Source organism: Lichenostomus cassidix, chromosome 10 (assembly GCF_008360975.1).
Source record: "Lichenostomus cassidix isolate B80296 chromosome 10, HeHo_3.0, whole genome shotgun sequence".
In the NCBI taxonomy this organism is placed as follows: domain Eukaryota; kingdom Metazoa; phylum Chordata; class Aves; order Passeriformes; family Meliphagidae; genus Lichenostomus; species Lichenostomus cassidix.
The window spans coordinates 20,234,633-20,303,932 of NC_139491.1; the positions used below are offsets into that span (position 1 = coordinate 20,234,633).

The 69,300-nt window shown below is 49.5% G+C and overlaps 4 protein-coding genes and 8 non-coding genes across 13 annotated transcripts in view; 7 read left to right on the plus strand and 5 right to left on the minus strand.

Moving 5' to 3' along the window:
• Positions 1-1,224, minus strand: part of LOC146432965 (olfactory receptor 12D1-like) — a 26,966-nt gene extending 25,742 nt beyond the window's left edge. The window contains 1 exon segment of the mRNA XM_085070996.1: positions 1,217-1,224. Coding sequence (XP_084927122.1) covers positions 1,217-1,224 — 8 coding nt within the window.
• Positions 1,225-5,118: 3,894 nt separating this feature from the next.
• Positions 5,119-5,200, plus strand: TRNAS-AGA (transfer RNA serine (anticodon AGA)). Its single transcript has one exon. It is a non-coding gene; the product is annotated as a tRNA-Ser (tRNA).
• A 3,266-nt stretch (positions 5,201-8,466) lies between these two features.
• Positions 8,467-8,538, plus strand: TRNAG-UCC (transfer RNA glycine (anticodon UCC)). The gene has a single exon. It is a non-coding gene; the product is annotated as a tRNA-Gly (tRNA).
• A 1,249-nt stretch (positions 8,539-9,787) lies between these two features.
• Positions 9,788-9,859, minus strand: TRNAQ-CUG (transfer RNA glutamine (anticodon CUG)). The gene has a single exon. It is a non-coding gene; the product is annotated as a tRNA-Gln (tRNA).
• A 2,396-nt stretch (positions 9,860-12,255) lies between these two features.
• Positions 12,256-12,329, plus strand: TRNAQ-CUG (transfer RNA glutamine (anticodon CUG)). Its single transcript has one exon. It is a non-coding gene; the product is annotated as a tRNA-Gln (tRNA).
• A 5,222-nt stretch (positions 12,330-17,551) lies between these two features.
• LOC146432971 (uncharacterized) lies at positions 17,552-19,756 on the plus strand. Its single transcript, XM_085070086.1, has 2 exons — positions 17,552-18,753; positions 19,282-19,756. The coding sequence occupies exon 2, from the start codon at positions 19,303-19,305 to the stop codon at positions 19,618-19,620; it is 318 nt and encodes a 105-aa protein (XP_084926212.1). The 5' UTR covers positions 17,552-18,753; positions 19,282-19,302; the 3' UTR covers positions 19,621-19,756.
• Positions 19,757-20,258: 502 nt separating this feature from the next.
• On the minus strand, positions 20,259-20,332 carry TRNAH-AUG (transfer RNA histidin (anticodon AUG)). Its single transcript has one exon. It is a non-coding gene; the product is annotated as a tRNA-His (tRNA).
• Positions 20,333-22,723: 2,391 nt separating this feature from the next.
• Positions 22,724-22,795, plus strand: TRNAQ-CUG (transfer RNA glutamine (anticodon CUG)). Its single transcript has one exon. It is a non-coding gene; the product is annotated as a tRNA-Gln (tRNA).
• A 1,250-nt stretch (positions 22,796-24,045) lies between these two features.
• TRNAG-UCC (transfer RNA glycine (anticodon UCC)) lies at positions 24,046-24,117 on the minus strand. The gene has a single exon. It is a non-coding gene; the product is annotated as a tRNA-Gly (tRNA).
• Positions 24,118-25,502: 1,385 nt separating this feature from the next.
• Positions 25,503-25,574, minus strand: TRNAM-CAU (transfer RNA methionine (anticodon CAU)). The gene has a single exon. It is a non-coding gene; the product is annotated as a tRNA-Met (tRNA).
• Positions 25,575-35,996: 10,422 nt separating this feature from the next.
• LOC146432976 (alpha-2,8-sialyltransferase 8F-like) lies at positions 35,997-43,852 on the plus strand. Its single transcript, XM_085071197.1, has 8 exons — positions 35,997-36,093; positions 39,048-39,189; positions 39,497-39,565; positions 39,748-39,834; positions 41,147-41,291; positions 41,441-41,553; positions 41,774-41,860; positions 42,770-43,852. The coding sequence occupies exons 2-8, from the start codon at positions 39,059-39,061 to the stop codon at positions 43,227-43,229; spliced, it is 1,092 nt and encodes a 363-aa protein (XP_084927323.1). The 5' UTR covers positions 35,997-36,093; positions 39,048-39,058; the 3' UTR covers positions 43,230-43,852.
• A 21,208-nt stretch (positions 43,853-65,060) lies between these two features.
• LOC146432977 (uncharacterized) overlaps positions 65,061-69,300 on the plus strand; it is a 22,985-nt gene continuing 18,745 nt past the window's right edge. Inside the window, exons 1-2 of one of the 2 annotated variants that reach the window (XM_085071199.1) lie at positions 65,061-65,321; positions 67,630-67,949. In XM_085071199.1, the coding sequence (XP_084927325.1) occupies positions 65,249-65,321; positions 67,630-67,949 (393 nt within the window). In that variant the 5' untranslated portion in view covers positions 65,061-65,248. The remainder of the gene's footprint in view (positions 65,322-67,629; positions 67,950-69,300) is intronic. The other variant, XR_014854381.1, reaches the window with a different exon arrangement.

The window sequence follows — 69,300 nt, forward strand, 5'->3', positions numbered from 1 at the left end:
TGTGGCTGTGGGTCTCTTTCAGGGAAGGACGCGGCATCTCTTTGATCACAAAAGCAGGCCATGATACAGCCTGTGGACAGTAAGCAAGTTCCCTGTAGCTGTCACTCGGGCCTGCAGGGGACATCCTTCCAGCTGAACATGGACTTTCCTTGCCACTGAGTTTTGCCACCTCCCTGCAGAGTTGGGTCTCTTCCCCACTATGGGATTCTGCAGCGTTGACTTTCTGCCTCAACTGAACCACAGTCTTCTGTATGTCTGTGATGACCCGTGGTAGAAATGTCTCTCAGGATTAGCCTGAGTGCCTTCACTGAAGGCCCCTGAGAGCTGACCTGAGGTGTCTCTCGTGGCTGAATTTAACTGTAACAGGGACCGAATTAAGCATGAAGAAGTGGCAAAGGCATTAGACACTACACAGATTCATTTAAATTCACCTTATACACCAGCCTGGGACCTCCAAGTCAAGTGGCCTTAGGCAGCTGGGACACAGATGAATCATTTCCATGTCTGATGGTGTGAAACTGGAGAAAAGTGCCTGAGATGAAAGAGGCAGGGACTTCATCAGCAGCAAGGCCTTGCAAGTGGCCACTCCCAGGAGTTTGGACGTTTCACGAACAAGGAATGTTTGTGGCCCCACAGGGCTCTGGGATACGGCATAAAAGGCTGTGTTGCTGCAGGCTCGGCATCCTCCTCTCTGGCCTCCCTTTCGTCAAGGAACGAGGTAAGCCTCAGCGTGTGTGAGAGACTGAAATAGTTCATGCCTCAAACATTGATAAAAAGTTTTGCTCATTATAACAAAACGTGTATAAAGAAGCTACAATCAAAGAAGCCTCTCTGAAGATACCTGACTGGGACTTTGGACTGAGTCAAACTGCAGTGATTAGATAAAGGGAAACCCTATTATTTAATCATCTCAGGCTGAGGGAAAGGAATGCATCTACAAAAGCCAAAGCCACTAGCTGCACTAAGGATCATCTCTGGCTGAGTTTGGGGTGGGGGCAGAGCACAGCTCACAGAAGCCAGGTTTACCCAAACTGGCCCAGCTGTGAAACCCCCAACCCCACAAGCCACATCCATGGGACTTTCATGTGAGAGGCAGCTGAGGGAGAGTCACAATCCATCACAGACCCCCCAGAGTGCTAGGCTTGGCACCACAGGAGTGCAGGTGATGCAAGCAGAGTCTGCTGCAAGAAACTGCTCCTCCCCGGGGGGGACATACCTCGACATTGCCCCTGGCCTGAGTGTATATTAACCCATGGCATTCTGTGCTTTTGGGGGGACCACCACCACCAAAAAGACCGGCTGGAGAGGATCAACGCAACATCGTTGGGATCCACGGATGGTAATATTTTCTCTTTCCCACTTTCTGTCCCCCCACCTCTTTTCCTACTTCTCTTTGTCTCTCTTTTCTTCTCTCTCTCTCTCATATTTTCTATCAAATAAAACCCATACTATTGATTAACATATACTCTCATTTGTACCTTAATTCGGGCAGAAGTATTTTCAAAGAACCTTAATAATTAGATCATAACAGCGTGCTCCATCTCTCCCTGTGGGCTGACCTGCTGTCATGGAGGCTGCCCAGGCTGATCCTTGGGCCACCTCGGCTTGGCCTTGACGTGGAACTGTTGAAGGGCTGTCAGCCTTTCCGTGGTGGTGGCTGGGGACAGCTGGGAAGAGGGGGCTTTGTTCCAGCAGAAGGGGATCAATGGGGCTCAGCTGCAGGGGGACGTGCCCAGCAGACTTTGCACCTGGCGTGGTTCAACGAAATGCCTCAGGGCATCCCCGGACATCTCTAACGCAGCCGTGTCTGTTCTGGAGATGGGCTGTGACCAGCCTTTCCACAGGGGCCTTAAAGCCACTGTGTTGGGTCCCATTCCTGAAGTGGGGCGGCCTTCCTGTGCCGCGCCACGAGGAGGGTCGTGGAAGCTGTAGGTAAAGGGTGTGTTTTGAAGACCAAATGTGTCCCTGGAGAGAGCTGAGGGACAGAGAGACAGACTGATCCTCACGTTGGTTGGTGGTCCCTGCTCTCTGTTGCAGCTTTGCCTCCTGCACCCAGAGATGTCTTGCTGCCGACCCTGTCCGCCACGGCCCTGTGGCCCCTGTGGCCCAACCCCCCTTGCAAGCAGCTGCAGTGAGCCCTGCGTCGCCTGCTGCGCTGACTCCACGGTGTACATCGAGCCTTCGCCGGTGGTGGTGACCATGCCAGGCCCCATCCTCACCTCTTTCCCTCAGAGCACGGCCGTGGGATCCTCCCTGTCAGCTGCTGTGGGTAGCTCCCTCAGCACCGCAGGGGTTCCCATCTCTTCTGGGGGCTCCATTGGGCTGGGGGCGTTGGGGCTGTGTCTGCCTTTCCCCCGCTGCGGTCAGATCTGCTGAAGCCGGCGGATCATCCCCTTTGTCCTTGGCAAATGGGCCGATCTCTTTCCCTCCCTGGCCCCTGCACACGTGTTCCTTGGCCTCTGTTCTGTGCCGCGCTGCTTTTGCTCCTTCTCATTAAAGCCTTTGTGCAGCACCGCTGGAGAGTCATGGTCGTTTGTTCTCCTCCACCCTCAGCTACCACCTGCTCTGCCAGGGAGAGCATTGCCTGCTGTCCTGAGTGTACCAGCAGCGGCACAAAGAACTTCCAGAAATTACACAAGAGGGCCAAAGCCTCATCCCAGTGACTCAGTCACTGTGCTGGAGTCTGCAACCTGGAGATTATGGCCCTGCAGGGCCCGCTGCTAATTTGTTCCTTGTGAGAGGGAACATAGGTATTTTGAGTAAATTTTCCGTCCTGTCAAAATTTTCTCCACAAAAGCATAGGAAAATCAATCCTCTGCCTTCTATTGGTGATGTTGGAATTTTCTCACTGGCATGAGGACATGACATATATGAGGATGTGGGCTGGAAAGAGAAGAGCACTTCTTTTCATGGCTAGACATGGGTAGTGTGGTTGCAACAGAGTTTGATGCCAAGGCTCACCCTGTTACTTACTAAATGGATGAAGCATAAATAGAATATTGAAATCAATGTTTAATGTTTTATAGGGAGACTGTGCATTCAGAAGTGTGTGGTGCAAAGAATATGGATACAAAATTAGAAGGGAGCAAAAGGGTTTAGCAGCACGCGATCCACAGCCATAGCAAGGACTTAATTACAAATTCACGGTGACAACATTCATGCCATTATCAATTCACACATATACACACACAGAGGCACAGAGAAGAGCACATCTGTATTTGGGTGTATAAATGTGCCTATTAGAAATGTCCCTTGGGCTCGGTGAAATACTCACATCAAATCCCTTTGTGTTTCTCAACCAAGTGTGGGCTGGACTTTGAGTGTATTTGGGTGTATAAATGTGCCTATTGGAAATGTCCCTTGGGCTCGGTGAAATACTCACATCAAATCCCTATGTGTTTCTCAACCAAGTGTGGGCTGGACTTCGAGGAGTGTGGGTGCATGTGTGTGTGGATCAAATCAGGCCGCAGTCTCAGTGATGGTCTTTTGAGTACCCAAGTTTTTTGGTTCTCAAGCTGCGAGAGACGTCCCACCCAAAGGGAGGTGCTGGCTCAGCCCTCTGAGCTGAGGTTCCATCTCTGACATAATCCATGGTGGTACCTACTGGAAACAACTTCACAGACATTTGGAAATTGTTTCCAAAACTGCAGTAACAATGATGGTCTTCCTCTTGGGCTGCAGTTGTCTTGGTTTGAAAGACAGGTGTCTGCTAAAAGAGGTTGAACCCTGCCTTAGGACAGAGAGTGTGATTTCCCCTCCCTCCGAATTATTTTAATTTTGAAATCAAGGGCTTTCAGGCAAAGGTATGGGAAAAGGAATAACAGTTCTTTACTAGTATCTATAAACAAGCAATAACAATAATAGCAACCACAAATAGAACCAGAAACCAATAGCAGATGACTTTTTGAGCTGCCAAGCACTTTCCCGTGTGGTGTAATCACGGTCGCAAGCAGCAAGGGCGCTGTTGAGCTCCCGGTCGGGCAGGGCAGGTGCGATGCCTGGCCGAGCGGCTGCAGGTGGCGCTGTTGAGCTACCGGCTGGGTAGGGCAGGTGCGATGACTCCTGAGCGGCTGCGGGTGGCGCTGCAGCGCATGGTCAGGTCAGCCTCACGCAGCTGGTAATGGCGGACAGAGAAGCAGGCAGCCAGGCAGCTCGGAGCGGCAAAAGCGGGGTGGCAGTGGGCTGGGGTTGGCTCTCCCAGGCTAGCCAGTGAGGTAGCAAGGATTCTGCAGTCACAGCAGATGCCACGGTCTCGTGCGGCAAAGCGGAGCAGGCAGCAGGGTCAGCTGGACTCCATGGCATCTGCTGCGAGAAACGCAGCCGGTAAAATGTGCACTCCCAGTGGGAAAGAGGTTGAACCAGAGCTCACCCAGCCAGGAGGTGAAGACAGAGCACAGTTGGATCTCCTGCGGTCGCAGCCAGAAGCAAAGAGCAGTCCCTTTTGCTCCCGGTGTCCCACTGAGGAGAGAGCCAGTTCCAACAGCCGGCTGCCTCCTTCCCCTGCCCCACCCAGCACAGCCTTTTTTCTCTTACAAAAGACTTGATGGCTCTAATCACCCAGGCATTTCTTGCTTAGAAACAGGGGTGGAGAAAAAATTCCAATGCCCCCCAATCTCCAACACAATTCATCAAGAGATTGTTGCAAGGCTGTCATGGGATGACCGATTATCCTTTGTTCCCCACCGTGGCTCCTGATGCTCATGGCAAGCTGATGCTGCTGTTACGATCAGGGCTGTTCCTGGCTGTAGCATGCAACAGCACCTGGTGTGGTGAGGGACCTTTCAACACCCAGCTGGTTTGGTTAAGGCAATGCTTCCTCTTGCAGCTGGTTCAGTCAAGGCTTGTCAGGGGGAGGAGCACAGGAGAGGATGAATGACCACAGCCACAGGGCAGGGTATCCCAGATGCCTGGCTGAGGCCAAGGGTGCAGGAGCTGCAGCCGGAGCCCCTGGGGTTGTGCCTCTCAGGCCTCTGGAAAGTGGCCCCAGGGGCCCATCTTGTTCTGTGAGCGTCCCAACTGCCAATGTGGACTGAGTGGAGCCTTGGCCTGAAGTGCCCAGGTGCCGGGGTTGTGGCACGGCGTTGTGTGTGATGAGCAGGGCAAGGAGGGCTGGAGCAGGTAGTTGTGGCCGAGTGGTGAAGGCGATGGACTAGAAATCCATTGGGGTTTCCCCGCGCAGGTTCGAATCCTGCCAACTACGGGGCACATGTTCCTTTTGGGCTGTGGGCAGCTGACCTTGCTGCAGCCACGACACTCCAGGTACTTGCACAGGAACCAGCCCACAGGTGCGTGGTGTGGACAACAGCTGGGGCTGCCCAGAGGGCTCTTGCACTTGCAGCCCTGGCGGTTCCCGCAGAGCAGCTGCAAGGGAGGAGCTGAAGGCAGCCCTGCCTCACTTCTAAAAAGTGCCTTCTTAAGGAAGTCTGGAGCGGCCAGCCCTGCCCAGGGACTACTGCGAACCATCTCCCCACCCTCAGTAGTGTCAGGCAGGACAGCAATCATGGCAGGCTCCTTGTCTCCCTGTCTTGAGATGCTGGCGCATCCCTCGGCTGTTGGGCTGCAACAAGAGCAGAGCTGAGCCAGGAGCTGTGGAGGAGCACAGCACAGCACAGCACAGCACAGCACAGCCCAGCCCAGCCACGGTAAGGGGTGTCACAGCCCATGAGAAAGGCAAGGCACTAACATAACAGCTCCTACAACCTGCTTAATGCGAAAAACTCGGCCTAAGACTAAGAGTTCTTGCCTCACAGTAGATGTGACCCAAAGGCCCGACCTAAATCAGCTCTCACTGGCTGAGAACACCCCATATGGACAATACAAGAATAGGGCATGTGTTTCAAACAAAGGCAATTAACATCCCACTGAGGATCGGTCCTCACCACCTACACAGGAAAAGCACACACTGATTAAGAAATGAATAGTATCTCATTAGCCTTCCCCAAAACGATTCATGTCACTGGTCAAAAGAACTGTACTGTAACCATGAACCTTCTTCCTCCTCTATGCTGGGCTCCTCCATGCATTGGGCTGTGACCCCTCCTTATGCACAGCTGGTAATTCCCAGCAAAGGGAGCCTGTGTCCCTCCTTGGCCAGCAAAGGACTGACCTGTCAGGCAGGTGCAGTCCTGCAGCATGCTGGGAGAAGAGATGGTTTTCTGGGCAGCGCTGCAGCCGACAGGACATCGCTGGATTTCAGGTGTCCGTGTCACTAGCAATGCCCAAGGCTGCAGCCTGGCTCCGGGGTTGCCTTGAGCATGTGAGGGATAAAACAATGTTTTGCTTCAGCCATGTTTTCAGCCACAACAACGTGGGCTCACGTCAGGTCACGTAGGCAAAGAGGAGACTAACACCAAGCTATGCCTTGTGAGCATGATGGGGGGGAGGGGGAAGGTAGGGGGGAGGGTAGAAAAAGGGGAGTTAACCAGTGCTTGTTACTAGGGGGGAAAAGGGGAGGGGAAAGGAGGTGTTGCTTTGAGCCATGAGGCGGTCAGAACAAATGTAAGTTCCTGAGTACCCAGCACATGGGAAAGGGCACAGGGACCCCCCACTGGCCGGGGAAGGGTGTAAAAGTGGGTGCATTTTCAGGGGAGCTGTGCCTCATATGTGACATGCACCCGACTCAGCTGGCTCGCTTCTATTAATGAATAGTTTTGCTTCAATGACTGTGTCCTCTTCAACTTTATTGGTGAGTGAGTATTTCTCACAAGCACGTGCAGCACCAACGTGGGTGGTGAAGGGGCAAGTGGCCATGCAGGGCTGTGTGCCAGAGGTGGGGGAGAAGGGCAGGGCCAGGCCCTGGCGCTGCGGAGTTCAGGTCCAAGGGAGATGGATTTGTTAGGGAGCCTCTTTTGGGGGTTGGGCGAAGCCAAGCAGAGAGGAAGGGAGGGAGCAAGGGCCAGCAGTGCCTGGCAGCACCGAGCCAGGCTGGGGGCAATGGCAGCCAGGCCCCAAGTGGAGCAGAGTGGCGCAGCGGGAGCGTGTTGGGCCCATAACCCAGAGGTCGATGGATTGTAACCATCCTCTGCTAAGGCACTTTTTCAGCAATGCCACCTTGCCCAACAACTTTTGCCCTGCTAGAGCACTAGCTTTAGCTCTCTGGGCTCCCCTGGCCATAGCCCCCCTCTTCCCCCTCTGTCCCTGCCACCTGACACAGCCCACGGGTGGCTGTGGAGCAGCAGGCACAGCTCCCCACACGGGGTCCTGCATATTCTGGGCACACAGCTCTACCTCTCTTCCCTGCAGGCAGTTCACAGCTTCACAGGCACAGGAGGGCACCTCCAGGCCTATGCAGGGGCAGAGGAGGCTCAGGCTGCTTTGCCTGAGCGTGGCAAAGGCCAATGTGCTCCACTCAGAGACCTGGGAGCTTTCTCTGTCCTCGTCTGTTTGCTGCCGTGACCATTGGCAGGGTGATCCAGAATCAGGGCCAAGCAGGTATTCCCAAGGAACGCTGTATTGGCTAGAGGTGGCTGAGTGTTGGGAGTGGATTGGAAAGAGCGTGCCGCAGGATCATCTTTGTGAGAAGAGATAAGGGGCTGCCCTCTGCTGCACACAGCTGATTCCATCTCCATGTCTGACTGCTCAGCTATCAGCAGTTTGTGGCCTCCATGGAAACATAATGCAGAGATGGTGGACAATGGCAGACAGAGAGAGGAGGAAAAAAGCAAGGATTAGGAAGAGTAGAGAAAATTGATAACCCCCTTCTGTTGGGGTGGATACAAGAATATAAAGGGAACTAGACTGACAAGCTGATCCTGGATAAGAGCAAGGACTGGTTGTGTTTAATGTTTGTTTGGCTTTTTTTTTTTTTTGTTACTCACTATGTGAACCTTTTTCAATTGGCCAAACATGAATTTCCCTAAGTCGAGTCTGCTTTGCCGACAACAGTTTTTGCAAAGCCATGTCTCAGTGTTTATTTTGTCCTGGAAGAATTCCCATCTTATTTTCTATGCTCCTCATTCATTGAAGGTAGAGCAGCAGTGAGCAGCTGGGTGGGCTGTTGGCTGTGCTTACCCCACTCACAAATGCACCTACAGTGGCACATGTATGAATGTGGCTCGGGAGTGATGTCGCTACCAGTGTCCCCTAAAGCATCACCAGCACTCACATAAACAAGGAGACAGTCTGATCCTTTTCTTCCCCTCTGGCTGCTCAGGACTGGAGATCCATATTGGACACACAGATCTGTCTCTCCCACATGCGCACCGTAGGTCTGTGCAGTCTGTGCCTGCAGCTCAGTCCTGGTCTGTCCAAGGTCCTGCTCCAAGCTCAGGCACTCCCTGGTGCTGATCTCCTCTAGTCGGTGTCTAGCCAGCTTGAGTTTTCTCAGCCAATATCTTTCTTACACACAGAAATACCTGTACTCTGTGGCAGCTCATAGGAGTGTGCATGGAAATAGAAAGAGCCAGCCTGTGCCTGGAGCTGGGCAGGCCGTGAACTGCAGAGTAGGACACACTGCATCACTCATATGCGTTGGTGGTATAGTGGTGAGCATAGCTGCCTTCCAAGCAGTTGACCCGGGTTCGATTCCCGGCCAACGCACGTGGAGTTTTGTTGGCTCACTAGTGTCTCACCTGCTCCTAAATAGCAGCAGGGAGCTCACGAGCTGTCCTGCCTCTGTAGCTCCTACTCCGCTCCTCTACTCCCTGCCATGGCACATCTTATTTTGATGGACAGGTTTCTCCTCATCCCTGGTTCTCCCCAGTACCTCTCCCAGGGACACAGATCAGGGTGATGAAAAATGTTCTTACATTGTTCTCTTGGGGCCCTGGAGCACATGCTGCTTTCACCAGTGTACTTTTCCAGCTGAGGTGGCTCTGGGCTGGTCTCCTCAATGTTGGTACAGGAGCCAGACAAGAGGGATTTTCAGTGTTGCTGCTGCAGCTGGCTGCACCTGGCAAGAGAAGCATGCTGCTGTGGCATGGTAATGATGAAGACTGACAATGGCCAGGTGGGGATCAAGGCGTGAACTGCACTTCATGAAGCCACTTATGCAATTTGGGGGTACGGTGGAAAGATGCCTGCTCTTTATAAATGTCTCAGTGTCACAATGGAATGAAATTGCTCTCCATTCTCCACCTTTTCCATCTCTGCAGTGCTGGCTTGGTCAAATGTGGTGTCATTCCCCTTCAGAGGGGATGCTGGTATGTACAATTTCTGTGTTCAGAGCACAGAGTCATTTCATATGTAGGACTATTTACTGAAAACAGATTGTGGTATATGTGGGAATTTCATTTGAAATTTGAACCTGGTTAACAATCGTGACTATGCGCCTTAGACACCCTATGTCAACAACTCATGTGTAGGGCTGCTGACGTATTATGTCCAGGCTCCAGCACCACAGTGAAATCCAAAAGTTTACTGGAATTCATTGTAATCATGTTTTGGGGAACTACTATGCTTGCAGCTTATAGCTAAGAGAAAAGTGGCAGAAGTTGCTAACTGTTATTCATAAAATTTGAACAAATACACCAACGTGTGAAATTCCCAGTGACTGAAAAAGGGGAACCATAACCCTCATTTCTAAAAAAAGGAAAAAGGAAGTCCGGAAGAGAACTGACCAATTGGTCAGTCTCACCTCATTGCCTGGAAAGATCATGGGGAAAAAAATCTACCTGGAAACTATGTTAATGCACATGGAAAACAAGGAGGTGAATGGTAAGAGACAACATGGCTGCCCTAAGGGCAAAATTAGCAGCTTTCTATTCCATGCTACTGAAAAAGAACCTGGAGAAGGGCTGTGAGGGTGTCAGCATGCTGAAGGAAGGCCGGAATGAGCAAAAGCTTTGACAGGTCCCACTGAGATTTGAACTCAGATCACTGGATTCAGAGTCCAGAGTGCTCACCATTACACCATGGGACCACCTCATATAGGCCACTTCTAGCCCTTTTTCCCAGCCTCGCTCAGCCTCACGTCCCTGGCTGAGCCTGGCTGCCTCTCCATCACCATGGGCATCCATCACCAAGTGCAACCTTCCTGCATGGCCTCCAGGCAATCTCTAATCACGCCATCCTTCTGGGCAGCAGCACAGCTCCTTCTGCAAGCCAGGCATGGCCTCTCTTACAAGTGCCAGGTTCAAAACCTCGCATGATCTTGTCTTTCCCTGCGGTGTTAAACACACAACCTCCACAATGATATGGCGAAGACACTTTATTGCAAAAATACAGGGTTCGTAAACTGTTAGTTCGGTTTGAGTTCACATGCTTGTGAGGCACAACAAATGTGCTTCACCAAGCACCATAGACCACGACGGGAACAGGCATCAGGTGTAACCAACTACCAGCCCCACGGTGTGAGCACTTACTGGTTCTAGTAATCGTTTTACAATTATGTAACTTGTTTTTCACCTCTAGTTTAGCTGAGTCACTCCACGAATGCTTCTCTACTTAGCCAAAGTACCAGAAGTGAACAAGGATTTTACAAGGGCAACAAAGCGCTCACTTTGCAAGGCATTTCCACTCCAATACAATTCCCAAATTACAACAAGCTCTTTCTGACTCAGGGCAAGCCTTGGTAAGTCACGGAGACAACTCCACTCAGCAGAAGCCCCCTTGCCTTCTCTTCTCCAGCCCGAACCAGCCCAGCTCCTTAAGGACTAATGAGAGGGAAATATTGCCCCATCTCTACAAAAGCTGTAGAAGGACCCTCTGGGGAACCCAGGAAAGGGACTGGAGAGGCAAGGAGAAAGGACAGGAGAGACCCCAAGGGCCGAGCATCAACTGGGCTCCAGTTCCTGTGGGGAAGAGGTTCACTTACTGCCCATGGTGCAGAGTAAGGAGGGTAGAGCCCTCTCTGGGAAGCCTTCCTTTTCAGAAGGACCTTGACTGCAAGGCACCCCAGGAGGACACAAGTACAAATGCCTGCTCAAAGCAGGGCTGGAGACAAAGCAAGCAGCAGGCGACTCACTGCCGGAGCCCCATTGCAACCCCCGTGTGATGCCCAAGCATGGTGAAATGCAAAGTTCTCTGCACGCCTGGCCCCAGCGGCTCACTGCTCTCTGGGAATCTCTGCAGGATCCAGAGCAGCCCCCGCAGTTTGCTTTTGCCAAGGCTGACCTGGCTCAAAGCCAGCCTGTGCCTGCTGGGCTGGGAGGTGCCTGGAGTCCTGGGCAGGAGGCCCGGCTGAGGGGACATGGAGCAGCGGCTCAACTGCTCTATGGGAGCAGAACTTGCTAAGGGAAGAAGCCGTGCTGTTTGGGAGCAGGAGAGGCCAGGCAGCGTGGAGCCAGGCTGAAGAGAAGCTGCTCTGCCTTAGCCAGGAATGATCGAGCCCTGCTCATCTGCTTGGAAGGCAGCTCTGGCCAGCACTACCCCGCACGGCTCCTGCAGCACTGCTGCTTCCTGCTCCTGCCGCCCGCAGCCTGCGCTGCCTGCTGCTCCTCCAGTGCCTGCGGGCACTGACTCCAGCACTGCCACTTCACACCCTGGCCTGGCTCCTGCTCCTGCACCTCTCACACTGGCTGCGCCCTCCTTCCAGCCCCCTGCACACACCCCAGCTCCAGCTCCTGGCATGTGCCTGCGCTCCTCTGGCTCTGATACGTGGGCTTGGCAAACTCACACCACTGGGTGCTCATCATGGAGCCACTCCAGTTCTAGAACTCAAGTCCTGTTTCACCGGCAGATTCTCCGTTGCCCCAAGGCCTTTCAGGAAACCTCTTCCGTGCCATGGCTACTCTGCAGAATGGAATGCCATCTGGAATATTCACGTGCTCCAGCAATGGTGCCTGGGGGTGCCACAAGCTTCACAGACGTTTCAGAGTTGTGGTGGCAGCAGGACCCAGCTGTGTCCTGGGCAGCGCAACCCCTAAAGGTTTTCCAAGGGAGATGTCCCCCACAGGACCCTGTGTCCCCTCCACTCCCAACACTCAGCCACCTCTAGCCAATACAGCGTTCCTTGGGAATACCTGCTTGGCCCTGATTCTGGATCACCCTGCCAATGGTCACGGCATCAAACAGATGAGGACAGAAAAAGCTCCCAGGTCTCTGAGTGGAGCACATTGGCCTTTGCCACGCTCAGGCAAAGCAGCCTGAGCCTCCTCTGCCCCTGCATAGGCCTGGAGGTGCCCTCCTGTGCCTGTGAAGCTGGGGATTGAACTGCCTGCAGGGAAGAGAGGAAGAGCCGTGTGCCCAGAATATGCAGGACCCCGTGTGGGGAGCTGTGCCTGCTGCTCCACAGCCACCCGTGGGCTGTGTCAGGTGGCAGGGACAGAGGGGGAAGAGGGGGGCTAGAAAAGGGCTAGAAGTGTCCTATATGCAGGTGGTCCCATGGTGTAATGGTGAGCACTCTGGACTCTGAATCCAGTGATCTGAGTTCAGATCTCAGTGGGACGTCAAATGTTTGTTCCCTTCGGCCTTCCTTCAGCATGCTGACACCCTCAGAGCTCTACTCTGCAGCTGGGTCACTAGGGGCATGTTCTCTGATGAATCACACAGCCGCTGAGGTAGAGATCACCCACTCAAAGTGGGTAAGGCACAGGAGGCTGCTTGTATGTTAGACACATCCAAAACCAGAGACTGGTCTACACACTCTGGGCAGCTGTTTCCATGGTGGACCAATCCCACAGTAACACCAGGTTACTCTGCATGGCATTACTTGTATGCCCACCCCTATCTACTGCTTGTGTCTTGCTCCTTTCCTCTGTGGCTTTTCTTTTCCTCTTTTCCCTGCCAGTCTCTTTCTATTAAACTGCAATCAGTTCAAGGAGCTCTACCAGCATTCGGCTGCACCCCATCATTGGGGTAACATTTGTTGCCATGGGAGAAGGAAGGATCTTCCTGGCAGAGCAGGTGGTAGCTGAGGGTGGAGGAGAACAAACGACCACGACTCTCCAGCGGTGCTGCACAAAGGCTTTAATGAGAAGGAGCAAAAGCAGCGCGGCACAGAACAGAGGCCAAGGAACACGTGTGCAGGGGCCAGGGAGGGAAAGAGATCAGCCCATTTGCCAAGGACAAAGGGGATGATCCGCCGGCTTCAGCAGATCTGACCGCAGCGGGGGAAAGGCAGACACAGCCCCGACCCCCCCAGCCCAAGGGAGCCCCCAGAAGAGATGGGAACCCCTGCGGTGCTGAGGGAGCTACCCACAGCAGCTGACAGGGAGGATCCCACGGCCGTGCTCTGAGGGAAAGAGGTGAGGATGGGGCCTGGCATGGTCACCACCACCGGCGAAGGCTCGATGTACACCGTGGAGTCAGCGCAGCGGGCGACGCAGGGCTCACTGCAGCTGCTTGCAAGGGGGGTTGGGCCACAGGGGCCACAGGGCTGTGGCGGACAGGGTCGGCAGCAAGACATCTCTGGGTGCAGGAGGCAAAGCTGCAACAGAGAGCAGGGAGCACCAACCAACCTGAGGATCAGTCTGTCTCTCTGTCCCTCAGCTCTCTCCAGGGACACATTTGTTCTTCAAAACACACTCTGTGCCTACAGCTCCCACGACCCTCCTCGTGCCCTCCTCGTGGCACGGCACAGGAAGGCCGCCCCACTTCAGGAATGGGACCCAACACAGTGGCTTTAAGGCCCCTGTGGAAAGGCTGGTCACAGCCCATCTCCAGAACAGACACGGCTGCGTTAGAGATGTCCGGGGATGCCCTGAGGCATTTCGTTGAACCACACCAGGTGCAAAGTCTGCTGGGCACGTCCACCTGCAGCTGAGCCCCATTGATCTTCTGCTTCTTCTGCTGGAACAAAGCCCCCTCTTCCCAGCTGTCCCCAGCCACCACCACGGAAAGGCTGACAGCCCTTCAACAGTTCCACATCAAGGCCAAGCCGAGGTGTCCCAAGGTTTAGCCTGGGCAGCCTCCATGACAGCAGTTCAGCCCACAGGGAGAGATGGAGCACGCTGAGGCTTACCTTGTTCCTCAAGGAAAGGGAGGCCAGAGAGGAGGATGCCGAGCCTGCAGCAGCGCAGCCTTTTATGCCGTATCCCAGAGCCCTGTGGGGCCACAAACATTCCTTGTTCGTGAAACGTCCAAACTCCTGGGAGTGGCCACTTGCAAGGCCTTGCTGCTGATGAAGTCTCTGCCTCTTTCATCTCAGGCACTTTTCTCCAGTTTCACACCATCAGACATGGAAATGATTCATCTGTGTCCCAGCTGCCTAAGGCCACTTGACTTGGAGGTCCCAGGCTGGTGTATAAGGTGAATTTAAATGAATCTGTGTAGTGTCTAATGCCTTTGCCACTTCTTCATGCTTAATTCGGTCCCTGTTACAGTTAAATTCAGCCACGAGAGACACCTCAGGTCAGCTCTCAGGGGCCTTCAGTGAAGGCACTCAGGCTAATCCTGAGAGACATTTCTACCACGGGTCATCACAGACATACAGAAGACTGTGGTTCAGTTGAGGCAGAAAGTCAACGCTGCAGAATCCCATAGTGGGGAAGAGACCCAACTCTGCAGGGAGGTGGCAAAACTCAGTGGCAAGGAAAGTCCATGTTCAGCTGGAAGGATGTCCCCTGCAGGCCCGAGTGACAGCTACAGGGAACTTGCTTACTGTCCACAGGCTGTATCATGGCCTGCTTTTGTGATCAAAGAGATGCCGCGTCCTTCCCTGAAAGAGACCCACAGCCACACTGACCTGTTTTGCTCAGCATGTTCATCCCAGAGGCCAGAGACCTGGATGGCGGCTTTGGGGAACAGGCTGAGGGCAGGGAGCCCAAAGCCCTTGGCTTTTTTCTGGGTCAGGGATGGGGTTTCCCATTCCATGCATTTTACATTTCAAAGGGACACTGGATCAGTCTCCAAGAGCATGTGGGAGTCATCGTGATGTGGATGAGTTGGGAAAATCCCTGAGCTCCAGGCAAACCTGAGTCACCCAGTGTGGACTTCAGTGGACTGGGTGCTGCAGACTCAGATGTTCAAGGGATAACAGGGCTCATATGCTCAATGTTCTGCTGCCATGAAGGGCATTTCCCCACCTTTTATCCCCATTCCTGGATCACCTGGTGCTTCTCTGCCATCTCCCGCATTTGCTGTCTCCCAAGGCATGGCCTTTTGGTGGCTGCTCAAGGGCTGTAGTGACTCAGAGTACCCCAGATCAACCCTAGAAGGTCTGGACGGAGCTCTAGAGGTCTTGTGCTCCTATCGACTGCTCTGGTTCCTCAGCAGGCTCTGGGCCTTGTCCTGCTGACTTCTAAGCACTGACACTGTCTAAGAAAGAGGTCACTGTCCCTTGTGCAGCTCTCCCAGGCCTGTCCCTTGTCTTCCCCCAGGGAGCCCTGGGATTTCCTTTCTTGCAACTTGCAATTGCTGCCTCTTGCCCTTTGGCAGTGCACCTCTCCGGAGAGTTTGGCTTCATTCTCTCCAGAACCTCCAGGAGATGGTGGAGACAGCAGCTCCATGGCCCTCTCCACACCTTGCTCATCTCCACCGGGTTGCAAAAGCGCAGTGCCCTCGGCCTCCCCCCATACGTCAGGTGCTGCAGCCCTTTTGTTCTGCCTGGTCCTCTGCCAGTGCCTCTCTCCGTGAGAGATCACCACCACCTCCCTTGTCCCTGGGGACACCAAAAGGGGACACCAACCCAGATGTGGCCTCTGCAGTGCCGAGGAAAAGGCACCATCCATGGGTCATCCTGGGTCAGATCCCAGGCTTACGGGATGAGATCTGGAGAGGGACAACAAGGAACTCTCAGGATTAGGGGTGAAAGCTCCGCAGAAGACTTAGAGTTGGGACAGACTCTGTTGGGACAGACTTTCTCTCTGCTTTCCAGCCCCTCTGCCCCAAAGGGGCTCCTTGTCACTGGCCTGAGAGTGCAATGTGGAGCGGCTGGCATTCCCTGCACATACCCAGCCCTGTGCTCTCCAGGCTGCCATGCCATATGCTCACCAGTGCAGGCAGTCTCAGTGTCAGCTCCTGGTGGCCCCCTTCGAGGACCTGGGAGGCTCAGCTGTAGGAACCCTTTCCATCTCCTGGTAGCCCCCCGGGGAGTGCAGGGCATCCCTGGAGGAGCTGCCCAAGAGACAGGGACCTGCCTGACAGTGGCAGTTGGGACAGAGGACAATGGGACAAGGCCCACAGCTTCTGGAAGCAACTGGGAAGTTGGTTCTTCTCAGAGCAGGAGCAGAGGCCATCCAGTGGTCCCTCCCAGCCTCCATTATCCTGGGTTGCCCTGCGTCCCATGGGCCCTTGAGCAGCCAGCAACAGGCAACTCCTTTTGGAAAGCTGCAGCAGCAGCACAGGATTACACAGACATACAAGGTGGTTTGGGACCGGTCCTAAAAGGTCTGGAAATGCCCCTGACAAAGGCAGAAATTTTGGAGGAAAGAGGCTGTGTGCTCCGGTATCCCTGGAATGCCTGAGTCCAGGGCACCGTGTGCACTCAGTTCCACACCAGGATGATTCAGGTTTGCCTGAAGCTCATGGATTTTCCCAACTCTTCCACATCACAATGATTCCCACCTGCTCTGGGAGACTGATCCAACATCCCTTTGAACTGTGAAATGTATGGAATGCGCAAAGGGATGCCTGCCCCAGGAAAAAGAGCCAGTAGCTTTGGGCTCCCTGCCCTCAGCCTCTTCCCCAAAGCCACAATCCAGATCCTGGCCTTGGGAGTGGACACGCTGAACAAAATGGCCCACTTTGTGTGTGCGCTGCTTTCAGCGAGAGATGCAGGCATGCCTTTGATCACCTTCCTACGTGTTGATTTCCTTGTTTTCTGGAGGATCTCAACTTCCCAAGCTGAGACCAGAGCTCTGGTTGTGAAATGCATGAGGGCCTTGTTTAGTTTTCAAGGGACACACAGCTGTGGAGATTCCCCTTAGAGAAGTCCCTTGAGAGACAGTTTATTGAGTCCTTGGTTTTCTCCTCTTGGTTGTGAATCTGCCTCAGTTCCCCGGGCTCATGGGCAGAAAAAAACAGGCTGTGGCAGAGACTGATAACAGAAATCAAGGCCCTCGTTGTCCTCACTCCTCTCAATGAGGAGCTTCCCTCCAGCCCACAGTGATCCTACTTTGCCACTGAGCTTTGCCACAGCCCTGGAGAGGCGCGTCTCTTCTTCTCTACGGGACTGTGCAGCCTTGACCCTCTGCCTGAACTTACCCATCGTCTCCTCTTTGTCAGTGACCCCTGGGGAGAAATGTCTCTCAGGGCTGGCTTGTGCACCTGCACCAAAAGCACTTGAGGGCTCAATTTAGCTATAAGGTGCCTCTTATAGCTAAATTCCACCATGATGGGTGGGCACTATCCCCATGAAGAGGGCAGTGTGACAAAGGCTATCCGCGTGACACAAACCCACCTCCAACCTTCCTCCACTCCATCCGCCAGTCTTCCTCTGAGCCAATTTGCCTTATGCTTCTGGGACACAGATGAATTGCTTTGATGCCAGGACATGGCCCATTCACTTGGCCCTGGTCTTGACAGGAACTTAAACCACTCAGTCTGCTGCTGGCAAAGCAGCACAAGGAACTGCCTGGGAACCACTAGAGTGTGCTGAGGACAACTTCCTAGTACGGGGGATGTAGAGCCTGACCAGAAGGGAGGCACTGCTGGACCTGCTCCTTGCATCCTTCTCTCTAAGTAGGTGTGACGTGGATTTTACGGGCGGTGGCCTCTCAGTGCATATGGAATTGGATGGATGGTGGCACTCAACAACTTGTGGTCCAGAGCTCGATGTCCAACTAGAGTGGTGTCCAACCAGGGATGAGTGTTATTCCTCAGGGTTTGGTGATGGGACCAGGAATATTTAACACCTTCTGGGGAGACATGGGCGGGGGGGCGGGGGGATGGAGTGCATTCTCATCGGGTTGGTGGATGACATTGAATGACATTGAGCTGAGTGATGTGGTTAATACTCTAGAGGAAGGGATGCCATCCAGAGGGACCTGGACAGGCTGGAGGGGTGAGTCTGTGCAAACCGCATGAAGCTCAACAAGGTCAAGTGCCAAGGTCAGGGCAATCCCAAACATGGACACAGGCTAGGCCATGAGTGGATTGAGAGCAGCCCTAGGGAGAGGGACTTGTAGGTTCTGGTGGCTGAAATACTGAACATGAGCCTGCACCATGCACTGGCAGCCCAGAAAGCCAGTCATATCCTGGGCTGCATCCAGAGCCGTGTGGCAAGCAGGTCGAGGGAGGGGATTGTCCTCCTCCACTCAGCTCTCATGACACCATAGCTGGGGTACTGCGTCCAGCTCTAGGAACCACAGCCTACGAAACACATGGACCCACTGCAGTGGGTCCAGTGCGGCCACAAACACCATCATGCAACTGGAGCTGTTGTGCTGTGAGGACAGGCTGAGAGGGTTGGGGTTGTGTGAGGAAGAGGAAGAGGAAGAGGAAGAGGAAGAGGAAGAGGAAGAGGAAGACTCCCAAGAGACATTAAGAAAGAGAGGGTTGCTTGGTTGGGGTGTGGGAGGATGGGACAAGGGCTACTGGTTTTAAACTGAAAGCAGGCATATTTAGATTAGGTATTTGGAAGGAATCCTTTCCTCTGAGAGGGGTGAGACTCTGGAACAGGTTCTCCAGAGAAGCTGTAGAAGCAATTTCAGGGGGCTTGAGGTAGATGATTTTAAGGTCCATTCCATCCCCAAGTGATTCTAAGAGTCATTGCATGATTCTGTCTTGTATGAAGTGGGAGTAAAACATCTGAGATGAAAGAAGCTGGGATTTTGTCAGCAGCAAGGCTTTGCAAGTGGCCACTCCCAGGAGTTTGGACATTTCACGAACAAGGAATGTTTGTGGCCCCACAGGGCTCTGGGATACGGCATAAAAGGCTGCGCTGCTGCAGGCTCGGCATCCTCCTCTCTGGCCTCCCTTTCCTCGAGGAACGAGGTAAGCCTCAGCGTGCTCCATCTCTCCCTGTGGGCTGACCTGCTGTCATGGAGGCTGCCCAGGCTGATCCTTGGGCCACCTCGGCTTGGCCTTGATGTGGAACTGTTGAAGGGCTGTCAGCCTTTCCGTGGTGGTGGCTGGGGACAGCTGGGAAGAGGGGGCTTTGTTCCAGCAGAAGGGGATCAATGGGGCTCAGCTGCAGGGGGACGTGCCCAGCAGACTTTGCACCTGGCGTGGTTCAACGAAATGTCTCAGGGCATCCCCAGACATCTCTAACGCAGCCGTGTCTGTTCTGGAGATGGGCTGTGACCAGCCTTTCCACAGGGGCCTTAAAGCCACTGTGTTGGGTCCCATTCCTGAAGTGGGGCGGCCTTCCTGTGCCGTGCCACGAGGAGGGCACGAGGAGGGTCGTGGGAGCTGTAGGCACAGAGTGTGTTTTGAAGAACAAATGTGTCCCTGGAGAGAGCTGAGGGACAGAGAGACAGACTGATCCTCACGTTGGTTGGTGCTCCCTGCTCTCTGTTGCAGCTTTGCCTCCTGCACCCAGAGATGTCTTGCTGCCGACCCTGTCCGCCACGGCCCTGTGGCCCCTGTGGCCCAACCCCCCTTGCAAGCAGCTGCAGTGAGCCCTGCGTCGCCCGCTGCGCTGACTCCACGGTGTACATCGAGCCTTCGCCGGTGGTGGTGACCATGCCAGGCCCCATCCTCACCTCTTTCCCTCAGAGCACGGCCGTGGGATCCTCCCTGTCAGCTGCTGTGGGTAGCTCCCTCAGCACCGCAGGGGTTCCCATCTCTTCTGGGGGCTCCCTTGGGCTGGGGGCGTCGGGGCTGTGTCTGCCTTTCCCCCGCTGCGGTCAGATCTGCTGAAGCCGGCGGATCATCCCCTTTGTCCTTGGCAAATGGGCTGATCTCTTTCCCTCCCTGGCCCCTGCACACGTGTTCCTTGGCCTCTGTTCTGTGCCGCGCTGCTTTTGCTCCTTCTCATTAAAGCCTTTGTGCAGCACCGCTGGAGAGTCGTGGTCGTTTGTTCTCCTCCACCCTCAGCTACCACCTGCTCTGCCAGGAAGATCCTTCCTTCTCCCATGGCAACAAATGTAACCCCAATGATGGGGTGCAGCCGAATGCTGGTAGAGCTCCTTGAACTGATTGCAGTTTAATAGAAAGAGACTGGCAGGGAAAAGAGGAAAAGAAAAGCCACAGAGGAAAGGAGCAAGACACAAGCAGTAGATAGGGGTGGGCATACAAGTAATGCCATGCAGAGTAACCTGGTGTTACTGTGGGATTGGTCCACCATGGAAACAGCTGCCCAGAGTGTGTAGACCAGTCTCTGGTTTTGGATGTGTCTAACATACAAGCAGCCTCCTGTGCCTTACCCACTTTGAGTGGGTGATCTCTACCTCAGCGGCTGTGTGATTCATCAGAGAACATGCCCCAAGTGACCCAGCTGCAGAGTAGAGCTCTGAGGGTGTCAGCATGCTGAAGGAAGGCCGGAGGGAACAAACATTTGATATCCCACTGAGATCTGAACTCAGATCACTGGATTCATAGTCCAGAGTGCTCACCATTACACCATGGGACCACCTGCATATAGGCCACTTCTAGCCCTTTTCTAGCCCCCCTCTTCCCCCTCTGTCCCTGCCACCTGACACAGCCCACGGGTGGCTGTGGAGCAGCCGGCACAGCTCCCCACACGGGGTCCTGCATATTCTGGGCACACAGCTCTTCCTCTCTTCCCTGCAGGCAGTTCACAGCTTCACAGGCACAGGAGGGCACCTCCAGGCCTATGCAGGGGCAGAGGAGGCTCAGGCTGCTTTGCCTGAGCGTGGCAAAGGCCAATGTGCTCCACTCAGAGACCTGGGAGCTTTCTCTGTCCTCGTCTGTTTGCTGCCGTGACCATTGGCAGGGTGATCCAGAATCAGGGCCAAGCAGGTATTCCCAAGGAACGCTGTATTGGCTAGAGGTGGCTGAGTGTTGGGAGTGGAGGGGACACAGGGTCCTGTGGGGGACATCTCCCTTGGAAAACCTTTAGGGGTTGCGCTGCCCAGGACACAGCTGGGTCCTGCTGCCACCACAACTCTGAAACGTCTGTGAAGCTTGTGGCACCCCCAGGCACCATTGCTGGAGCACGTGAATATTCCAGATGGCATTCCATTCTGCAGAGTAGCCATGGCACGGAAGAGGTTTCCTGAAAGGCCTTGGGGCCACGGAGAATCTGCCGGTGAAACAGGACTTGAGTTCTAGAACTGGAGTGGCTCCATGATGAGCACCCAGTGGTGTGAGTTTGCCAAGCCCACGTATCAGAGCCAGAGGAGCGCAGGCACATGCCAGGAGCTGGAGCTGGGGTGTGTGCAGGGGGCTGGAAGGAGGGCGCAGCCAGTGTGAGAGGTGCAGGAGCAGGAGCCAGGCCAGGGTGTGAAGTGGCAGTGCTGGAGTCAGTGCCCGCAGGCACTGGAGGAGCAGCAGGCAGCGCAGGCTGCGGGTGGCAGGAGCAGGAAGCAGCAGTGCTGCAGGAGCCGTGCGGGGTAGTGCTGGCCAGAGCTGCCTTCCAAGCAGATGAGCAGGGCTCAATCATTCCTGGCTAAGGCAGAGCAGCTTCTCTTCAGCCTGGCTCCACGCTGCCTGGCCTCTCCTGCTCCCAAACAGCACGGCTTCTTCCCTCAGCAAGTTCTGCTCCCATAGAGCAGTTGAGCCACTGCTCCTGCTCCCCTCAGCCGGGCCTCCTGCCCAGGACTCCAGACACCTCCCAGCCCAGCAGGCACAGGCTGGCTTTGAGCCAAGTCAGCCTTGGCAAAAGCAAACTGCGGGGGCTGCTCTGGATCCTGCAGAGATTCCCAGAGAGCAGTGAGCTGCTGGGGCCAGGTGTGCAGAGAACTTTGCATTTCACCATGCTTGGGCATCACACGGGGGTTGCAATGGGGCTCCGGCAGTGAGTCGCCTGCTGCTTGCTTTGTCTCCAGCCCTGCTTTGAGCAGGCACTTGTATTTGTGTCCTCCTGGGGTGCCTTGCAGTCAAGGTCCTTCTGAGAAGGAAGGCTTCCCAGAGAGGGCTCTACCCTCCTTACTCTGCACCATGGGCAGTAAGTGAACCTCTTCCCCACAGGAACTGGAGCTCAGTTGATGCTCGGCCCTTGGGGTCTCTCCTGTCCTTTCTCCTTGCCTCTCCAGTTCCTTTCCTGGGTTCCCCAGAGGGTCCTTCTATGGCTTTTGTAGAGATGGGGCAATATTTCTCTCTCATTAGTCCTTAAGGAGCTGGGCTGGTTCGGGCTGGAGAAGAGAAGGCAAGGGGGCTTCTGCTGAGTGGAGTTGTCTCCGTGACTTCCCAAGGCTTGCCCTGAGTCAGAAAGAGCTTGTTGCAATTTGGGAATTGTATTGGAGTGGAAATGCCTTGCAAAGTGAGCGCTTTGTTGCCCTTGTAAAATCCTTGTTCACTTCTGGTACTTTGGCTAAGTAGAGAAGCATTCGTGGAGTGACTCAGCTAAACTAGAGGTGAAAAACAAGTTACATAATTGTAAAACGATTACCAGAACCAGTAAGTGCTCACACCGTGGGGCTGGTAGTTGGTTACACCTGATGCCTGTTCCCGTCGTGGTCTATGGTGCTTGGTGAAGCACATTTGTTGTGCCTCACAAGTATATAAACTCAAACCAAACTAACAGTTTATGAACCCTGGATTTTTGCAATAAAGTGTCTTCGCCATATCATTGTGGAGGTTGTGTGTTTAACACCGCAGGGAAAGACAAGATCATGCGAGGTTTTGAACCTGGCACTTGTAAGAGAGGCCATGCCTGGCTTGCAGAAGGAGCTGTGCTGCTGCCCAGAAGGATGGCGTGATTAGAGATTGCCTGGAGGCCATGCAGGAAGGTTGCACTTGGTGATGGATGCCCATGGTGATGGAGAGGCAGCCAGGCTCAGCCAGGGATGTGAGGCTGAGTGAGGCTGGGAAAAAGGGCTAGAAGTGGCCTATATGAGGTGGTCCCATGGTGTAATGGTGAGCACTCTGGACTCTGAATCCAGTGATCTGAGTTCAAATCTCAGTGGGACCTGTCAAAGCTTTTGCTCATTCCGGCCTTCCTTCAGCATGCTGACACCCTCACAGCCCTTCTCCAGGTTCTTTTTCAGTAGCATGGAATAGAAAGCTGCTAATTTTGCCCTTAGGGCAGCCATGTTGTCTCTTACCGCTCACCTCCTTGTTTTCCATGTGCATTAACATAGTTTCCAGGTAGATTTTTTTCCCCATGATCTTTCCAGGCAATGAGGTGAGACTGACCAATTGGTCAGTTCTCTTCCGGACTTCCTTTTTCCTTTTTTTAGAAATGAGTGTTATGGTTCCCCTTTTTCAGTCACTGGGAATTTCACACGTTGGTGTATTTGTTCAAATTTTATGAATAATAGTTTAGCAACTTCTGCCACTTTTCTCTTAGCTATAAGCTGCAAGCATAGTAGTTCCCCAAAACATGATTACAATGAATTCCAGTAAACTTTAGGATTTCACTGTGGCGCTGGAGTCTGGACATAATACGTCAGCAGCCCTACACATGAGTTGTTGACATAGGGTGTCTAAGATGCGTAGTCACGATTGTTAACCAGGTTCAAATTTCAAATGAAATTCCCACATATACCACAATCTGTTTTCAGTAAATAGTCCTACATATGAAATGACTCTGTGCTCTGAACACAGAAATTGTACATACCAGCATCCCCTCTGAAGGGGAATGACACCACATTTGACCAAGCCAGCACTGCAGAGATGGAAAAGGTGGAGAATGGAGAGCAATTTCACTCCATTGTGACACTGAGACATTTATAAAGAGCAGGCATCTTTCCACCGTACCCCCAAATTGCATAAGTGGCTTCATGAAGTGCAGTTCACGCCTTGATCCCCACCTGGCCATTGTCAGTCTTCATCATTACCATGCCACAGCAGCATGCTTCTCTTGCCAGGTGCAGCCAGCTGCAGCAGCAACACTGAAAATCCCTCTTGTCTGGCTCCTGTACCAACATTGAGGAGACCAGCCCAGAGCCACCTCAGCTGGAAAAGTACACTGGTGAAAGCAGCATGTGCTCCAGGGCCCCAAGAGAACAATGTAAGAACATTTTTCATCACCCTGATCTGTGTCCCTGGGAGAGGTACTGGGGAGAACCAGGGATGAGGAGAAACCTGTCCATCAAAATAAGATGTGCCATGGCAGGGAGTAGAGGAGCGGAGTAGGAGCTACAGAGACAGGACAGCTCATGAGCTCCCTGCTGCTATTTAGGAGCAGGTGAGACACTAGTGAGCCAACAAAACTCCACGTGCGTTGGCCGGGAATCGAACCCGGGTCAACTGCTTGGAAGGCAGCTATGCTCACCACTATACCACCAACGCATATGAGTGATGCAGTGTGTCCTACTCTGCAGTTCACGGCCTGCCCAGCTCCAGGCACAGGCTGGCTCTTTCTATTTCCATGCACACTCCTATGAGCTGCCACAGAGTACAGGTATTTCTGTGTGTAAGAAAGATATTGGCTGGGAAAACTCAAGCTGGCTAGACACCGACTAGAGGAGATCAGCACCAGGGAGTGCCTGAGCTTGGAGCAGGACCTTGGACAGACCAGGACTGAGCTGCAGGCACAGACTGCACAGACCTACGGTGCGCATGTGGGAGAGACAGATCTGTGTGTCCAATATGGACCTCCAGTCCTGAGCAGCCAGAGGGGAAGAAAAGGATCAGACTGTCTCCTTGTTTATGTGAGTGGTGGTGATGCTTTAGGGGACACTGGTAGCGACATCACTCCCGAGCCACATTCATACATGTGCCACTGTAGGTGCATTTGTGAGTGGGGTAAGCACAGCCAACAGCCCACCCAGCTGCTCACTGCTGCTCTACCTTCAATGAATGAGGAGCATAGAAAATAAGATGGGAATTCTTCCAGGACAAAATAAACACTGAGACATGGCTTTGCAAAAACTGTTGTCGGCAAAGCAGACTCGACTTAGGGAAATTCATGTTTGGCCAATTGAAAAAGGTTCACATAGTGAGTAACAAAAAAAAAAAAAAGCCAAACAAACATTAAACACAACCAGTCCTTGCTCTTATCCAGGATCAGCTTGTCAGTCTAGTTCCCTTTATATTCTTGTATCCACCCAAGCAGCAGGGTCTGCCATTGTCCGCCACCTCTGCATTATGTTTCCATGGAGGCCACAAACTGCTGATAGCTGAGCAGTCAGACATGGAGATGGAACCAGCTGTGTGCAGCAGAGGGCAGCCCCTTATCTCTTCTCACAAAGATGATCCTGCGGCACGTTCTTTCCAATCCACTCCCAACACTCAGCCACCTCTAGCCAATACAGCGTTCCTTGGGAATACCTGCTTGGCCCTGATTCTGGATCACCCTGCCAATGGTCACGGCAGCAAACAGACGAGGACAGAGAAAGCTCCCAGGTCTCTGAGTGGAGCACAGTGGCTTTTCCCATGCTCAGGCGAAGCAGCCTGAGCCTCCTCTGCCCCTGCATAGGCCTGGAGGTGCCCTCCTGTGCCTGTGAAGCTGTGAACTGCCTGCAGGGAAGAGAGGAAGAGCCGTGTGCCCAGAATATGCAGGACCCCGTGTGGGGAGCTGTGCCTGCTGCTCCACAGCCACCCGTGGGCTGTGCCAGGTGGCAGGGACAGAGGGGGAAGAGGGGGGCTATGGCCAGGGGAGCCCAGAGAGCTAAAGCCAGCACTCTAGCAGGGCAAAAGTTGTTGTGCAAGGTGGCATTGCTGAAAAAGTGCCTTAGCAGAGGATGGTTTCGATCCATCGACCTCTGGGTTATGGGCCCAGCACGCTCCCGCTGCGCCACTCTGCTCCACTTGGGGCCTGGCTGCCATTGCCCCCAGCCTGGCTCGGTGCTGCCGGGCACCGCTGGCCCTTGCTCCCTCCCTTCCTCTCTGCTCGGCTTCGCCCAACCCCCAAAAGAGGCTCCCTGACAAATCCATCTCCCTTGGACCTGAACTCCGCAGCACCAGGGCCTGGCCCTGCCCTTCTCCCCCACCTCTGGCACACAGCCCTGCATGGCCACTTGCCCCTTCACCACCCACGTTGGCGCTGCATGTTGTCAAGGCAACCCCAAAGCCAGGCTGCAGCCTTGGGCATTGCTAGGGATTAGGGCACCTGAAATCCATCAACATCTTGACAGCTGGTGTGGAGGTGCGGCGGCCCGATGCTGCTAATCCCAAGTCCCCAGGGCCGGCGGTCAACGTAGTCCACGAGGACGCCGCCGAGGATGCCATCACCTGGGACTCGGAGGAGGCTGGGCTGTAGACCGCTCTCTCCCTCCCCTGGAAAGTTTATCCTAAGTTCATTGGGTTAAAGTTCTGCTTCCCCGCCCCTGTCACCGCCCCTGTTGCTTGCCCTCACTAGAATTTTCTGTTGCCGGGCTTCCCCCATTGGTTCGTTGTAGTCCACTCCCCAGCTGCTGTTTATTTGCTCCCCCGCTTGCCCATCATATTGTACCGGAGCCCCGTTGGCTCCGCCCTGCCGTCCCGCCCTGAGAAACCCCGTTGTGCCCCTTAAAACCTTTCGCCCCTTTGTTCTCGGGGGGGGGTGCGTGGCCGCGCTACGAGACCCACAGTGCTCCGCACCCAGCATCTCGGCGGTCCGCCGCACCCGGGAGCGTTCCAGCGCGCCTCCCCGCTGCTTCTCCTAAATAAACCGCGCCCTGGAACCTCTCACCGCTTGGACTCTCTTTATCTCGGGGGGCGATCCGCGACTCCACCGCATCCCTGTCCGGCAGGCGCCTGCCTCTGCCGCGGGGTTCCTGCCGCCCATCGGGCGACCCTGGGTCCCTGAAGCCGACTGCCGCAGCAGCCGGAGCAGAGAAGGATAGCGGGGAGGGCAGAAAGCCCGGGCCCCGGTGCAGCCCCTGAGCTAGCCGAAGCCCAGCCAGCCCGTGCGGGGCAAGGCGCGCCGGACCTCTCACACACCCCGGTACCACTTCAGCTGCAGCCCTGCCCAGAATTTCAGCTCTTCTTCCAGCACACAGCAGGACTGCACCTGCCTGTCAGGTCAGCTCTTTTTTTGCCAATCACGGACACAGGTTCCCTTTGCTGCGAATTACCAACGGAATGAATTTTCCTCTTTTAGCTGTGCAAATTTTGGTGCCGCAGCTCCATGCTGTTCATGGTTATTCTGAAGTAAAAGCTCTGAGTTCTAGGCACTATGTGCTAAGCAGGCTGTCAAGGTGCAAGTCTTTGCTTTTCACACTTGGTGCTAATGGGAGGTGATGAAATGCTCAGCTCCAGGTGCCATCTTAATTTCCCCTTTCCTTCTGTGTTGGGGTGAGTGATACCACCTCAGGAACTGCTGAGGAGCTGAGTGGTTCCAATACAGCAGAACCCCACTGGTGGAAGCCTTCTTAGTCCTCCCCTCTGGAGAACACGATGGTTCCTCCCCAAATTATGTAAATCCCCCCAGCTGTAACCTAACCCCTGATTGCATCCCTTCCTCCTCCCATTGGTTGTGGTGTTCCCCCCGCCTCCTCTCCCCTGACCCTCCAGCCGCCCCTTTAGATGTAGACGGCTGGGGTGTCTGGTCCTCTTTCACCCTGGAACTCTTCAGAATAAACTCTGGAACCTCCGGCTGACTGAGCGCTCTGAATTCTTTGTCTTTGGTAACGCACGAGTTATCCAACTCCGTGGGTGAGTGAGAATATGTGCCTTACACCAGCACGGGTGTGAGAAGGGCTTTTCTGTACAGCACCAGGCAGTGCTGGCTGGAGTGATGTCTCGATAGCCATACAGACACTTTCGGTAAACGCAGAGGCCTGGTTCCACCCCTCCTCCCCCTCCACGTTACTTCTGCATTGATGCTGACAACGTCTCTTTTTTCCCTTGCAGGGCTTCCCCCAAACCAAGTGGCTTGGCTGCAGGGCACAGACCTAGCAGCAGCAATGGGCTTTTATTTCCTGCCCTTACATGTGCTCCTCCGGCTTTCCCTTGCCCTGGAGAAGGCCTGTCAGAAGCCAGGCAGGCTCCCTTCAGCTCCTTGCTTGCAGCTGCTCTGTGGGAACCATCAGGGCTGCAAGTGCAAGAGCCCTCTGGGCAGCCACAGCTGTTGACCACACCATGCACCTGTGGGGTAGTACCTGTGCAAGTACCTGGAGTGTCGTGGCTGCAGTGTGGTGATGTCCTAAGGCCAGAGCAGCAGATCTAAGCCAGAGTTGACGTACAAGATGAATCCTAGGCGTTATGTGACTTACACCATCAGTATTATTCAGCTAAAAATAAATTACAGAGACACTTAATGCTCGCAGTTTAACACCAAACTGGCTGCTTTAGAAACTTTCACATGACCTTGTGTAATTATCTGCAAGAAATGTATCATTTTAAGAAACTTTTACAACTGACATTAATAGAGGGCTGTTTGTAAGGTATTTTCGGGAAAACCCTCCCAGCTGAGGCCTGGGCTCTGGCCCTGTGTGGTGGTTTTGCTTAGCCCAGAACATCAGCAAGGTATCTTTAGCATCTAAGAGAAATTTAAACACTTCAAAAGCTGTTGTGGTAGGCCTGAAGAGGTGTCTGAAGTGTGGGGAGGAGTGCAAAGATGGTTCCTGTGTGGCCTGTGTGAAAGTTCTGGAAGTTTTTTACCCTATCCAGCAGAGTCAGTCTCTGATGGCTCTGAAGATGATGAACATGCTGCTGGCCAAGTCTGGGCCAATTAAAGATGTTAGTTACGCCTCTGTGAAAACATATTTAAGAATAAATCAAAACAATGTGAGCACGCACTTCTTTTTAGCCAGAGGAGAAGGTGAAAACATGTGAGGGGAAAATAATATGGAGACACCAAGGTCGGTGTAGAAGGTGGCGGAGGAGGTGCTCCTGGCGCCAGAGCTTGAAACCCTCTGACAGCTGTGGTGAAGACCATGGGGGGAGCAGGTGATCCCCCTGCAGCCCATGGAGTCCACAGGGGTGCAAAGATCCACCCACAGCCCGTGGGGAGGTGCCCAGCCAGAGGAGCAGGTGGATGCCTGGAGGAAGCTGTGATTCAGTGGGAGTCCCATATCGAGAGTTAAAGTTGCAGAGGCCTTGCAAGGGACAGAAAGGCCTTGCTCCTGAGATGGAAGCAGCCCAGCCTCAGCTCGGAAGTCTGCACCCTATGGACAAGAACTCATGTGGCAGCAGAAATTCGGGCGGGCTGCTGCTTGTGGGATTTGGACCCACGCCAAAGAAATTTGCAGAGGACTGTCTCTTAAAGGAGGGACCCCATGGCTAAGTAGAGGACTCTTCTCCCTGATGAACTGACCAAAGGAAAAAATACCACACCCCCGCCCCCACCCCGTGTTGTTGGTTGGAAGGAGGGAGGGGGGTGAGCTGAGAAACAGTGTTTGTAGCAGAAGAATTGTGATGATGGATTGACTAAGAAAAAACCCCCATACCCTGCCCCACCCCCGAGCTGTTGGCTGGATGGAGAGAGGAGGGTGAGCAGAGAAAAGGTGTCTTAAAAGCTTATTTTTTCTTCTCATTTATCATCTGACTCTGTTACGTTAATAAATCACTTTGCAACTTTAAGTTTTCACCCTGTTTTTGCCCTTTCTCAGTACATCCATCCACCAGTGCCTTATCTCAACTCATAAGTCCAGTGTGAGTATTAGTTTTTCCTCTTTTCTGCACAGCTGCAGCAGGAGAGAAAGCAGAAAGAGCAGAGTCGTAGATGCCTGGCATTTAGCCAGGGTGAAACCATGACACCCTGCAATATGGTGTGCTCGTGACTGATGAGATTTATATGCATCTGGCTGTAGGCTCCTGGGTTACTGGAGTTTTCACTGTTTTTTTGCCGTGTCTGATGGTCTCCAGATTGCATTTTTGCAGTTACAACCTCGTGGATCACTTCTTCTGCAATGTCTCTCCACTGTTGACACTCTCATGCTCAAACACCACTGTCATGGAAGCTGTCATCTTCATCCTCTCTTTCCTTATCCTTTCCAGCTGTTTTCTATTGACTCTTATTTCCTACCTCTTTATAATCCTCACCATTCTGCAGAAACCCTCTTCTTCTGGAAAAAGAGTTACCTTCTCCACCTGCAGCTCACACCTCATGGTAGTGATTCTATACTATGGTACAGTGATTTTCATGTACATACATCCCACCTACAACCTGTCCTCAGAGCTCAATAAAGCTGTTTCTGCACTCTACAGTGGTCATGCCCCTTCTGAACCCTGTCATCTTCAGAGTGAGACACAAGGTGTTCGAGAAGGCCTTGGAAAAAACAGTCCTCACACATCATCGCCTTCATTCTTTGTAATTTGGGAAGTCTTCAATGCTGACTCTTGTGAGTATTCAGGTTCTTTGTAGTAGACTTTTTCTCTTGATTTGTCTGGTCAGTTTTTGGGTTTTTTGGGGGGGAGGTTGCTTGTTTGTTTTGGGGAGGGGTTGTTTAATTTTTTTTAATTCACTGATTCAAAATGAATGTCATTCTCTTTTTCTCATACCCCACTTGAGACACATAAAAACAACCTAGTGACATAAAATAGAAAAAGTAAATTTGCCTTTTAGGAGGAAAACATATCAGAAACACATTTTTATTGTTACTTCACAATAATTTACCAGCATAAGAAGTTAATGTGATAAAGCTGGATTTAGTGATTGTTCTGTTCCTTTCTCTCCTTCATCTTTAGGCAACATTTCAGGTGCTGAGACATCTGTGCTTTTACATTACTAGATGTAGAGTATTTAGAACATCTGCTGGAGATTGTGAAATATGAAAGAGAAGCCTTAGAACACTTCCATTCTTCTGCAGCAGCTGCTTTATTCCATTGAATGACACATGAACCCAAAAATGTTACTGGTGATAGGGACTGCAGAGTGAGAACAGTCTGAAAGACACACAGCTCCCATGGTGCTCATAAAGACAGACATCAGAGCAAGCACTCTACTGAGTTCTTGTCGTTGCCTGCATCTGAAACAATTATATTGTCCGTACCCATGTCTTCTCATTGTCTCTGGCCAGAACCAAATATAGTGAAGAGCCAAGGACAGAACTGCACCAGAATCTGAAGGCTCCTCTGAAGACCACCATTATAAGACATTCAGTGCAAACAGGAGTGAAAGTGATATTGCCTGACCCCAGCCACCCATGGCTACAAGTCTTAGTCTAAGTAATGATTTGCCCCAATCAAGCCCAGAGACACTTCAGAGACAAAGTCAGAGAAACGGGTATTTGCTTTATTCAGTGCACCAGGTGTGGGAAGTTCACTCCATAAACACACACACCGGTACCTCCAAGGACACAGTGTTATAGGTAAAATTCATGAATATTCATCACATTCCCCAGGATAGGAGTGGTTATACAAATTATTTCTTGTAAGTCATTTATATTATTCAGCGATATCTTGTGCTTGGCTTTAAAAGGAATCTTTTGCCACCTTTTATCTTGATAAGATTAAGGGAATCCATAAGGCCAGAACTGTTATCAGCCTTCAGCCCTGGACTGGCACCACGCTGGTGGAAGGGGCAACAGATCAAAGAAATAAGGATGGTTGAAGCGTAAATAGATTTGGGTTATCTATTTGACCACTCCTTTCTCAGTAAGTCATCTAAATCAGGAGATGCCCAGGCTCCTGGTAGGCTGCAGCGCCTGCACAGTAGTAGTGCCTGGGCAGAGGTGTGTCAGCCTGGTCACACATCATTGCTGTCCCAGTGTGGCAAAAAAAAGGTTGAAAGCAGAAGATTTGGAGAAGAGGGAAAAAAAGAGTTACTTTCAGTCAAGATGACCTAGCAGCTGGGGCATGCTAAGAATATTCACTCTGGCAAATTTCACATGTTTTTCAGCCTGTCTTGAGAAGTGGAATTTCTGTAGAGGATAATGGAATGCTGTAAAAGACCTAAAAAACATTCTTCACAGACCTAGAGCTTCCTAGAGGGGAAAGAGAGACAAGAAGCTCAGAGGCTGTAAAAACACAGCCTTGAGAAGGATTGTGCCTGCGCCAGGCCCAACGTTATATTAGTGCAAGGAACTGGCCTGGCATTTGCAATTTTTGCCCCTGCTGAGATGGAATAAGCCTAGCAGTGTATGTGTTCCTTTTTTGCCATCATGGTGGTGGAATAAATCTACTCCTTACACTTTTGGCTGTCATAGTTACTGGATGACACACCCAACTTGTTGGTGTATGGAAGTGCTGATCAGGGAAATTACAGCCTCATACTAAGTTCAGGTCCCTGACACTGTATTTTGACATTGAATTGTGTGTAGTTTAAATCCTCAGTATAATTATGGAAGTATGGCATTAATTTATTACCAGGTTTTCAGGTTTTATCTGTTCAGGATGACTCCGGTAAACTGTGGATCCCAAGGAGATCCTTCCCTTCTGGCCTGTAGCTATGGGGCTTTGGGCCAGCTGCAAGCAACACATGCACCAGCTGCACACACACAGTACATACAGGCAGGTCAATGGTGAAAGGTGAGGAGTGCCTTTATAGACACTCACATAAAGATATCTGACAATACGTATGACAGATCCTGGTGATACTCATTTTGACTGCAGCTGGGAATCACATCATTCCTGCACTGGTGATATTGCTATTTCTCAGGGAACTTGTGCTCTTAATTTTGCCCCATCCTGCCAAGAACATCTGCACTGTCTTAAATATTCTTATCAGTACCTTTATTTACACTTTGAAAAACAGAAAAGTAAAGGGCACCATGTAGAAAGCTTTTAGGAAATATATTCCTTAAAGGAAATGCTAAGTAAAATATCCATTTTCACTTTTTGTTTGTTTGGGGGGTGTCGGGGGTTGAGAATTTCTTCCCATTCCTGTTACTAAGCAACAAATAGTCCGATGTTCAGAGCGATCAAGTCTTTTGTAAAAGACAAAAGCTAGGTTTTTGGGCAGGGCAAGGTAAGGGAAGAGCCGGCCCTGGGAACGCTCTCTCGTGGTTCGGACGCTGAGGGTAGAGGCTGCTGGCTCTTTGCTTTCCAGCTGCTACCAGAGGAAATCCAACTGTGCCCTGTTTCTCTTCTCTCCTGGCTGGGTGAGCTTTGATTCAACTTTTCTCTTCACGGGGAAGGGCACGTTTTCCCCCCCCAGGCTGCGTTCCCTCGTGGCTGCTGCCGGGAGAGTCCCGCGGCCCCTGCTGCCTGCCCCCGCCCTCTGCCGCACAAGACCGTGGCGTCTGCTGTGACTGCAGAAATTCTCGCTGGCCGGAGAGAGAGAGCGCCCGCTCCTACTGCCCTGTTCTCTCGCTGCCCTGAGCTGTTTCCTGCTGCCCTACGTGTTTCTCAGCCCGTCCGCCATTGCAGCTGCCGGATGGTGACCTGACCCTGCGCCACAGCGCCACCTACAGCCGCTCGGCCAGGCAGCGCATCTGCCCTGGCCGGCCGGGAGCTCAACAGCGCCCCTGCTGCTTGCAACCGTGATTGCACCACACGGCAGAAGGCTCAGCAGCTCACGTTATCTGCTGTTTGGTTTTCTGGTTCTAGCTGTGGTCTGCTATTATTGTTATTGTTTGTTTATAGATACTAGTAAAGAACTGATACTCCTTTTTCCCATACCTTTGCCTGAAAGCCCTTGATTTACAAAATTAAATAATTCGGAGGGAGGAGGGGAAGGAAAATCACATCCTCTGCTCTAGGGGAGGGTTCAACCTCTCTTGGCAGACACCTGTCTTTCAAACCAAGACAGGGGGGTTTTGGCATTAAAAAGTCAAAAATAAAACTTATAATAATCTTGATCTTTCTCCACACAAATTTCCAGATCAGAAAAAATAAAGAGTCAAAAATATGTTAGACGCTTCTCTGAGGTTTAAATGATCCTGAAGATGACAATATGTTTTAAATGTTTTTTTTTTTCCTGGAAGCATAAATTAGTAATTTAGACTCTGATGTTCTTTACAGTCTAAACAATCTGAGCTGATTCAAAGCCCAAATAAGTGCTTTGAATACATGCAAAAGTCCATAGCTTGCCCTATATCATCACAACTGTACTGCATATCATTTGCAACAATCCTTGCCTCCATACTGTCCCCAAATTTTTCGTGCCTGTGTACTCAGTGTCATATTTTGGGAATCATGCCGTTGCCCAACTGCTCTTTGCAAGGCCATTTCAGTAGCAGCAGAGCCACCAATGATGTGCCCAGGAACTGTTACCATGTGAGAGTGTAACACCCCCAAAATATTCCACAGCAGCTGAAACCTGAGAAAGGCTCTGTGCTGGGAGCTGGAGCACAGCTAGCATAGGACTAAGCCCTCCTGGAAAGGATGTACCCCTCTGCTTGCAAAGCTTCTCTCAGTAATGGACACACTCCCTACAGATGCAGTTCCCAGAGGCTGAGGCCATGTACTCATGACACATGTACACGGTGACAGAAAATCCTCCACGATGCTTGGAGAGTAGAGAGAAGCAAGAGTCAGGTCACTAGAAGTCAGGTCACCTGCTTAACCCAGCTTAACAAAGCACAAGTAAATCAGAATCACTCAAGCTCTAAATGGTAATGAAACATTTCCTGTTTAAAAATGGAAATGTTGTTTCCAAACTCTTATAAAGGCAGGGAAATCCATCTAAAAATGCAGTCCTATAGGTTCTGCCCCCCAAATCCTTCCCCAGAGGCAAACATAAGATTCATGCCTATAGTATGCCATGAATTATACCTCTCTTTTCTCCAGTGATCATAAAGTTTCTAATTTTGGGTTTTTACTTAGGACACTATCTATATTTTCATTCTGAGGGATGCTTCTCAAACCTGTCAGTGCAGAACTGCTCTGTCATTTTTTTAACAGTGACTATGGACCCTCTGTCAGTGATGAATATTCTCCTGTCCAGGTTTGATAGTGTGAGTGTGTGGTGTGTCAAAAGTGTGGCATGAAAGAACAAAGCTTTCAGGTATAATACTGGAAAACTAAACTAAGATGGGAAAGTCAGGGCAAGGTCCCACACTTGTTTATGAAAAGAGTTCACAAGAATTATAATACCACTGAAATAGATTTAACACTATTTTAGAATGGGCTAGAAGAGATCCTTAAAGAGATTTGACATTCTTATGCTGCTAAAACAAAGGGAGCATGCTGCAGTAAAAGAACATATTAATTACAGTTCTTGATTTCAGCAGTGAGACTAAAACTGAAAATAGATATCTGAGATGGATGAAATGAGCTGTGCCTCAGATGTGTCCTTATCCCCCCTTGCAGTTATGAGAGCACAGCAAGGTATCTCAAATACAAGAACATCAACTCCATTGCAGTTTGAAGATGTGATTACCTGGACCTTACCATATAAGCATACAACAAAGGGTTTGGGATAAGGGTGTGAGATAAAAAGGAAGGAAGGAAGGAAGGAAGGAAGGAAGGAAGGAAGGAAGGAAGGAAGGAAGGAAGGAAGGAAGGGAGGAAGGGAGGAAGGGAGGAAGGGAGGAAGGGAGGAAGGGAGGAAGGGAGGAAGGGAGGAAGGGAGGAAGGGAGGAAGGGAGGGAGGAAGGGAGGGAGGGAGGGAGGGAGGGAGGGAGGTACGGGCCCGATCATGCTCTCTAGGTGAAGAACCTTTTTGTAATATCCAACCTAAACCTCCCCTGACCTCTTGACACAAATTCAGGCCATTCCCTAGGGTCTTGTCACACAGAGCAGAGGTCAGAACTGCCCCTTCACTGCCCCTTGGGAAGAAGTTGTAGACAGCTGTCAGCTCTGCCCTCACTCTCCTCCAGGCTGAACAAGACAAGTGCCCTCAGCTGCTCCTTGTATAGCCATTCTAGACACTTCACCATCTTCATGTCCTTTCTCTGAATGCTTTTTATCAGCTTTATATTTTTCCTATACTGGTGCTCCCAAAACTGCCCCCAGGACTTAAGGTGAGGCTGCCCCAGTGCAGAGCAGAGTAGGACAATTTCCTCCCTCACCCAGCTGGCAATGCTGGGCCTGATGCCTCCCAGGACATGGTTGGACCTCCTGGCTTCTAGGGCACTGATGACTCATGTTCAACTGGCCATCAGCCAGGACCCCCCAGGTCCCTTCCCATGGCACTGCTTTCCAGCATCTTATTCCCCAATCTATATGTACATCCAAGGTTGCCTAGTTGCAGGTGCAAAATCCAGCACTTCCCTTTGTTGAACTCATATGATTGGTAATAACAAGGCTAAGAAAGGCTTTTGACCTGGACATAATTGCACCAAACATTTACCGTCGGGAGGAAGACTTTTCACAGTTCATGGGCTAGTGATTTTGAAGAAATGCATGAGTCACTCCAACAGAAGGAAATCATCATATCTCCTCCCCCTGAAAGGGCAGTTCTAGATTATTTGGAGGTTGGAGCTGCAGCAAAACACTACTGGCCCAGGTATGAATACATTGGAACTCAGCTTCAGGATCAAGCAGATGTATCTCACAGCCTTCTTGGTGTAAAAGGTATGTGAGCTTTAGCTTTCTTGGGTTTAGATTCTATACATTTTTATTTTATTGAAACGGGTTTTTTAAGTTTGTGACTTTGGTGTGGGAAATGGCGTAATAGATTCCTGTTTTCTAGGCTGTTGTTACGTAATCAGTGCTAAACCTTAGTGCTCTGCTTGTGTTGGGTTTCAGCAACTGTTGCTTTTGAGAGATAGCAACATGCTTGCTCAGACCAAGGACATTAATGAGAATATTACTCTCATTTGAGAGGTGTTACTCAGGAAAAGAGAAAGAAAAAAAAAAAAACAACTCAACCCCACTCTGAACAAGAAAAAATCAACACAGTACCCAAAACAAAGAAAGCCAGATAACAGGCAATACACTAAGAGCAGCTTTCTGATTATGTTTATTTTGCCTGGCTGTTCTCAGTGGGTTCCAGTTTCAGGAAACAGAGTCTGTAGTTGAGCAATATTGGCAAAAAAAAGTTTATTTTCCCTGTGAATAGGGCACTGCTGATCCTATTACAATCCTTGTAAATCTAAATTTTCCACCTTTATAAAATCATACAATCAAAGATTCATAGGGTTGAAAGGAACTGCCAAGGATAATCTATTAGCATCCCCTTGCTATGGGCAGGATATATTTCATTAGATCAAGTTGTTCAAAGCCCATCCAACCTGGCCTTGAATGCTTCCAGTGGTGTGGTATCCACAACTTCTCTGAGCAATCTTTTCCAGTGTCTCATCATAAAACTTGTCTTCCTTATGTCCAATATAAGCCTAACCTCTTTTAGGTTAAAATCATTGCCACCTATCTTGTCACTAAAACCCTGATAAAAAATCTTTCTCCATTTTTCTTACAACCTATCTTTTGATATTAAAATACTGCATTAAGGTCTCCCTGGTGTGTTGTCTTCAAAAGCCTGAAAAATCACAACTGTCTCACCCTTTCTTCAAAGAACAGGTATTCTCTCTGCCCACATTTGTGCCTTCCTCTGGACCTCCTCTAACAGGTTCATGACTTTCTTGTGCTGGAGATCCCAGAGGTGGATGCAGTACTCCAGGGGGCCTCTCACAAGAGCAGAGAAAATCGTGTCCATCAACCTGCTGGCTGTGCTTCTGTTTCTGCAGCCCAGCGCACAATTGCAAGTGCACATTGCCAGCCCAAGTCCAATTTTTCACCCACTGTTATCCCCAAATCTGGGGACAGTTTTATTCTACTGGCTCTCAATACATAGTATCATAGAGTAATGGAATGGGTTGGGTTGGAAAGATCCTCTCGTTCCAACAACGTGCCATGTCAGGGACATCTTCTGCTAGACCAGGTTGCTTCAAGCCACGTCCAGCCTTGCCTTGGATACTTCCAGCAATGGGGCAGCCACAGCCTCTCTGGGCAATCTATTCCAGGGCCTCACTACCCTCATAGGGAAGGATTTTTTTCTAATGTCTAATTAAACCTACTCTCTGTCAGTGGGAAGTTATTCCCCTTTGTCCTGTCACTCCAGACCTTTAGTCTCTGACATAGTCTCTCTCCATCTGTCTTGCAGGTTCCTTTCAGGTACTGGAAGGCCAGAACAATTCCAAATTTTCTCAGCCTTTCCTCTCAGGAGAGGATCTTCCATCCTCTGATCAACTTGGTAGCCTCCTCTGGACTCGCTCCAACAGTTCCATGTCCTTCCTGTGCTCCATCCTTCCATCTGCATTGATACTGGGGGAATGCCCAGTCCAGAAGCATGACTTTGTACTTGGTCTTGTTGAACTTGTTCACATGAGCCTACTTCTCAAGCCTATCAAGGTTCCTTCAGCATAGTGTTATCTGCAAAATTCACCCTTCCATTCACTGGCATCTGCAAACTTTCTGAGGGTCCACTCAATCACACTCTGTCAATGATGAAGTTACTAAACAGTGTTGGTCCCCATAGAGCCCCCTGTCACCAGAGGTTTCTATTTGGACACTGAGCCATTGTTTGTAACTCTCTGGATGCAGCCATCTAGACAGATCATTATTCCTCTAACTATCCATCCATCAAACCCATCTCTCCAGTTTAGCAGACAGAATGTTATGGGAGATCATATCTTTATCCAAACCTTAAAAATTTCCACTGAACATATTTAGATTAGGCTAGCTCAGTGTTCTATAAACAGAGATAAAATAATAGCAAACTAAGAGGCAAAACTTCAAAAGGAAAGTCAACAAAGCTCTGCTTCCTCCTTCCCTTCTCTCCTATACCTTGCAATCACTTCCCTTTATGGAGACATCTGGAACATTTATTCTTCAACCACGGATGGGAAGGTGGTAAAGAGTGTGGACAAAGCAGGGGTGTGCTTAGAAAAACTCAGCCAAAAGTGCTTCTCTCACCCACACCAGACAGAGGTGCCTCCAAGGAAATGTGCCAGTGGGATGCCATGTCTTTTTTGATTAAGAACTGACATGATTGGGGTGGCTGCCCACAAACAAATTCTAGGACAAAGTGAGCAGGTTATCCTTGAGCAGGATGTGCTGCTGTGCTTATGAACTCAGGATCACCAGGTCTGATAATAACCCCTGGTGTGCAGATGAGTAATGAGGAGAAAATCAGCTCATCCTTTTCTTTCCTACGTAGATGGTGAGGAACTTGTGTGCAGGCATTTTTAGATAACTGCTAGGGAGTGGAGACAAGGTTGTGAAAGAATACCCATGGAATCATTGTCTTGGGACAGCTGAGGACAACTTTAGAGAAGAGGAAATGCTCCAGATTGGTATTGGCCTGTGATGCTTTCCAACAGTGTCCAGTGGGATCCACTTATCCCATGCCATGCTTCTGCTTCATAGGCAAAGAGAAATGAGTTCCCTACTATCCCTTGTGTCAGATGTTGCTTTGCAGACAGTTAAGGGAAACCTACAATGAGGGCCAGTGCCAGAGAATAACTGGGCTGGGTGTTTACACTGATCTCTTAGGTCTGAACTTTCCTCATTTCTCCTGCTCTCTCAAGCATTCTCCAAAATGACAAACAGCATCAGCAGGGAGGAGTACATGAAGCCAGGACTGCTGAAGATGCACAAGCTGTGGGTCATATTGCTGGCTGTAGCTGCAGTCTCACTTACCTTCATGTGCTTTTTGGTGTTGAGTTACAGGTAATGAAGGGACAGGGGAGAGAAACTGTGTCACCTCAGTCCTGGAAAGGAAGTGGGAAGATGGAGGATCTCTCCAGGAGGCCTCCAGGGGAGGAATTAATAGGGTAGGAGTAGAGATAATATAGGAAAAGGATACAATTATTCTTGTTTCATATTATTATCTTAGGATTGGTGTGGTTGCAGGCGATGCCATGAGATGGCCAAAGGTAGTCTGGGATACAGGATTGTTGGGGTGGAGTGATAGAGGAAAGCTATGTGAGGACATAGTATTCTGGCTCACTTTTACACTTTGGGCTTTTTTTCACAGACCTGACATCAATGTTCCAGAAGGAGAAGCATGTCAAGGGCTGTTGAGCAACATAACACAACCTCAGAAGTGAGAGTCTTGGCCATAAGTGTGTTGGGTGGTGGTAAACAGGCAACTGGCTAAACAGGGTCACTTGGTGGCCTCCATGAAGGCCCAGGGTGTTGGAAGGGATGAAACAGAGAGTCATTTGTTTGCAGTACATCTTTGTGAGAGTGTTAAAGTTGCTTTCTTACAAGCTCTTTCTGCTCTAGGGTGAATGAGATTTGGAGCCTGAGGCACCTGAGTCTAATGCAGAGTTGCCGCTGGAAGTTCAACGCTACTGCCTTGGCTGAATACAGGTGATGCCCACCAGTCACAGGGAAAAATTACTCAGTTCATCTACTTCCAATAAAATCACGACCAAAGTGGGTTATTAATTTATTGATGACACATGCTTGACCCACAATAGGTGAACTAGAAATTGAGAATCAAATATCAGTAACAAAGCAGATAAACCAAAATGTTAAGACAATGTTACAAAATTGGCAATATACAGCTGCAAATATCTAAACATTCTTCTACAAATAAGCCCAAGAAATTCTAATCACACACAGCCATACACTGACAGTTATGTGCAAATCCCCCTCACAGGATGCCTGGGTGCTTTTGATTTGTGGTACCCTTTTTGCTCTGTGATGCACAAGGCTGTGAAGAAATCCCCTAAGCACACCACCCATGTGGTGGGTCCCTGCTTGCTGCACCCAGTACTGACAGGTCACCGTCTGGATGCAGGCCCTGCACAGAATTTGACCAGGACGCTGCTCTGCCTGGCCTTGGCAGACATTGTGCTGGTGAGGCAGCTTTTGGCAGGGTCAAATTAAGTTTTGGCTGCTGTTCTTTCTAGCCCATAGTCATTAGGCCATCAGGAAAAATGTTCATGTTCCATTTGTATTTGGTTTCAGGTGACTCCTTCTTTATTCCAATAGTCTCTTTGTCATCGACCTCTTTCGCTTTATGAGCTTGGGGTGAATACTAGCCCAGGTTTGTTTATTAGATTGATCCTCATACAGCTGTTTATGCTCACAATCAGATATAAACAGATGCTGGTCTTTGAGGTTACGTTGTCAGGGTGGGTCATGCAGGCACACCCATACCCACCATATTTGCACAACACCTGTTACTCTGTCACATCCCACATGTTGGTCTTTGACCTCACAGTGCAATGGTCTATGGGCAGAGGGATAAAGGCACGCATGGGTCAAGAGTGAAGCTGAGGCTGAAGCAAGCAGGAAATATTTTGGAGTAGTAACTAGGCTAAAGAGTGGACAATAGATAGAGAATCATCTGGAAATGTGTGCAGATGAGGAAGAAGAAAATGAAGGATGTGTGAGTATGGATGAACAGAGGATGCCTGGCAGAAGTTGTTCTGACTTGATGCAACGAACTCCCTTGTGCAACACACAGCACACTCCCTTGTGTTCCGTGTGCCTTCCCAAACTCACTTTCACTTTATACTGTGATACTTGCTCAGCTAATCCTCAAAGCCTGCTTTTATTTGCCTAGCCCATTGTTCTCATTCTCACTCCTCTCTCCTTTTTTATCCTGTGACTGTCCCCCTTCATTTTGCCCCCAGACTTCTGCTCACTTTCTTCTGCTCTCTCCTCCTTACAGGGCAGAGCTGGGACACTGCTGCAATGCCTCAGCCTGGCTAGCTGTGACACAAGAAAACACACCCTTGGGGTCCAAGCTGGTCTATGATGCCAGTCGCTCCAAGAGCTTGAAAGTAAGCAGCAGCTTGCTGGAGATCCTGCCAGAGGTAGGAGTGCTCTTTGGTGGGACTACAACTCACAGTCTGCATGCTTTTCTCTCATACACCCCCTGAGTGAGTCCAATTGGAGGATATGTGGTAGGTCTTTACTGTAATTCTCTAAGGATGAGTGAATTTCTGCATTATGTTCTTTATAGAAATCCCCCTTTCAGGACCCTCTCTACAAAACCTGTGCTGTAGTGGGAAATGGAGGAATCCTCAGGAACAGTAGCTGTGGCTCTAAAATTGATGAGCACCACTTTGTAATCAGGTAATTGCTGCCAGCCTGTCCAGGAGAGACCATCTGGAGGACAGGGCTTTCATGAGAATAGAGTGAAGGTAGAGAAAATGGAGACAGCAGAAAGATTTTGAGCGGGATTTAAGGTGAGAGGCTGGGGAAACACTGGGTAACATCAGAGGAATGGCTAAGATATCAGGATATCATGGAGCATTCTTTCTCATTTACTTTCTTTGTTTATCACCTCAATCAGGTTTAACCTGCCTTCTATGGACTTCCCTGATGACGTGGGCAGAAAGTCAAGTATTGTCACTGTGAATCCCAGTATCCTTCAGACAAGGTAATAGGTGTGGTAATGAAAGCAGAGGAAAAGACCTCTGACTTTCTTTTCTCCTGTTATACTGTGTTCCTGAAGAGGCAATCTCTTGACTCTGCTCTGGGTCCTACCATGCAAGGCCTGTTAAAAAAAAGCTGTTGACATCTACTGACATGAGATTATCCCCTCTGTGCAGAGGTACACAAAAAAGGAATACTGCAAGACTTGGAATTGTTTGGAGCAGCGTTTGATCAAAACTTAGTTGCTGTCGATGATTTTATCTCACTACTAGAGATTAATAGAATTTCCAGTCATTCCATCTAGGGCAGTGTCAAGGCAAGCAGAGGGCCTCACAGCTGCTGCTGTCAGGAGGAGTTCTGATGGGAACTATTTAATCTCTTTCTGCTCCTAGCTGTGTAAATGCTCTTTATGTTCACTGGAGAAAATAGGTGCTCCTTGTCCTATTGCAGACATCTAAAATGAGGCAGATCAGATGTGATCCAGCTGTACTTTCCTTCCAGTGACTACGAAAGACATTTAGACAATTAGCTCAGATGTAGATGTCTGTGTAGTAGATGTCTAAAGGTATCCACTCTCTCCCAACCCTCTGTTCCACCAATATGGGGCATCATTCTCCATGACTTTTTAGCTGTGGGCCACAAAGGTTTTAAATTTGAAGACATCTTCACAGCTTTTTAACCAACTGTTCACTAGCAAACCTTCTGGATATTTTGAAGCAGCTCCTCTGGTCTGTGTTAGGTGCACCTGCGGATCTGGAACTCAGATCACCCAGAAGGCACAGAGTAAGGAAAAATGGAGGTGGAGAATACAACTGGTATTTCACTGCTTTGGGGCAGAATAACATAAGCAGGGCAGGAGGGAATGAGGATGGTGTTGGCACAGGGTGATGGTCCCACATGTTTTGCCTCACAGGTTTCATGGTCTGAATGGTCGACGACTGCCATTTGTGAAGGCAGCAGCTTCCTATGGAAAGACTTGGTTTCTCATCCCGGCTTTCTCCTTCCCTGGCAATAGTGAGGCTTCTTACCGAGCACTCTATGCCTTACAGGACTCTGGCTCCCAGTCACGTGTAGTCTTCTTCCACCCTCAGTACCTGAGTGCACTAAGCAACTACTGGCATGATCATGGTTTTTACACCCATCGCCTCTCCTCAGGTTTCATGCTAGTAAATGCTGCCCTAGAGTTATGCCAATACATTACACTCTACGGATTCTGGCCCTTCTCTTTGCATCCAGATGGCCATTCCCTGCCCTATCACTACTATGACAATGTGCCTCCTAACCAGTGGTTGCACATCATGCCCAAAGAGTTTGCTTACTATGTGGATATGCACTTCCATGGTGTGCTGCAGCTGCACCTGGGGCACTGCTGAAGGCTCAAGGCAAAGACAAAGAAAGAGGGTCTAAAGAACAAATGGTTTTAAACTGACAGAGGGCAGGGTTAGACAGGATATTGGAAAGAAATTTTTAATTGTGAAGGTAGTGAGGTCCTGGCACAGGTTGCCCAGAGAAGGTGTGGCTGCCCCATCCCTGGGAGTGTTCAAGGCCAGATTGACCAGAGCTTGTAGCAGCCTGTTTTAGCAGAAGGTGTCCCTATCCATGCAGCAGGGTTGGAACTAGATGATCCTTAAGGTCTCTTCCAACACAAGTCATTCTGTGATTCTATGAATAAGGTTTCTGCTGTTGCTATTATTCATTCTGTGATCTTCTGGTGGAATCACAGACTTAGATGCAAACATAGAGACTCCAAGGATGAAAAGCATGTCTCCTCTTTTCCACACTGTTCCATTCATTAAGTAGCACTAGCATCAGATAATTTTCATGTTAATTAACTGTGAGTCACTAATTTTTATCTGTTAGTGGTTAATGCTTAATTCAGTTGATAATAAATAACTTCCTTTCTTGCCAAAAGTGTGAATTTATTAACTGCATTTCAGAATTTGAGCGCCCCATCTCAAAAGCTTTTATTTTTCTAACGCCACTTGTCAATAAACAATAAAAAAGCTTGCCATATTTTTATTATACTTTGTTGAACTCTGTTTTCTTTAATCAGACTAATTTAATCAGAATCATTTAGATTCTTTTATTTAGTAATTTTATCAGCATTAGTCATAAAGCATTCTGGTATGCCTAATTCTCATAGCTATGCAGTTTATCTTCATTCGTGCTTTTGAAGATCAGAATTAACCTGTCAGTTCTCATGGTCTGGTGGATTGCCAGCTGGGTGGTGACAGGTGTGGATTGCAGGCTGGAGGCTCCTGTGACATGGAGCAGCGTCTCTTCCCCCAGCACATGAAGGAACACCAAATGTATCCTACATTCCAAGTGATTTAGACAGTCATTATATATTAGAGATATAAATGCTTCTCCACATTTAAGGAGCAGCCAGTATGGATTTACAAAGGGGAAAATCATACCTCTTGCAGCTGATTGACTTCTGTGAGGAGGTGACTGCCTTGGTGGATGAGGGAAGTTAGGCGGATATCGTTTATGCCTTCAGGGTGGATTTCAGTACTTGTGTCCCGTGACATCTCCACTGATGAACTGATGAAGCACCATGGCCAGCAGACAGGTGGAGTGAAAACTATCAGAATGGCCAGGCTTACAACATTGTGAGCAGTGGCATGAAGTCCAGCTGCAGGCCAGGCACCAGTCAGCAGTGTTGTACTCGATGCCAAGGTCAGCACTATTTAACATCTTCATGAGTAATCCCCATGACCGGATAGGGTGCAGCCACAGCAAGTTTGCAGATGATACACAGCTGGAAGGATTTGTTGGTATAACATTGTGGTGAGTTGACCTAGACTAGATGCCAGAAATGGGCTAAGAGGAGTCTCATAAAATTCAGCCATGGGAAATGTGAAGTACTGCACCTAAGGAAGTAAGATTTTTGAGGTTGTAACAACTAATAGCTGAAGGATGCCAGAGAAAACGCACTGGCTAGAAGATCTATAAAATTTTAAGATAAAAAGGTAAAGAAAATAGGAGTCTTTCTCTCCCCATGAGCTGGAGGCTGACCTTTCTCCATCTGACTAACAAAGATTTTGGTTGTCTTACTGGGACAATGAGAGTATCATTGCTTGCCCTCATTGCTTTTTGCTATCCAGTCAGTACAACAGCCAAGAAATAATTTCTATGTACACATTCACATCCTGCCTGCACCATCTCTTAATCCACAGTAAAATTCAACCAAACTGTGATCCTGAAGGAAATTATCATAATGGAACAAACTCATAACAGACATGATTGAGTCCTGATTGTTACGCTTGTGAGAGGGTGTTATGATCCAATTATTAAGGTTCTTTGGAAATACCTCTGCCCAAATTAAGGTGCAAATGAGACCATATGCTAGTCAATAGTATGGGTTTTATTTGATAGTAAATATGAGAGAGAGAGAGAGAAGAGAGAAAAGGAGAAGTAGGAAAAGAGGTGGAGAGGACAGAAAGAAGGTGACAGAGACAGAATAAAGAAAATATCACCACCCATGGATCCCAACGATGTCACGTTGATCCTCTCTAGCTGGTCTTCTTGGTGGTGATGGTCCCCCCCGAAGCACAGGATGCCATGGGTTAATACACACTCAGGCCAGGTGGCAATGTCCAGTCATGTCCCCCCGGGGGAGGGGCAAGTCTCTAGTAGCAGACTCTGCTTGCATCATGTGCACTTCTGTGGTGCAAGGCCTCTGGGGAGCACTTTGGGGGGGTCTTTGATGGATTGTGACTACCCCTCAGCTGCCTCTCACATGAAAGACCTGTGGATGTGGTCTGTGGGGTTGGGGGTTCCACAGCTGGGCCGGTTTGTGCAACAGAGAATGGATGGGTGTTTATTGCCTCTGACCAGAGGTTATACCACGCATCCCAAACCTCCTCCTCCCCCCCTCAGCTGGGGGGGAAGTCTGTGTAAACCTGGCTTCTGTGAGCTGTGCTCTCCCCCCACCCCAAACTCAGCCAGGGATGATTCTCAGTGCAGCTGCTGGCTGTGGCCTTTGTGGATGCATACCTTTCCCTCAGCCTGAGATGACTGAACAATAGGTTTCCCTTTCTCTCAACTCAGCAGTTTCACTTTCAGTCCAAAGTCCCAGTCAGGTATCTTCAGGGAGGCTTCTTTAATTGTAGCTTCTTTATATAGTTTTTGTTATAATGAGTAAAACTTTGTATCAATGTTTGAGGCATGAACTATTTCAGTCTCTGACTGAGGGACAAAGGAAAAAAATTGTGGGAAAAGTGTTAGGGAAACACTGCATCCCATCAGTTGAAAAGGATTCACAATTCTCTAGTGAAATCTCTTGCCTGAAGAAAGTGGATTGCCAGTAGACAGATCATTCAGAATTATCAGACCCCACCAATATTGCTGCATTAAGTTTTGAACATTCATTGGATTCTCCAAAGAATGGATAACATACATTTTCTGCTCTGCATTGCATACACACCTAATGCACACAGATATGTGTTGTCTACTGATATTATTACTGGAAAAGCCTCCCAGATGAACACTTACTGATAAAAGGGAATGAGCAGCAGCAGGGTCCTGAATCATTTCACTGTCAAATGAGAGTGGAATCAGCACTGCTGTCATCCGGGGCTTATGTCAATGTGGAAGGTTCACCTTCCCAAGGTGGAAGGTTACAGACCACATATGAAGAGATGAAATTTGTTCTTCAGTTTTCACAAAGCATTTGTTAATTATTCTTTCTGTGTTTGATACCTTCAAGATTGCTGGAACAGGACCAGATTTCTTTGGCTTGTACCTCATTATCTTGGTTATCAGAACATGTAGTTAAGGCAGAACAAGGAACCTCAGACATGTCAATGCAAGCACGACTAGCAGCTGTCTGGGCAGGAACAGAACTCAATTTATAAAACACTCCTTGCCTTTTCTTTGAGAATTTATGCAGCCATGAATTTGCCAGGCTATCCCTGCCCATCCCAAACATCTCCTTCCCTGAGCCAACCCCCTGAAAAGACCACTCTGTCCTGCCAGAAACAAGTCTGGGCCAAACATCAGGTTCCACTATGCCCCATGCCTCCCTTTGGCCTCCTTCCCCTTTCTTTGGAAGTAGAAGATACTTTTTCTCCTTTTCATACACCATTCCTTGCAATAAAACCAGCAAACTCATAAGTTTTGTAGAGAGTAAGGACCTAGATTATTTAACTTATTAGCCTGGAAGTGAAATGTAAAGAGAAGGTTTGTCTTTTTCAGTCAGGAATATTCTGTAAAAATGTGGGTGACATAGGAACAGTAGGTGCCATGTGCCCTAAGATGCCAGCTCTCAACATGTCCTGCTCCTGCTCACCTGTCAGTCCTGCTAGAGACTGTAAGGTTGTGGCTAGCACAGGTTTTTCCCATGAGAAATTTTCTTGTGTTTTATAAATAAAGATAAAGTTTGGATGTTGTTGGAACAGTGTCCCAGAACTTGGGCAGTGCAGGCCTGGCCAATCAGGCCTGGGGGAAGGCTTCTGACTGACCAATCTGGGTGACTTTTGAGAACTCTATATATGTGATGAAATCAAAACAATAAAGGTCATTCCTTCTTGCCACTGAGAACTGGTGCCTTCATTACTCTGCTAGCTGCTCAACAGCGACATAAGGTTGCTAGACAATGGAAAAACAAGGTCCCCCTTTGGGGGTGGGGGTTGTCCCTGGGCAGTGCTTCAAGTACAGATTTTTATGGTTTCAGTCCTGTTTTCCAGAAGACCCTGCTGCCCCAGTGGCACTGCAGGGGAGAAGTGGACCACGAGTTGGATAAGGACAAGGGAAGTTTCTTTTGGGTTCAAGAACAAAATGTTTCTGAACACTTTGGCCTTTCTCAGAGATGTCATTTTCCCACTGTCTCTAAGGAAAACACAAAGGCAACAATTTGTTGGAAAACGCAGTTTTCCAGCAAAACTTATGCTAACTGAATATACCTGAACAGGGCCTCAGCATACTCAGGCCTCAGTAAAATCCTAACAAGCTACAGTGGCTTGTGTACCTGAGAATGTTCTGTGAGAAGAATGTCATGGGAAAGAATAGGGAGTCAGAAGTGTTATGAGAAAGAAAAAGGGAGTCACCGGGAAGATCTCTGAATGTGTGAGAACAGACTGCAGGTGTGTGTGTAGCTATAATTAGTAACTTCTGTAACAGTATATAAGTTTCTCGTTTGGTGAAATAAAATGGAGCTTACTCTATATCTCATATTGAGACTGCCGTGAGTTCCCTCTCGACGCGACGTTAACAATTCCCATATATGAATACCCAACTGTTTGGAGAAATCCGTGGAAAAGCACCTGTTTCCAGAAAACTGCGGAAAGGTCCTGCTATGAAGTGTCATGATATCAACAGTGGTTGTGGCCTGAATGTTCAATCTGTGTTTAACCTGTGGTGTGGGCAAATAACGCACTGCTTGCTTGTACTACTTGGTTGTTCATTGCACATGGATTTGCATCCCATTCTCACTGGTGGTTGATGTGTTTTCTTCCCAGAACCAAAGGAGGAGCTGTGATTTGGAGGAGATGACATCTTGGTGTTTTCTTGGAGCCCCACAAAATGTTTTGAATTGGCCAGCAAATAGTGCCTAGGCGAATAGACATGGTGTATACCCCAGGCCAAACCTTGATTCACAAGGATTCCCAGGAAGTGGAAAAGGGACGGTGATTGTGACATGTCCCTCGCCACAAGATGTTGCCTCAGGTCCTTTGGAAGGCAAGATTTGGCCACCAACATGAGCAGCATTCAGTGCAAAGTCCTCACTCAGGCAATGGGGTGGGGTTATGAAGGTGTTTAGAAACCTGCTGTTAGACAGATTTTGCCAGAAATCAGGCCAGTTGATGTTGCTGTTGAGCCGCTAGCAGAGAAAAAGACCCGAGTTCTCAGTGTGACAAGAAAGAAGAAATTTATTATTTTGATTTCAACATATATAGACTTTTCAGAGGTCACCCAGATTGGTCAGTCAGAAACCTCCCCCTAGGCCTGATTGGCGAGGCCTGAACTGTCCAAATCTCGAGACACTGTTTCAAAACATCCAAACTTTATCTTTGTTTATAAAACACAAAAGTGTGTTCTCACAGGAAAGACCTGTGCTAGCCACAGGTTGTGGTTAACGCTTTGCCCAGCCTTGAGAAAGAACTCCCAGTGAGACAGTGGATCTTTCTCTCCCTGAGTCAGTCCTTCTGTGGTCTTTCCTGGCTGGAGTGGATCTGGGATTAACAATCAAGAGACATGTCTGAAGAGAATCACAGAATCACAGAATCACCAGGTTGGAAGAGACCTTCAAGATCTCCAAGTCCAACCCATGCCCTAACACCACCTCAACAACTAAACCATGGCACTGAGTGCCACATCCAATCTTTTTTTAAACACATCCAGGGATGGTGGCTCCTGGGCAGATGACTCCAGAACTTTATCACTCTTTCAGTAAAAAACTTCTTCCTAACATCCAACTTAAATTTCCCTTGGCACAGCTTGAGACTGTGTCCTCTTGTTTTGCCAGTTGCTGCCTGGAAAAAGAGACCAACCCCCACCTCACTGTTGCCCGAACCGAGGAAACACGAAACAGCCAAAGTTATTTTATGTGGTGCTTTATTGAGGGCCCTGGGGACCTGAGGACTAATGTCCAAAGTCAGAGCCCCCACCTTTTACAAAATCACTGAGTATATATATGTTTACTTTCCAAATTGCTTCATCTCAACGAATTTGATTTCTAGACACATCTACCTGATTTATGATTACATTGTGACTTTGTTTTTCATTAACTGAACATTCTTTATCATCATTAATCTACTACACCCTATTAGATAAGTCACACACTTCACTTAGCAGATTACTTAAATAAACAAACTGTTCTATAGCTACATTCCTTAGACAAGTCTTTCTACCCTCATCAGTATGCTCTATTGATCCTTTTGATCGCTACTGGCAACTTCGCTACACAACAGTGTTTACACTCAGGCCTACTGATCCCTCCAAGCCTTAGCATGACTACTACTAAAGTCTTTATTCATGGTTTTGCAACATCACTACAACCACCCTTCAGGTACTTGTAGAGAGTGATAAGGTCTCCTCTGAATCTTCTTTTCTCCAGGCTAAACAACCCCAGCTCCCTCAGTCATTCCTCACAGGACCTGTGTTCCAAGACCTTCACCAGCCCTGTCAACCTCCTTTGGACACGTTCAAGTGTCTCAACGTCCTTCCTGAACTGAGGAGCCCAGAAGTGGACAGAGTACTTGAGATGCAGCCTCACTAGTGCCATGTACAAGGGAAGAATGACTTCCCTGGTCCTGGTGGCCACACTGTTTCTAATACAAGCCAGGATGTCATTGGCCTTCCTGACCACCAGGGCACACTGCTGAATCATATTCAGTCAGCTGTCAGCCAGTACCCCCAGATCCCTTTCTGCCTGGGTACTGTCCAGCCACACTGTCCTCAGCCCGTATAGTTGCAGGGGGTTATTGTGGCCAAAATGCAGGACTTGGCACTTGGACTTGTTAAACTTCATCTTATTGGACTCTGCCCATCAATCCAATCATTCCACGTCTCTTTGCAGAGCCCTCCTACCTTCTGACAGATCAACATGCGCTCCCAGCTTGGTGTCATCTGCAAATTTACTAATCATAGATTCAATACCCTCATCCATGTCATCAATAAAAATATTAAACAAAACTGGCCCCAGCACAGATCCGTGAGGGGCGCCACTAGTGGCTGGCCCCCAACTGGACACAGCACCATTCACCATGGCTCTCTGGGCCTGGCCATCCAGTCGGTTCTTAACCTAGCAAAGAGTGCACCTGTCCAAGCCATAAGTGACCAGCTTTTCCACAAGTTTACTGTGGGAAATATTGTCGAAGGCTTTGCTGAGGTCCAAATACACAATGTCCACCTTTCCTGCATCCACCTGGTGGATCACCTGGCCATAAAAATAGATCAGGTTGGTCAAACATGGCCTACCCCTCCTAAACCCATGCTGGCTGCGTCTAATCCTCTGGCTATCCTGAAAATGCTTTGTGATGGCACTCAAAATAAACTGTTCTGTGACTTTACCAGGTACCAAGGTTAGACTGACTGGCCTATAATTTTCAGTATCCTCCTTCCTACCCTTCATGTAAATGGGTGTCACACTGGCCAGCTTCAACCCATCTGGAACCTCACTGGTGAGCCAGGACTGTTGGTAAATGATGGAGAGAGGCTTTGCAAGCTCTTCTGCCAGCTCCCTCATCACCCTGGTATGGATCCCATCTGGTCCCATAGATTTATGAACATCCAAGCAGCTCAGCAGTTCTCTGACGGCTTCCTCCGAATAACAAGGAGACTGTCCTGCTCCCTGACACCATCTACCAGCATGGGAGGATGGTTGTCCTGAGGAAAAACTGTCTTTCTGATAAAGACTGAGGCAAAGGAGGCATTAAACACCTCTGCCTTCTCCCCATCCGCAGTGGCTACATTCCCTCCCGCATCCAGTAAAAAACTGAGATTGTTCTTACCCTTCTGTCGAAGGCTGGGGGGCATTGGAATTTTTTCTCCACCCCTGTTACTAAGCAAGAAATGTCTGGGTGATTAGAGCCATCAAGTCTTTTGTAAGAGAAAAAAGGCTGTGCTGGGTGGGGTGAGGGGACGGAGACAGCCAGCTGTTGGAACTGGCTCTCTCCTAAGTGGGACATCGGGAGCAAAAGGGACTGCTCTTTGCTTCTGGCTGCAACCGCAGGAGATCCAACTGTGCTCTGTCTTCTCCTCCTGGCTGGGTGAGCTTTGATCCAACCTTTTTCCCACTGGAAGTGCACACTTTTCCTGGCTGCGTTTTTCACAGCAGCTGCCGGGGAGTCCAGCTGTCCCTGCCACCCGCCCTGCTTTCTGCCACACAGGACTGGGGCGTCTGCCATGCGTGCAGAATCATTGCTACCTTGCTGGCTAGCCCGGGAGAGCCAGCCCCAGCCCCCTGCCGCCCCGCTTTGCCGCTCCGAGCTGCCCTGCCTGGTTCTCAGCCTGCCTGCCATTGCCAGCTGCGTGGAGCTGACCTGACCCTGTACCACAGTGCCACCTGCAGCCGCTGGGGAGTCATCGCATCTGCCCTGCCCGACCGGGAGCTCAACAGCGCCCTTGCTGCTTGCGACCGTGATTACACCACACGGGAAAGTGCTTGGCAGCTCAAAAAGTCATCTGCATTTGGTTTCTGGTTCTATTTGTGGTTGCTATTATTGTTATTGCTTGTTTATAGATACTAGTAAAGAACTGTTATTCCTTTTCCCGTACCTTTGCCTGAAAGCCCTTGATTTCAAAATTAAAATAATTCGGAGGGAGGGGAAATCACATTCTCTGTCCTAAGGGAGGGTTCAACCTCTTTTAGCAGACACCTGTCTTTCAAACCAAGATACCTTCCTTTTGCCATTAATATATCTGTAAAAAAAAAAATTTTATTATCCTTCACAAAATTAAGACCTAATTGAGCTTTGGCTTTTCTAATTTTTTTCCTACAGGCTGAGCCCCTAGCCTTGAAAGAGGCAAACATGAAAAAGGGGATATGGGTATGGCTCAGCCCTCTGTGTCTCGCCTCCAGTGGGCACTATGGCTCTCCCAGTCAAAACATCTGCCAGTTCAAAATGGGGATCTCAAGAGCAGCACCAGCATTGAGGGCACTCTTGGAAAACTTGGAAATATTCCCTTTCACCTTCAATTGGCTTTGAAGCAAGACTTTGTACCACAGACCAAACCTGGTGATGATTGTATACACACTGCATGCCGCCTTCTTCTCTACCCAGCTGTGCTGCTGAAGGAAACTGCTAATCTCCTGCAGCCAAGTGCTCCCTCCGAGTCTCTGTCTCATAGAGACAGAACTTCACAGAATCACAGAATCACAGAATTATTTGGGTTTGAATGAATTTTACAGACCATCTTGTTCTAACTCCCTGCCATGGGCAGGGACATTTTCCACTAGACCAGGTTGCTCCAAGTCCTATCCAAGCTGGCCTTGAACACTTCCAGGGATGGGAAGCTGCAGCTTCTCTGGGCAATCTGTTCATGGGCCTCACAACCTTCTGGGTAAAGATTTTCTTCCTAACATCTAATCTGAATCTCCTTTTTTAGTTTAAAACCATTCTGCTTTGTTGTCCTAGGTTGCAATATAGATGTAGTTTTCTATTACCACCAGCTGTGGGCCGTTAGCTGCTATCACCTGCTAATGGCCCACTCCGGATGACAGGCAATGGGCCATCCGTTAGCTGTTACCAGCTGCTAATGACCCACCCCGCATGACAGACAATGGGCCATCAGGGACCCACCGTGTGACTCATGGACTTATCCCATTGTGGGATGCTCTGCCCAGGAGGGAGGAGCCAGGTGTTCCCACGTGGATATAACCTAGCCTTGGAACTGCCTGAGCTAGCCCTGTCCACTGGGTTCCCAGAGGACAAGAGCTACCACTGGATCTTCAGCTGGAGACTAGACCTTCACAGGATCACCGCTTCAACTGGACTACTTCAGTTGGACTGCTACTACCACCCTAACAGGGTGTTAGGTTGTATCTGACTTTGTCAGTGCTTTTTCCTTGTATTATTTCACTTATTTTTAATTTCAGTCTTGACTTGTGATCTCCCACTGGTTTGTTTTCAAACCAACACATATTTCGGCGCCCAACGTGGGGAACGACCCGGGGAAACTCAGAAATCCTATCACCATGATGCTCAGCTTATCTATATGGGTGCTGTATCTCGCTCTCTGTATTTTTCCTCAAATGGGAAACTATCTGCCTGTCGTATTGGTCCTGTTGCGACCAGGGAATGGCATGAAAATTGCTCTATTGGTTTATTATGCCTATTGCGTGGTAACCTGTGAGGCGATGAATACCATTCGGAACGTATACTCAATTTTATCTGCCTGGCCTAATCTGAGCTGCTACGTCTGGGACCTCCTCAGCAATCACACCCAGCCTCTGGCGTTAGGAGGAGAGAGCGGTTTCTTCCAGCATTTCAGGTCAGACACGGCCGTTTTTGACAATATTGAGTTCTCTCTGGATGCTAAGGATGGCATAATCTTTTTGTCAGTTCTGTTTTCTTTGATCAGCATCATGTACATCTTGCTGAAGATCAGAACAGTACTTGGTGTGGCACAGCGTCTTCTTGAAGAGGAGGAGAAAAGAAACAAGTCAGCAGGCACCACGTCCACGCAAACTGCCACTAAGAGGAAAGGAACCAAAGGAGCAGTCAATGTCTCAACAAAGACCACTGACGAATCAGAGCAGCCAAAGCCAGTAGCGGTTGCCCCCGTCCAGAAAAAGAAATCAAAGAGCAAATCAGTCCGCATAGCGACTGATGAGGATGCGGCAGGACCACCTCACCAAGCAGAAGAGACAGAACCGGAGATCATCACTCACTCTCTATCCCTGGGGGAGCTGCGTGACCTACGGAGAGAATTCACCCGGCAGGCGAATGAGTCCATCTTGACCTGGCTGCTCCGTATCTGGGACGCCGCAGCTAACGACACCATTCTAGATGGAAGTGAGGCCAGGCAACTGGGATCCCTGTCCCAGGATGTGGTTATTGACCAGGGGATTGGGAGAACCCAGGAAACTCTCAGCCTCTGGCGGCGATTGCTGGCAAGTGTACGGGACAGATACCTCTGCAAAGAAGACCTCCAGATGCACCAAAGAAAATGGAACACAATAGAACAAGGTATCCGATGCCTGAGGGAATTGGCCGTGCTAGAGATCATTTTCTCGGACAACGAGAGATTCCCCAAGAACCCAGATAATGTCCAGTGCACTTCACAAATGTGGCTAAGATTCGCGCAGCTCGGACCAGAGATATACTCTCGTTACCTGGCAGGACTGCAGTGGAGGGAAGGCGAAGACCAGGTGGGCGTGTTAACAAACAAACTGAGAATTTACGAGGACACTGTCACCGCTCCACTACGCACTCAGGTCTCATCAGTGGAAACAAACCTGGCCGAGCAAGTCCGGAGCTTGATTGAAGAGAGCCACCAGAAACTAAGGAAAGAGCTCAAAGAAGGATTTTTCCATGCCTCACCGAAACCAACCAGAGTCTCTGCCATCAGGAGCAGACATTCCCCAGCCAGGGAAAGAAGAAAAATTCCACTACGTGACCTCTGGTTTTTCCTGCAGGAGCATGGGGAAGACATGAGAAAGTGGGATAGGAAACCCACCTCCTCCTTAGCAGCTGGGGTACGTGAATTGAAAAGAGACACATCCACTTCAGGAGGCTCATCTAGATTCAACACTGCCCCAGTCTCTTGTGGACAGAACCCCAGACAGAATGGAAATGATAATATGACTGATCCTCTTGAAGGGACCTCAGGAACACATTTACAGGAGGAGAGCATCATGCATCAAAAACAGGATTAGAGGAGCCCTGCCTCTAGCCAGGTAGAGGAAAGGGATAATCGGATCTATTGGACTGTGTGGATCCGATGGCCTGGCACATCTGACCCACAAAGATACACGGCTTTGGTTGATACCGGCGCTCAGTGCACCCTGATGCCATCCAGGTATGTGGGGACCGAATCCATTTCTATTTCTGGGGTGACAGGAGGATCCCAGCAGCTGACTGTACTGGAAGCTGAAGTGAGTTTAACTGGGAACGAGTGGCAGAAACACCCCATTGTGACTGGTCCAGACGCCCCATGCATCCTCAGCATAGATTATCTCAGAAGTGGATATTTCAAAGACCCAAAGGGACATCACTGGGCTTTTGGGATAGCAGCCATAGAGACAGAAGACATAAGACAACTGAATACCCTGCCTGGTCTCTCAAATAACCCATCTGCTATAGGACTACTGAGAATTGAAGAACAGCGGGTACCAATTGCTACAGCAACAGTGCACCGCCGGCAATACCGCACAGACAGAGACTCTGTGGCCCCCATCCATAAGATGATTCGGGAACTGAAGAGCCAAGGGGTGGTCAGCAAGGCTCACTCAACCTTTAACAGCCCCATATGGCCAGTGCGTAAGTCCAGTGAAGAATGGAGACTGACGGTGGATTACTGTGGCCTGAATGAAGTCACACCACCACTGAGTGCTGCTGTACTGGACATGTTGGAACTTCAGTACAAGCTGGAATCCAAGGCAGCAAAGTGGTATGCGACCATCGACATTGCCAATGCCTTTTTCTCCATTCCTCTGGCAGCAGAGTGCAGGCCTCAGTTTGCTTTCACCTGGAGGGGCGTGCAGTACACGTGGAACCGACTGCCCCAGGGGTGGAAGCACAGTCCCACCATCTGCCATGGACTGATCCAGGCTGCACTGGAAAAGGGTGAGACTCCAGAACATCTGCAGTATATTGATGACATCATTGTGTGGGGGGACACAGCAACGGAAGTATTTGAGAAAGGAGAGAAAATCATCAGAATTCTCCTGGAAGCCGGTTTTGCCATCAAGAAGAGTAAAGTCAAGGGACCTGCCCGAGAGATCCAGTTCCTGGGAGTAAAGTGGCAAGACGGACGGCATCAGATTCCTTCTGAGGTCATCAATAAGATCACATCGATGTCTCCACCAACCAACAAGAAGGAGACGCAAGCCTTCCTAGGTGCCATAGGCTTTTGGAGAATGCACATGCCTGAGTACAGCCAGATTGTGAGTCCTCTCTACCTCATAACCCGCAAGAAGAACGATTTCCACTGGGGCCCGGAACAGCAGCAAGCCTTCACCCAGATCAAACAGGAGATCGCTCATGCGGTAGCCCTGGGACCAGTCAGGACAGGACCAGAAGTGAAGAATGTGCTATACTCTGCAGCCGGGAGCCATGGTCTGTCCTGGAGCCTTTGGCAGAAGGTGCCTGGCGAGACCCGAGGCCGACCACTGGGATTCTGGAGTCGAAGTTACAGAGGGTCTGAAGTCAACTACACTCCCACCGAGAAAGAAATCTTGGCAGCTTACTAAGGAGTCCAAGCCGCCTCAGAGGTGATCGGCACAGAAACACAACTTCTCCTTGCACCCCGACTGCCAGTGCTGGGGTGGATGTTCAAGGGAAGGGTTCCCTCTACCCACCATGCCACTGATGCCACATGGAGCAAATGGATTGCCCTCATCACGCAGCACGCCCGTATTGGAAACCTGAATCGCCCTGGGATTCTGGAAATTATAACAAACTGGCCTGAAGGTGAGACTTTTAAATTATCTTCAGAAGAAGCAGAGGAGCAAGTAGCACATGCCGAGGAAGCACCCCCATATAACGAGCTGCCGGAGAGTGAAAGACGCTATGCCCTCTTCACCGATGGTTCCTGCCGAATTGTAGGCGCAGATCGGAAATGGAAAGCTGCAGTATGGAGCCCCACACGACAAGTTGCACAGGCTACCGAGGGACAAGGTGGATCGAGTCTCAGGCCGCGGAGCTTAAAGCCGTCCAGCTGGCTTTGGATATTGCCGAACGAGAGAAATGGCCAAGGCTCTATCTCTACACCGACTCCTGGATGGTAGCCAACGCGCTATGGGGATGGTTAGATCGCTGGAGAAAGGCTAACTGGCAGCGCAGAGGAAAACCCATCTGGGCCGCTGAGATGTGGCAGGACATCACTGCCCGGGCAGAAAAGCTGACCGTGAAAGTTCGACACGTGGATGCACATGTATCTAAGAGTCAGGCTAATGAAGAGCATCGTAACAACGAGCAGGTGGACCGAGCTGCCAAGGTGAAAGTGTCACAGGTGGATCTGGACTGGCAGCACAAAGGAGAATTATTTCTAGCTCGGTGGGCCCATGATGCCTCTGGTCATCAAGGGAGGGATGCAACGTACAGATGGGCTCGTGACCGAGGGGTGGACTTGACCATGGACAACATCTCACAGGTCATCCACAGCTGTGAGACTTGCGCTGCAATCAAACAGGCCAAGCGGGTGAAGCCTCTTTGGTACGGTGGACGATGGTGTCGGGGGTTGAGAATTTCTTCCCATTCCTGTTACTAAGCAACAAATAGCCCGATGTTTAGAGCGATCAAGGCTTTTGTAAAAGACAAAAGCTAGGTTTTTGGGCAGGGCACAGTAAGGGAAGAGCCGGCCCTGGGAACGCTCTCTCGTGGTTCGGACGCTGAGGGTAGAGGCTGCTGGCTCTTTGCTTTCCAGCTGCTACCAGAGGAAATCCAACTGTGCCCTGTTTCTCTTCTCTCCTGGCTGGGTGAGCTTTGATTCAACTTTTCTTCCCACTGGGAAGGGCGCGTTTCCCCGGGCTGCGTTTTCCCGCAGCTGCCGCCGGGAGAGTCCGGCTGCCTCTGCTGCCTGCCCCTGCCCTCTGCTGCATGAGACCGCGGCGTCTGCTGTGACTGCAGAAAATCTTTGCTACCTCGCTGCTAGCCGGGAGGGAGCCAGTGCCTGATCCTGCCTCCCTGCTTTCTGCCGCTCCGAGCTGCCTGGCTGCCTGCTTTCTCAGCCTGTCTGCCATCACCCAGCTGCCTGGGGCTGACCTGACCCTATGCCACAGCGCCACCTGCAGCCGCTCGGGAGTCATCGCATCTGCCCTGCCCAGCTGGGAGCTCAACAGCGCCCCTGCTGCTTGCAACCGTGATTACACCACACGGGAAGAGGCTTGGCAGCTCCCAAGTTACCTGCTATTGGTTTTCTGGTTCTAGTTGTGGTTGCTATTGTTATTGTTTGTTTATAGATACTAGTAAAGAACTGATATTCCTTTTTACCCATACTTTTGCCTGACAGCCCTTGATTTACAAAATTAAATAATTCGGAGGGAGGGAAAAAAGAAAAATCACATTCTCTGTTCTAAGGGAGGGTTTCAACCTCTTTTGGGAGACACCTGTCTTTCAAACCAAGACAGATGGACAAAGTATAGGTATGGGGAAGTATGGCAAGTTGACTACATCACCCTTCCCCAAACCCGCCAAGGAAAGCGCTACGTGTTGACCATGGTGGAAGCAACTACGGGATGGTTAGAGACCTACCCTGTGCCTCATGCTACTGCCCGGAACACCATCTTGGGTCTGGAAAAGCAAGTCCTGTGGAGACATGGTACCCCTGAGAGAATCGAGTCTGACAATGGAACCCATTTCAAGAATGGCCTCATAAGGAATTGAATACCATATTCCCTATCATGCACCAGCTGCCGGGAAAGTTGAAAGGTGCAACGGACTACTTAAAACAACTTTGAAGGCACTTGGCGGGGAAACCTTCAAAAATTGGGAACTGAACTTAGCAAAGGCCACCTGGATGGTTAACACAAGAGGCTCTATCAATCGAGCCGGTCCTGCCGAGTCCGAACCTTTGCACACAGTGGATGGAGATAAAGTCCCTGTGGTACACATAAGAGGTTTCTTAGGAAAGACTGTTTGGATTAGTTCCACCTCAGGCAAAGGCAAGCCCATCCGTGGGGTTGTTTTTGCCCAAGGACCTGGTTATACTTGGTGGGTGATGCAGGCAGATGGGGAAACCCGTTGTGTACCACAAGGAGACCTTATCTTAAGTGAGAACTCTGTAGATGGTAATAGAATAAGGGGTGGATAATGGCCTAGGTTGCAATATAGATGTAGTTAAGTATTCTATTACCACCAGCTGTGGGCTGTTAGCTGCTATCACCTGCTAATGGCCCACTCCAAATGACAGGCAATGGGCCATCCGTTAGCTGTTACCAGCTGCTAATGACCCACCCCGCATGACAGACAATGGGCCATCAGGGACCCACCGTGTGACTCATGGACTTATCTCATCCCATTGTGGGATGCTTTGCCCAGGAGGGAGGAGCCAGGTGTTCCCACGTGGATATAACCTGGCCTTGGAACTGCCTGAGCTAGCCCTGTCCACTGGGTTCCCAGAGGACAAGAGCTACCACTGGATCTTCAGCTGGAGACTAGACCTTCACAGGATCACCACTTCAACTGGACTACTTCAGTTGGACTGCTACCACCACCCTAACAGGGTGTTAGGTTGTATCTGACTTTGTCAGTGCTTTTCCTTGTATTATTTCACTTATTTTTAATTTCAATCTTGGTTTGAAAACAAAACTGGTTTGTTTTCAAACCAACACATTTGTCCTCCCATATCTGCCCATGTAAAAAGGCACGCTTCCTCCCATCTTCTCTTGATGCTGGTATGCAAAGCACTCAAAGTCTCTGTGACGATGGAAGAAAGTCAGGCATAAATATGCTCAAATCAAGGCCATCTTTCTTGTCCCACTCCAGTTCATCTTATTCATGTGAAGGGCTGCTTGGACTCTACCCCAGAACAGATTTGATCATCTCGTTGGCTTCACCCATGAGTGGGGGACAGGACCTGCCTTCCACAAGGAGAGTGGTAGTCAGGGCTTAGCGTTTGCCTTGGTATACACCAAGGCTTTATTCAACATCAGAGCCATCTGCATGGTGCCTTTCCTGAGCTCTCATCACTGCCTCCAATTTTCTGCATTAGTGAGTTCCCAAGGAGGTTTTGTCAGTAATTGCCCTCAGTGGGGCCAGTTAATACTCCAAGTAACTTCAGAATTTCCTTCTGACTTTGCCTTCATGAGCAGTTTGTTTCACCTCCTCTCAGTAACTGAAATTCTCAGATTTAGAAACAAATTCACCATGGGCTCATTGAAATCCTTTTCTTCAAGTTTTCAAGAATTGTACAGCTAATTTGAGTAGTTAGAGGGGAGTAGTGAATGATCAAGGCTTCAATGACCATTTAAAAAGAAAGGATTTTTGCCTTTTAAGGATACTTTTTTAATTTTTCACTTTCTAGAAAAAGTGATAGCAGCACGCTCCAACAGATATTGATCCAGAGGGTGCCCTAGGGAGAACTGGATGGGCAGGAAAAGCAGTCTTCTTGAGGCCAGACACTATATCAACAAACTTCCTCATTACCTTCCTGTCATCTGCCCCGTGGGATCTGCATCACTTTTCCTTACATCAGACTTCTCCGCTGAAATCTGCAGTTTCAGTGGCATGTTACGGCTCTTTTGCAACAACTCCTACCTTTTTCCTCAGAGAACTGCCTGCACGCAGGCATAGGAAGATTTCTCTCAATTGTGAAAACACAAAAGTTACACACAATACAACTTAATGAACAGGAAAATACTCCTTAACTCTGTGCTAAGTCCAAGCTGCATCTAGTGATGTTCAAAAGGGACAATGGAACAAGGACTTCTTCAGGCAGAGAGACAGGAAAGGCTAGATATAGACACAATGGTGTAGATTAAATAGTACATTAAGTTTCTGACAGATGAGGAAAGCTTATAACTCCCTGAAATTCAGAGTAGAAGCTAATTGGGAGGTGTATAAATGAACAAAAAAGAAGGGAAAGAGGAAATCTGGACAGACGTCCAGATAGTCTGCTGAAAAGGTGCCCTCTTAGACAGTCCTTTTATTAGGACAGGCAGGAATACCTGAAAGATGAGATAAATTAAATACGCTGCGTAACAGCCAAATACTGGTAGTACAAATACTAATACACTTTCTGAAAATCCCCATTCTGGCATAGTGAAAAAAGTTTGCCATTTGATTAAAAGTACTGAATTGTTTCAGCTGATGAAAATGTATTCAAATTCTTTTAAATGCTGAAAAGAGTTGTTTGCCTTTCTAGGCAGATCTCAGCTGTCTGATCACAAACATCCAGTGCCACTTTTTGGGGCCCTGATGTGCCTTAGGTGTTATTCTGGGCTTGCAACTTTTAGAGAGTATATGTGGGAGCCCCTCAGGAGCTGTGAGTAGAGTCTCGGAAGAGGGTCCCAGGGCATTGATGCAAGCACCAGGTGTCTGAGTTCATGTAACTGCCAGACATTTGTGTCTCACATCTAAATCCAGTTTTGAACATGTTTATTTTTCAAAGAAAGAAGAAGGACACACAGTCTCCCCAAAGATCAGCACCTCAAAACAATAGAGAACAAACCGCAAAAAAAATTTTAAAGATTTGATTTATATCTTAGTTTTCATTTCTTCTTTGTTTCATTTTTATTGGCATTAATTACTATATTTCAGGCTAGCAGCATTAAGAAGATATTATTTTATATCTTACACAGAGCCCCATGCCTCCAAAACTGTCCCTGCCCAGGACTCTCCACTACACTCCTCAGTCTTTGCAGACAGCAAGTTACACTAAGGTGTCAACCTCTCTTTACTGGTTTAGACGTTGGTTTAGATGTTGATTTAGATAATTGCATACATCATGGGAATATTCATGCCCCCTAAACTTCTGCTCTGTACCCATTAGAAGTAGGGACTGGGGTTATACGATAGCTCAGGTTGGAAGAGACTTCCAGTGGTTTATAGTACAGCCTGCCAGGAACAGGGTCAGATCAGAGTTGTTCAAGAGTTATCCAGCCTGATTTTGAAAAACTCCAAGGACAGAACTGCACAACCTTTTTGTGATCTGTACCACTTCTTGGCTGAGCTCACAGAAAAATTATTTCCCTTATGTCCAGAATGAATTCTCCATTTTCCTCTCAACATGTACCACTGTGTTGGGCCTGGTCTCTTCACCATCTCCAGAGGCAATGTGAAGGGTCAGTCCAGGCCTTCTTCCCCAGCACATTGTGCCCTGCCTTCAACTCATGGAGAACCCAAGCACAGCATCATAGCCTTGTGGGAGACAATGTCTTCAACCTCTTTTTCAACTCATCTTTGAAAGAATGTCCTGACATAAGCACTGAGAAAATCCCTTTTGTTACCGAGTTGTGACTTGAAGGCCAGTGGTACCATAACGGCAGACTCCTCTGTGTGTTGTACAAGGACCTCTGACTCAGCTTGGTTGATGCCTCTGGAGAAGTGCAGTGAATGCCAACATTCATGGGAAACCAAGATTATTACAGATAAAATTCGAAAAGCATAGGAGGTTCCCAAGAGACCCAGGCAATTTATGCAGCTGAGTCATCTGTGCAGGTTTCTCATCCTGGTTAGAGGTCATGAGGTTGATGAGAGACTCAGATCTTCAGACTAACAAGAGCTGGGATTCTGTTTGCTGAATTCAGATGCCTGCAGGTCAGCGCCTTCCTTGAGCCCTGGCTGTGACCAGTGGCAGTCAGTTATTCATGCACAAGAACATGGTGATATTTGGAAAATGTAGAGCTCTTGCAGAGCGTTTAAGACACCTAAATCCTGCCTGAGCACCAGCTTCAGGACAGTGTGGAGGGGAATCCTTGGTCACCTGAGATTATACCAGAAATTTAAGGCATCTGAAAATCTCTTAGATTTCCATAGGCTTTCAGCTAACCAAATGGTGGAGTGCGTCAGAAGGAGGGTCAGTTTTCTCACCTACATCCACCGCACTCACTAGAGCTCAGCTCACTACACAACTACGACATGCACATCCCTGCACTGAAAGCACCTGCATTAATTCAGGGTTCTCCTTTTAATGGCAGGAAAAGAGGGCTTATGCCAGGTGCCTGTAGTACCCAGCACAAACACATAGGATGGCCAGGAATCTGTGTCCTGTTGGAGATGCTGTGGAGCATCCTCTGAAGGTCTGTGAAAAAAGAAACAACAGATCTCTGCTCAATACTCCTAGAACTCTCTTTTTGTCCATGAGACCGTGCTCTTCCCTCCAAAATGGCAGTCTATTACTCTTTTCTGGTGTAATCTATATCATTATCCCTCACCTCGCTCCTCCCAGAAAGTGAGCCAACAAATCTCATCCTAAGAAGGCAGGAAGAGTATGGGGGACATTCTGTGAATTCATAATTTACTTCACAAAGACAGTGAACCTGTAAACCCTGTAAACAATGAGACATGCAAAAATATCACCTCCAGTTCATTGTCAGCTACAAGTCCTGGTTCAGCCTGCCCTGATGTTTCTTTTTCTGCCTTCCCAGCTACAGCAGAAAGAAAGACAAACCAGTTAAAAGAAAATAGGAAAAAATTAGTTACATCTTAATGTAGTTTTCTTATTTCATGTCCTTTGTTTAAGAGGAAAGTTGGAATTAACTCACTTCCTCTGGTTTCTCACAGAGAACAGTAACCACATACACCAAGCATACCAACAGAACCAAAGAAAGACTAGAGGAAGGAAAGCAAGAATAATTCATTGCATGTCAAGGTAGCCCTGCCCAGCAAGCTCTTTTGAAAAGCCCACCTAATTTTCTAGAAATATTTTAATCCTAATTGAAGGCCATATCCTCTCTGGCTGAAGATTATCATGACCCTGCAATGGTGGCTGCTATTTCAGCTACTCATTGTTTTGTGTAGGATTTGATCTGACTACACAAGGATGTGGGATGAGGATGAAGAAAGGTGAAATCATGTTTTCACCTGTGAAACTGAGTGGCATTATGAAATGGACATGAATTCATCCTGTTTTATATCACACATGAATGTGGTTGGAGATGATTCTATTGCTGAGACTGAGTCACAGATGTTTTGATTTTTTTACTCTTATCTTTTCTCTCTGTACCTACAGACATGCTCATTTAGCTCCTCCTATCACTTTTGCTTAATTCCTTATAAACTTCTGAAATCATGCAGTTACATCTGTGGGGAGAGTAGAGATTCCATACGGCAACTGGACCTTCACTAGCTTTGCTTTATTTCTACACCAGGACCAAAGAGATGGATTTAAGCCTGAAGAGGATCTTCAATATTTTTCATATTCACTTAAGAGAAAAGAGCCTGCCTCCAGGCCCTCTTACAGCACTCCCTGTTGCTCTGGCTCCCCAGAGAGCCTCTCTGTGCTGGTGGAGTGGAGCAATGGGAACAGCCCTGCTTGCTTCTGAGTGAAACTCAGGTCAGCCTGCAATGTGGGTACTGAGCAGGGAATCAGGAAGTTCTCTGAAGGACTTACAGCTCTGAGGTATCTCCCATTTATCAGCACTGCTACTGGAGTGTCCGCCTGCACACCCACAATATATGGAGGGTGTACGATTCTCCTACAGCCCCATGGCACATTTTGCCCAGGGTATATGGTCCTCCCAGATGGAAGGAACGCCACAGAGGAACAGGGAGACTGCCTGTGCTGTTTCTGTTTTAGCCACACTTCACAGCTATATGGACATACAGGAGCCAGATTTGCTTCCTGCCCAAATCTGGTAGCTTGCTTGAGGGTGCAGCAACACTTCTGGGCTATGTTGAGGGAAAGAAGATATCATTCCATGGGAGAAGATCTTCTCTGCATTGCCGTGGGTGTCCCCTCCCAGTCACCCACACAACCACTGTCATCTCCATGGTCACAGCATCTGCTTGGAGGTTCAGAGATAATGTGGATGGGGGTAGGGGGCCCTGGGGAGACAAGAGAGGTCCCTGTGTTTCTGGTACAGGCTGAGCAGTACAAAAAAGGAAATGTGGTTTCTTCCCCCACCCAGGGCAGCAGCGATGCATGTAGCCAACTCCCCCCTGTATGAAGTACCTGCAACTATAAAAGGTTTGCTCAGAAAAGGTTACAAATCTGCTTGGAATTGCAAGGAATCCTGAGCCTTCAGTGCTAGAAGGATAAGACATTTCTCTGCTGACTCAAAGAGAGGAAGTTCTGAGCCTTTCCCACCCCACAGTTTTAATTTCCTACTTCTTGGTGTACCATGCAAATTCCTCTGGAGAAACCTGCAATGCTCCTCTGGATGCTGGTCATCTCTCTTTCTTCAGCTCTTAAAGGTGAGAGCTCTCCCTTTTCTGGGAACAGGACACAGACATGGGGGGTGTTTTTGGTGCTCTCCCCTAACTGGAACCTGTTTAATTTCCAAAATACTTTGTCCTTTCCTGCCCTTCCATAGGATGTGTGGAGGTTGGAGGACTGATAGAAGGATGGATGTCTGATAATAGCCCTGCAGTTCCCCACTGCTGCACATAGAAATGATGTCCACCAGCCCTGGGGCTAGAAAGGGATGGGAGTCCAGGCTGGCTCTTTGTGACCTAGACAGATCTGAGCTCTGCCCTGCCATGGTAGCTTAACCTATCTTTCCAGACCCCCAGAGCATGCACTGACCTGATGGGGATGGGGAGTGGAGAGAGACAGGCTGTCTCAGGGCTGGCTCCAGCTGTAGATGGAGGAGAAGAAGCAGGAGCAGGAGATGTTTCTGATGCTGTCATGTCTCTCCTTGGCAGCAACTGCAAGAGGTAAGGCAGGTTCCAAGAGGGGTCTCAAGAGCACAGGGCCGTGGTGGGTTATCAGGGCCATGTTGGGCTACCAAGCCCATGGAGAGAGAAAGGTTGTGTGGCGGAACGGAAACAGCTTTGGAGCTCCTCTTTAAAAGGGAGAGGAGCAGGCTGTATCTCCACAGCTTTCTCCTTTCCCCCTCCCAAACACCCTGCCTCTGCTGAATGGGCTGCCTGTGGTGGTGGGGAGTAATCCTGATTGAGTGATACAACATGTGAAAGTGTTAGTGGGGCCTTTGGGCACCTTGCACACATCCTCTCTTTCTGTGACTGTGGCCACGTGCAATGACAGATGTGAGCCCTTAGGTGTGGCAGGTGCAGAGGGGCTGATAACACCCAAGGGCTCAGTGCACCTTTCCTGCCAGGCCTCTGACCTTTGGGTTTCACTTGTATCAACGGATTTTGTGTGGGGATTGCCAGGTTTGTCTCCTACATCAGCCACAGTTCTTCCTTATTGCAGTTTGGGGCTGCTGTTGACACACAAGCCACCACCCCTAGGAGCAGCTCCCAAAGCACACCTCTAGTTTTGTGCATCCTGCATCCTCAGGACCCACAGCACTCCAGTATGTGATAGCTTAGGACAGCTTGCAGGAGCCAGACAGAGACTAAGTGAAATCTTCCCTGGATCCCTGCTCACCCCAGGACTACCACATGCAGTGAACTTCTGCCTGCACTCTGCCTCCAGTCCTTCCTTCTCCACCCCAGGGCACTTAGATCCCCTATATAAGAAGAGTGAAGCACCAGTGGAAAGAGAGCTAGAGATTCCTGTGGTCCCAAGGGGAAGAAGAGGAGGGATGCTGCTGGGAAAGAGGGATTAGAGCAGGGGATGCCTCTCTTTCATCTGAGCCAGGGCTGGAAGAGCCTAGTGGAGCCCAGGAGGGTCCAAGCTCTGACCTGTACTCCTGAAGGGAGTCATGGTCTCACAAAGGGTGCAGATGAGCACTGATGGTAAGAGGAGGACCAAAAGGGTCACAGGCTCTGTCTGCTCAATTCTTGACTCACAGAAGGGAGAGGCAAGACCTGGGTTCTGCTCCTCTCTGTGTCTCTCTGGGGCTTATTTTCTCTTCTTCCGGCCCCAAAACAGAAGGACATGATCCCAAAGAAGATGGGTTCTTGGCTCTTGACCTTGTCCTGCACAGCATTGCTGGAAGGTGAGAGCCATGAAGGAAGGGTAGAGATATTGGGACTGAGAAGGCTTAGGCTGCCCCTGCCTACTTTGGCACACAACCACCCAACTCTAAATGTCACTACATAAGGTGAATCCATCATCCCTCCCCAGGTGGAGCGGAATGCTGGTGTAATGCAGATGAAGGAAATTTTCAGAGATGTTTCTGAGCATGGACTAAGGAGAAAACATGCTTAGACAAAGCCAATAAAGGAGCTGCACAGTCTCATTCTGAGCAGTCTTCTTATTTTCTAGGGGCAGGCTTGGGAAGGTTTAAAAGCCCCAAGAGAAGGTTAAAAGGTTTCTTGTCCCTCTGATGCTCATATGGAACTGACAAACCAATTCCCTGCATGTCCATGCCCAGCCTGTTCTCTGCAACCTCTGCTTGGGAATGTGTGTTCAAACATAGCTGGTGAAAGGACTGGGAAGAGCTGGGGACTCTATGCTCTCCTTCTGCTAAGCCTCTGGATTCATATTTAAAGATACGGCATCTTAACCCGGAATTACACAAGTTCTTGTAAGTCTCTTGCCTAAGCAGTTCTTTGTTCTGGGTTTGTGTACCTACAACCCCAGGATGGACTATTAAACCCATGAGCTTTCTCAGAGACGTTCAAATCTCACACCTGCTCTATTTCTTTCCAGCTACCCTTTCCCCGATAAAGATGGTGGCATCTGGTCCCAAGGAGGGGCAGGTCTCCGGCTCATTCTCACTCACTTGTACTGTAATGGGAACACCTCTGGATAGCCCTCGATATGACTGGAATTGTGTCCGTCAGACCCCAGGAGGACAGCTGCAATTTGTAGGCTGGATCTATCCTTTTGGGAATAACACAGGCTATGCCCCAGACTTCCAAGACCGAGTCACCTTCTCTGCAGATAAAATCAAAAGCAAGGTCTCCCTGCAGCTGCATGCCCTTACAGCCTTGGACACAGCCACCTATTTTTGTGCTAGGCAGCACACAGTAAGGCCAAAGCAGGGAGAGGAAGCACAAAAAGGGGGAGCACTGTGGTGGTGACAGGGTCCTTTCTCAAAATGACAGTTGCTTGAACTTGCTCTGAGAGATATCAGTGAGATCTGGGATTGATAGATGTTGTAACTCCTTATTTATCCATCAGTTACTGAATCTGCAGTAGAATTCGGCCTTTGTAACAGAAGTTACAAATAAAATTTCATGCATGAGTATTACCAAAGGTAAAGCTTTGTAAATGAAAAGGCCTTGTAACAAGGCTTCAGCCTGTCACTTACGCTAAGTAGAAGGGAACTATGGGAGAACGATTCATCTGGAATAGAGGGACACGAGAACCTGAGAGATTGCTGTGTGAGAACCTGAAAGACTGCTGCGTGACATTCACACATCCACCTTGTGGTGTTTGGTGGTTGGTTGATTTGGGCTTGTTGTGCCTTAAAATTATGTAAACTGATAACCAGTTAACTGCCTAAAAAGACCAGATGTTTTCCAATAAACAGTCTCCTTTGCCCCTGCCTGAGGTCCCTGCGTCTCTCATTAGCACCATAGCCGGCGAACGAATGCAAAACATGAGTAAGTCCCATGGGCAGATCAATCCCCAATTCCTCAGATAACACAGACACTTCACTTTCATTCACAGACTTCCCCACCATCACCACCTCTTTTTCACAGCTACTGTGGTGCTCCTTCAGTTGCAGAGAACAGGGACAGAGGGACCATCCTAGGGCATCTCTCTAGGCAGGGATGCTGTTTGAGCCAGTGTGAGAGCTGTGGGAGAGCACATAGCTCCTTCTCTGTGCAGCCCAGATCTGCCACAGCTGCCTGTCCAGCAATCTCCTGAAAAGAAGGGCATTGTACCTTTTGAGGATTTGTACCCACACAGCTCTGAGCATGGGGAGGATGGATGACTGCTTTATCACATGTTGGACCTGGGGAAGAGAAGGAACTGAAGATGGGGGGAACTTACCAATATATAAATACCTGAAGGGAGAGTGTAAATACAAAGGACAGAGCCAGGCTCCTTCATGTGGTGTCTAATGACAGGACAAGAGGCAATAGGCACAAATGGAAACACAGGGGGTTCCTGCTGCACTTAAGAAAACATTTTTTTTTACTATGACAGCAACCCAGCCCTGGCTCAGGTTGCCCAGAGAGCTTGTGGAATCTCCCTCTTTCAAGATACTGGACATGGTCCTTGGCAACTGTCTCTACTGACACTGCTTGAGCAGGGGGGTTGGACCCAGTGGCTCCCAGAAATCCCTTTCAACCTCAACCATTATCTGATTCTATGATTCTAAGCTGTTTTTTACAGTTTCCAGTTTAGGCGTACAGTGAGGCTAAGTGT

Coding starts and splice junctions, on each gene's coding strand:
- LOC146432971 (XM_085070086.1), top strand. CDS start 19,303: ATGTCTTGCTGCCGACCCTGTCCGCCACGGCCCTGTGGCCCCTGTGGC.
- LOC146432976 (XM_085071197.1), top strand. CDS start 39,059: ATGACAAACAGCATCAGCAGGGAGGAGTACATGAAGCCAGGACTGCTG. Junction 39,190..39,496: donor TTTTTGGTGTTGAGTTACAG/GTAATGAAGGGA, acceptor TTTTTTTCACAG/ACCTGACATCAATGTTCCAG. Junction 41,554..41,773: donor GAGCACCACTTTGTAATCAG/GTAATTGCTGCC, acceptor CACCTCAATCAG/GTTTAACCTGCCTTCTATGG.